We start from the raw sequence: 71,942 nt of genomic DNA, 5'->3' as shown, positions 1-71,942 counted from the left end.
AGAGGCTTGTCTGCTCACCCGCCGGGGCGGGCGGGGCTGGGAGCTGAGGCTCAGCTTCGGTCTGATCCCGGGGAGAGGACTGGGGTTGGCGGCATGAACACAGCCTGAAGGGGTTAGCGTACCACAGCTGGCTAGGAGGGAGACCGGGAAAAAGTCTGCAGCTGCCGAAGAGGCGAGAGACTTTTTCTTGCCTCTTTGTTTCACGGCGCACAAGGAGAGGGGATTCAGAGTGCCGCCTAAACGAGCTCCAGGGACGGGCGTGAGCCGCGGCCATCAGCGCGGACCCCAGAGACGGGCAGGAGACTCTAAGGCTGCTGCAGCCACCACCAAAAAGCCTGTGTGCGAGCACAGGTCACTCTCCACACCTCCCCTCCCGGGAGCCGGTGCAGCCCGCCACGGCCAGGCTCCCGTGATCCGGGGACAACTTCCCCGGGAGAACGCACGGCGCACTTCAGGCTGCCGCAACGTCACGACGCCTCTGACGCCGCAGGCTCGCCCCGCCTCCTCCGTACCGCTCCCTCCCCCCCGGCCTGAGTGAGCCACAGCCCCCGAAGCAGCTGCTCCTTTAACCCCATTCTGTCTGGGCGGGGAACAGACGCCCTCAGGCGACCTACACACAGAGGCGGGTGCAAATCCAAAGCTGAACCCCAGGAGCTGTGCCAACAAAGAAGAGAAAGGGAAATCTCCCCCAGCAGCCTCAGAAGCAGCGGATTAAAACTGCACAAACAACTTGATGTGCCTGCATCTGTTGAATACCTGAATAGACAACGAATCATCCCAAATTCAAGAGGTAGACTTTGGGAGCAGGATATATTAATTTTTCCCCTGTTCCTTTTTTTGTGAGTGTATATGTATATGCTTCTGGGTGAGATTTTGTCTGTATAGCTTTGCTTTATAATAGCTTTATTTTACTTCACTATATTATACCCTCTTTCTTTCTTTCTATTTCTTCTCCCTTTTACTCTGAGCCGTGTGGATGAAAGGCTCTTCGTGCTCCAGCCAGGCATCAGGGCTGTGCCTCTGAGGTGGGAGAGCCAACTTCAGGACACTGGTCCAGAAGAGACCTCCCAGCTCCACGTAATACCAAATGGCAAAAATCTCTCAGAGATCTCCATCTCAACATCAAGACCCAGCTTCACTCAACGACCAGCAAGCTACAGTGCTGAACACCCTATGCCAAACAACTAGCAAGACAGGAACACAGCCCCATCCATTAGCAGGGAGGCTGCCTAAAATCATAAGGCCACAGACACCCCAAAACACACCACCAGACGTGGACGTGCCCACCAGAAAGACAAGATTCAACCTCATCAACCAGAACACAGGCAACAGTCCCCTCCACCAGGAAGCCTACACAACCCACTGAACCAACCTTACCCACTGGTGACAGATACCAAAAACAACGGGAACTACGAACTGCAGCCTGTGAAAAGGAGACCCCAAACACAGTAAGATAAGCAAAATGAGACGACAGAAAAACACACAGCAGATGAAGGAGCAGGGTCAAAACACACCAGACCTAACAAATGAAGAGGAAATAGGTAGTCTACCTGAAAAAGAATTCAGAATAATGATAGTAAGGATGATCCAAAATCTTGGAAATAGAATAGACAAAATGCAAGAAACATTTAACAAGGATGTAGAAGAACTAAAGAGGAACCAAGCAACGATGAAAAACACAATTAATGAAATTACAAATACTCTAGATGGGATCAATAGCAGAATAACTGAGGCAGAAGAAAGGATAAGTGACCTGGAAGATAAAATGGTGGAAATAACTACTGCAAAGCAGGATAAAGAAAAAAGAATGAAAAGAACTGAGGACAGTCGCAGAGACCTCTGGGACAACATTAAACGCACCAACATTCGAATTATAGGGGTCCCAGAAGAAGAAGAGAAAAAGAAAGGAACTGAGAAAATATTTGAAGAGATTATAGTTGAAAACTTCCCTAATATGGGAAAGGAAATTGTTAATCAAGTCCTGGAAGCACAGAGAGTCCCATACAGGATAAATTCAAGGAGAAACACGCCAAGACACATATTAATCAAACTGTCAAAAATTAAATACAAAGAAAACATATTAAAGGCAGCAAGGGAAAAACAACAAATAAAACATAAGGGAATCCCCATAAGGTTAACATCTTATTTTTCAGCAGAAACTCTACAAGCCAGAAGGGAGTGGCAGGATATACTTAAAGTGATGAAGGAGAAAAACCTACAACCAAGATTACTCTACCCAGCAAGGATCTCATTCAGATTTGATGGAGAAATTAAAACCTTTACAGACAAGCAAAAGCTGAGAGAGTTCAGCACCACCAAACCAGCTTTACAACAAATGCTAAAGGAACTTCTATAGGCAAGAAGCACAAGAGAAGGAAAACACCTACAATAACAAACCCAAAATATTTAAGAAAATGGGAATAGGAACATACATTTCGATAATTACCTTAAATGTAAATGGATTAAATGCTCCCACCAAAAGACACAGACTGGCTGAATGGATACAAAAACAAGACCCATATACATGCTGTCTACAAGACACCCACTTCAGACCTAGAGACACATACAGACTGAAAGTGAGGGGATGGAAAAAGATATTCCATGCAAATGGAAATCAAAAGAAAGCTGGAGTAGCAATTCTCATATCAGACAAAATAGACTTTAAAATAAAGACTATTACAAGAGACAAAGAAGGACACTATATAATGATCAAGGGATCGATCCAAGAGGAAGGTATAACAATTGTAAATATTTATGCACCCAACATAAGATCACCTCAATACATAAGGCAAATACTAACAGGCATAAAAGGGGAAATCGACAGCCACACAATCATAGTAGGGGACTTTAACACCCCACTTTCACCAATGGACAGATCATCCAAAATGAAAATAAATAAGGAAACACAAGCTTTAAATGATACATTAAACAAGATGGACTTAATTGATATTTATAGGACATTCCACCCAAAAACAACAGAATACACATTTTTCTCAAGTGCTCATGGAACATTCTCCAGGATAGATCATATCTTGGGTCACAAATCAAGCCTTGGTAAATTTAAGAAAATTGAAATCGTATCAAGTATCTTTTCCGACCACAACGCTATGAGACTAGATATCAATTATAGGAAAAGATCTGTAAAAAATACAAACACATGGAGGCTAAACGATACACTATTTAATAACGAAGTGATCACTGAAGAAATCAAAGGGGAAATCAAAAAATGCCTAGAAACAAATGACAATGGAGACACGACGACCCAAAACCTATGGGATGCAGCTAAAGCAGTGCTAAGAGGGAAGTTTATAGCAATACAAGCCTACCTCAAGAAACAGGAAACATCTCGAATAAACAACCTAACCTTGCACCTAAAGCAATTAGAGAAAGAAGAACGAAAAAACCCCAAAGCCAGCAGAAGGAAAGAAATTATAAAGATCAGGTCAGAAATAAATGAAAAAGAAATGAAGGAAACAATAGCAAAAATCAATGAAACTAAAAGCTGGTTCTTTGAGAAGATAAACAAAATTGATAAACCATTAGACAGACTCATCAAGAGAAAAAGGGAGAAGACTCAAATCAATAGAATTAGAAATGAAAAAGGAGAAGTAACCACTGACACTGCAGAAATACAAAAGATCCTGAGAGATTACTACAAGCAACTCTATGCCAATAAAATGGACAACCTGGAAGAAATGGACAGATTCTTAGAAATGCACAAACTGCCGAGACTGAACCAGGAAGAAATAGAAAATATGAACAGACCAATCACAAGCACTGAAATTGAAACTGTGATTAAAAACCTTCCAACAAACAAAAGCCCAGGACCAGATGGCTTCACAGGTGAATTCTATCAAACATTTAGAGAAGAGCTAACACCTATCCTTCTCAAACTCTTCCAAAATATTGCAGAGGGAGGAACACTCCCAAGCTCATTCTACGAGGCCACCATCACCCTGATACCAAAACCAGACAAAGATGTCACAAAGAAAGAAAACTACAGGCCAATATCACTGATGAACATAGATGCAAAAATCCTCAACAAAATACTAGCAAACAGAATCCAACAGCGCATTAAAAGGATCATACACCATGATCAAGTGGGGTTTATCCCAGGAATGCAAGGATTCTTCAATATATGCAAATCAATCAATGTGATACACCATATTAACAAATTGAAAGAGAAAAACCATATGATCATCTCAATAGATGCAGAGAAAGCTTTCGACAAAATTCAACACCCATTTATGATAAAAGCCCTGCAGAAAGTAGGCATAGAGGGAACTTTCCTCAACATAATAAAGGCCATATATGACAAACCCACAGCCAACATTGTCCTCAATGGTGAAAAACTGAAACCATTTCCAGTAAGATCAGGAACAAGACAAGGTTGCCCACTCTCACCACTATTATTCAACATAGTTTTGGAAGTGTTAGCCACAGCAATCAGAGAAGAAAAAGAAATAAAAGGAATCTAAATCGGAAAAGAAGAAGTAAAGGTCTCACTGTTTGCAGATGACATGATACTATACACAGAGAATCCTAAAGATGCTACCAGAAAACTCCTAGAGCTAATCAATGAATTTGGTAAGGTAGCAGGATACAAAATTAATACACAGAAATCTCTTGCATTTCTATACACTAATGATGCAAAATCTGAAAATGAAATTAAGAAAACACTCCTGTTTACCATTGTAACAAAAAGAATAAAATATCTAGGAATAAATCTACCTAAGGAGACAAAAGACCTGTATGCAGAAAATTATAAGACACTGATGAAAGAAATTAAAGATGATACAAATAGATGGAGAGATATACCATGTTCTTGGATTGGAAGAATCAACATTGTGAAAATGACTCTACTACCCAAAGCAATCTACAGATTCAATGCAATCCCTATCAAGCTACCACTGGCATTTTTCACAGAACTAGAACAAAAAATTTCACAATTTGTATGGAAACACAAAAGACCCCGAATAGCCAAAGCAATCTTGAGAACGAAAAATGGAGCTGGAGGAATCAGGCTCCCTGACTTCAGACTATATTACAAAGCTACAGTAATTAAGACAGTTTGGTACTGGCACAAAAACAGAAATATAGATCAATGGAACAGGATAGAAAGCCCAGAGATAAACCCACGCACATATGATCACCTTATCTTTGATAAAGGAGGCAAGCATATACAGTGGAGAAAAGACAGCCTCTTCAATAAGTGGTACTGGGAAAATTGGACAGATACATGTAAAAGTATGAAATTAGAACACTCCCTGACACCATGCACAAAAATAAACTCAAAATGGATTAAAGACCTAAGTGTAAGGCCAGACACTATCAAACTCTTAGAGGAAAACATAGGCAGAACACTCTATGACATACATCACAGCAAGATTCTTTTTGACCCAGCTCCCAGAGAAATGGAAATAAGAACACAAATAAACAAATGGGACCTAATGAAACTTAAAAGCTTTTGCACAGCAAAGGAAACCATAAACAAGGCCAAAAGACAACCATCAGAATGGGAGAAAATATTTGCAAATGAAGCAACTGACAAAGGATTAATCTCCAAGATTTACAAGCAGCTCATGCAGCTCAATAACAAAAAAACGAACAACCCAATCCAAAAATGGGCAGAAGACCTAAACAGACATTTCTCCAAAGAAGATATACAGATTGCCAACAGACACATGAAAGAATGCTCAACATTACTAATCATTAGAGAAATGCAAATCAAAACTACAATGAGATATCATCTCACACCAGTCTGAATGGCCATCATCAAAAAATCTAGAAACAATAAATGCTGGAGAGGGTGTGGAGGAAAAGGAACACTCTTGCACTGTTGGTGGGAATGTAAATTGATACAGCCACTATGGAGAACAGTATGGAGGTTCCTGAAAAAACTACAAATAGAACTGCCATACGACCCAGCAATCCCACTACTGGGCATATACCCTGAGAAAACCATAGTTCAAAAAGAGTCATGTACCAAAATGTTCATTGCAGCTCTATTTACAATAGCCAGGACATGGAAGCCACCTAAATGTCCATCGACAGATGAATGGATAAAGAAGATGTGGCACATATATACAATGGAATATTTCTCAGCCATAAAAAGAAATGAAATGGAGGTATTTGTAATGAGGTGGATGGAGTTAGAGTCTGTCATACAGAGTGAAGTAAGTAAGAAAGAGAAAAACAAATACAGTATGCTAACACACATATATGGAATCTAAGGAAAAAAAAAAAAAAGGCCATGAAGAACCTAGTGGCAAGACAGGAATAAAGACACAGACCTACTAGAGAATGGACTTGAGGATATGGGGAGGGGGTGGGGTGAGATGTGACAGGGTGAGAGAGTGTCATGGACATATATACACTACCAAACGTAAAATAGATAGCTAGTGGGAAGCAGCCGCATAGCACAGGGAGATCAGCTCGGTGCTTTGTGACCACCTAGAGGGGTGGGATGGGGAGGGTGGGAGGGAGGGAGATGCAAGAGGGAAGAGATATGGGAACATATGTATATGTATAACTGATTCACTTTGTTATAAAGCAGAAACTGGCACACCATTGTAAGGCAATTATACTTCAATAAAGATGTTTAATGATCAAAAAAAAAAACAAAAAACAAAAAAAACAACAGTGGAATATTACTACACACCTTTCAAGATTACTAAAATTAAAAAAAAATTGACAAGCACCAAATGCTGTTAAAAAAGTGGAGCAAAGGCATTCTCATCCACTGTTTCTGGAGGTGCAAAATCATACAGGCAGTATGGAAGACAGTTTAGCAGTTTCTTACAGAACTAAATACAGTCTAACCATATCATCTAGCTCTGCTAGGTGTTTGCCATTTGAGCTGAACACTCATAACCACACAAACTCTGCACACAAACGTTTATAGCAATTTTATTCTTAATTTCTGAAAATTGGAAGTAACTAAGATATTCTTCAATAGGTGAATGGATATTCTGGCACATCCACACAATAAAATATTATTCAACAACAAGAAGATATGATCTCTCAAGCCATGAAAAGACATGATGGAAGCTTAAATGTATATTGCTAAGAGAAATAAGCCAATCTGGAAAGGCTACCTGCTGTGTGATTCCAAACACATGACATTCTGTAAAAGGCAAAACTACTGAGACAAAAAAGATGAGTATCTGTCAGGGGTTCATGGATGATGAATGGGTCGACAACAGGGGATTTTTAGAGCAGTGAAACTTTTCTGTATGATAATGTAATGATTGATAAGTAACATTACTCATTTGTCAAAACCCATAGAACTGTACAACACAAAGAGTGAACCCTTACTTAAACTATGGACTTTAGTTAATAAAAATGTATCAATATTCGTTTGATTGTAATAAATGTACCACACTAATGCAAGAGGTGAATAATAGGGGAAACTGTGTGTAGGGGGAAGTGTTTATAGAACTCTCTGTACTATCAGCTTAATTTTTCTGTAAATGTATAACTGCACTAAAAAACAAAGTCTATTAGTTTTTTAAAATATGTTATCTCACGTTATAACATATATGTCCAAATAAGTTATTTTTTCCTTCAAAATAGTTACCTTTGAAGCTCAGCACTTATTCCCTTGAGCTGCTGTGTTCGCTTGAGCTGCTGTCAGACTTACAGGTGTCTTTCACTCTTCCTGGAAGAGGATCAGCCACCAGTTCTTCTGAATCAAAACTGGCATGGCTGATTAGATATATTTGCTTTTTAAAACAAAAAGGAGGCCTGATTTTCTTTTTTTTAATATTTTTTTTGAAGTTTTGAATGTCCCTATTCAATTTAATGTCTTGGAGGCCATTTGGAACTTATTTTTAAATTAATTTTATTATTGAAGTATAGTTGATTTATAATGTTGTGTTAATTTCTGCTGTACAGCAAAGTGATTCAGTTATACATATATATAAATATTCTTTTTCATTTTCTTTTCCATTCTACTTTAATCCCAGGAGATTAAATATAGCTCCCTGTGCTACACAGTAAGACCTTGTTGTTTATCCATTATATATAAAGTAGTTTGCATCTGCTAACCCCAAACTCCCAATTCAACCCTCCACCACCACCCTCCTTCCTTGGCAACCATAAGTCTGCTCTCTATGTGAGTCTGTTTCTATTTCATAGATATGTTCATTTGTGTCATATTTTTATTTTAACATCTTTATTGGAGTATAATTGCTTTACAGTGTTGTATTAGTTTCTGCTGTATAACAAAGTAAATCAGCTTTATGTATATATCTATATCTCCGTATCCTCTCCCTCTTGCGTCTCCCTCCCACCCTCCCTATCCTACCCCTCTAGGTGGTCACAAAGCACCAAGCAGATCTCCCTGTGCTATGCAGCTTCTTCCTACTAGCTATCTATTTTACATTTGGTAGTGTATATGTGTCCATGCCACTCTCTCACTTCGTCCCAGTTTACCCTTCCCCCTCCCTGTGTCCTCAAGTCCATTCTCTACTTCTGCATCTTTATTACTGTCTGGCCCCTGTCCTGCTCCAAGGTTCATCAGAACCTTTTTTTTTTTTTCAGATTCCATATATATCTGTTACCGTACGATATTTGTTTTTCTCTTTCTGACTTACTTCACTCTGCATGACAGACTGTAGGTCCATACACCTCACTACCAATAGTTCAATTTCATGTCTTTTTTATGGCTGACTAATATTCCATTGTATATATGTGCCACATCTTCTTTATCCATTCATCTGCTGATGGACCCTTAGGTTGCTTCCATGTCCTGGCTATTGTAAATAGTGTTGCAATGAACATGGGGTGCATATATCATTTTGAATTATGGTTTTCTGAGGGTATATGCCCAGCAGTGAGATTGCTGGGTCATAAGGTAGGTCTATTGTTAGTTTTCTAAGGAACCTTCATACTGTTCTCCATAGTGGGTGTATCAATTTACATTTCTACCAATAGTGCAAGAGGGTTCCCTTTTCTCCACACCCTCTCCAGCATTTATTGTTTGTAGATTTTTTTTTTAAACTTTTTTTTTTTAATTTTTATTTATTTATTTATTTTTAATTTATGGCTATGTTGGGTCTTCGTTTCTGTGTGAGGGCTTTCACTAGTTGTGGCAAGGGGGGGCCACTCTTCATCGCTGTGCACGGGCCTCTCACTATCGCGGCCTCTCTTGTTGCGGAGCACAAGCTCCAGACGCGCAGGCTCAGTAATTGTGGCTCACGGGCCCAGCCGCTCCGTGGCATGTGGGATCCTCCCAGACCAGGGCTCGAACCCGTGTTCCCTGCATTAGCAGGCAGATTCTCAACCACTGCGCCACCAGGGAAGCCCTGTTTGTAGATTTTTTGATGATGACCATTCTGACCGGTGTGAGGTGATACCTCATTGCAGTTTTGATTTGCATTTCTCTAATGATTAGTGATGTTGAGCATCCTTTCATGTGTTTGCTGGCAATCTGTATATCTTCTTTGGAGAAATGTCTACTTAGGTCTTCTGCCCGTTTTTGGATTGGGTTGTTTGTTTTTTAGATATTGAGCTGCATGAGCTGGTTATATATTTTGGAGATTAATCCTTTGTCAGTTGCTTCATTTGCAAATATTTTCTCCCATTCTGAGGGTTGTATTTTCATCTTGTTTATGGTTTCCTGTGCTGTGCAAAAGCTTTTAAGTTTCATTAGGTCCCATTTGTTTATTTTTGTTTTTATTTCCATTTCTCTAGGAGGTGGGTCAAACAGGATCTTGCTGTGATTTATGTCATAGTGTGTTCTGCCTATGTTTTCCTCTAAGAGTTTTATAGTGTCTGGACTTACATTTTGGTCTTTAATCCAATTTTAGTTTAATTTGTGTATGGTGTTAGGGAGTGTTCTAATTTCATTCTTTTACATGTAGCTGTCCAGTTTTCCCAGCACCTCTTATTGAAGAGGCTGTCTTTTCTCCATTGTATATTCTTGCCTCCTTTATCAAAGATAAGGTGACCATAAGTGTGTGGCTTTATCTCTGGGCTTTCTTTCCTGTTCCATCAATCTATATTTCTGTTTTTGTGCCAGTACCAAACTGTCTTAATTACTGTAGCTTTGTAGTATAGTCTGAAGTCAGGGAGCCTGATTCCTCCAGCTCCATTTTTCTTTCTCAAGATTGCTTTGTCTATTTGGGGTCTTTTATGATTCCATACAAATTGTGAAATTTTTTGTTCTAGCTCTGTGAAAAATGCCCTTGGTAGTTTGATAGGGATTGCATTGAATCTGTAGATTGCTTTGGGTAGTATAGTCATTTTCCCAGTGTTGATTTTTCCAATCCAAGAACATGGTATATCTCTCCATCTATTTGTATCATCTTTAATTTCTTTCATCAGTGTCTTATAATTTTCTGCATACAGGTCTTTTGTCTCCTTAGGTAGATTTATTCCTAGATATTTTATTCTTTTTGTTGCAATGGTAAACGGGAGTGTTTTCTTAATTTCATTTTCAGATTTTTCATCATTAGTGTATAGGAATGCAAGAGATTTCTGTGCATTAATTTTGTATCCTGCTACTTTACCAAATTCATTGATTAGCTCTAGTAGTTTTCTGGTAGCATCTTTAGGATTCTCTATGTATAGTATCATGTCATCTGCAAACAGTGACAGTTTTACTTCTTCTTTTCCAATTTGGATTCCTTTTATTTCTTTTTCTTCTCAATTACTATAGCTAAAACTTCCAAAATTATGTTGAATAATACTATTGAGAGTGGGCAGCCTTGTCTTGTTCCTGTTCTTAGAGGAAATGGTTTCAGTTTTTCACCATTCAGAACGATGTTGGCTTTGGGTTTGTCATATATGGCCTTTATCATGTTGAAGTAAGTTCCCTCTATGCCTACTTTCTGGAGGGTTTTCATCATAAATCGGTGATGAATTTTGCCGAAAGCTTTTTCTGCATCTATTGAGATGATCATATGGCTTTTCTCCTTCAATTTGTTAATATGGTGTATCACATTGATTGATTTGTGTTTATTGAAGAATCCTTGCATTTCTGGGATAAGTCCCACTTGATCATGGTGCATGATCCTTTTAATGTGTTGTTGGATTCTGTTTGCTAGTATTTTGTTGAGGATTTTTGCATCTATGTTCATCAGTGATATTGGCCTGTAGTTTTCTTTTTTGTGGCGTCTTTGTCAGGTTTTGGTATAAGAGTGATTGTGGTCTCATAGAATAAGTTGGAAGTGTTCTTCCCTCTGCTATGTTTTGGAAGAGTTTGAGAAGAATAGGTGTTACCTCTTCTCTAAATGTTTGATACAATTCACCTGTGAAGCCATCTGGTCCTGGGCTTTTGTTTGTTGGAAGATTTTTTAATCACAGTCTCAATTTCAGTGCCTGTTTATATTTTCTGTTTCTTCCTGGTTCAGTCTTGAAAGGTGGTGCTTTTCTAAGAATTTGTCCATTTCTTCCAGGTTGTCCATTTTATTGGCATATAGTTGCTTGTAGTACTCTCTCATGATCCTTTGTATCTCTGCAGTGTCAGTTGTTATTTCTCCTTTTTCATTTCTAATTCTATTGATTTGAGTCTTCTCCCTTTTTTTCTTCATGAGTCTGGCTAATGGTTCATCAATTTTGTTTATCATCTCAAAGAGACAGCTTTTAGTTTTATTCATCTTTGCTATTGCTTCCTTCATTTCTTTTTCATTTACTTCTGATCTGATCTTTATGATTTCTTTCCTTCTGCTAACTTTGGGTTTTTTTTTTTCCTTCTTCTTTCTCTAATTGCTTCAGGTGTAAGGTTACATTGTTTATTTGAGATGTTTCTTGTTTCTCGAGGTAGAACTGTATTGCTATAAACTTCCCTCTTAGAACTGCTTTTGCTGCATCCCATAGGTTTTGGGTCATCGTGTTTTCATCGTCATTTGTTTCTAGGTATTTTTTTGATTTCCTTTTTGATTTCTTCAGTGATCTCTTTGTTATTAAGTAGTGCATTGTTTAGCCTCCATGTGTTTGTATTTTTTACAAGTTTTTTTTCTGTCATTGATACCTAGTCTCATAGCATTGTGGTCAGAAAACATACTTGATACAATACCAATTTTCTTAAATTTACCAAGGCTTGATTTGTGATCCAAGATATGATCTATCCGTGAGAAGGTTCCATGAGCACTTGAGAAGAAAGTATAATCTGCTGCTTTTGTATGGAATGTCCTATAAATACCAGTTAAATCCATCTTTTTTAATGTATCATTTAAAGCTTGTGTTTCCTTATTTACTTTCATTTTGGATGATCTGTCAATTGGTGAAAGTGGGGTGTTAAAATCCCCTACAATGATTGTGTTACTGTTGATTTCCCCTTTTATGACTGTTAACATTTGCCTTATGTATTGAGGTGCTCCTATGTTGGGTGCATAAATATTTACAGTTGTTACATCTTCTTCTTGAATTGATCACTTGACCATTATGCAGTGTCCTTCTTTGTCTCTTGTAATAGTCTTTATTTTAAAGTCTATTTTGTCTGATATGAGAATTGCTACTCCAGCTTTCTTTTGATTTCCATTTTCATGGAATATCTTTATCCATCCCCTCACTTTCAGTCTGTATGTGGCCCTAGGTATGAAGTGGGTCTCTTGTAGATAGCATATGTATGGGTCTTGTTTTTGTACCCATTCAGCCAGCCTATGTCTTTTGGCTGGAGCATTTAATCCATTTACATTTAAGGTAGTTAACGATATGTATGCTCCTATTACCATTTTCTTAATTGTTTTGGGTTTGTTATTGTAAGCCTTTTCCTTCTCTTGTGTCTCCTGCCTAGAGAAGTTCCTTTAGCATTTGTTGTAGAGCTGGTTTGGTGGTGCTGCATTCTCATAGCTTTTGCTTATCTGTAAAAGTTTTAATTTCTCAGTCGAATCTGAATGAGATCCTCCTGGGTAGAGTAAACTTGATTGTAGGTTTTTCCCTTTTATCACTGTAAATATGTCCTGCCACTCCCTTCTGGCTTGCAGAGTTTCTGCTGAAAGATCAGCGGTTAACCTTATGGGGATTCCTTTGTATGTTATTTGTTGCTTTTCCCTTGCTGCTTTTAATATCTTTTCTTTATATTTAATTTTTGATAGTTTGATTAATATGTGTCTTGGTGTATTTCTCCTGGATTTAACCTATATGGGACTCTCTGTGTTTCCTGGAATTGATTGACTATTTCCTTTCCATTGTTAGGGAAATTTTCACCTATCATCTCTTCAAATATTTTCTCAGACCCTTTCTTTTTCTCTTCTTCTTCTGGGACCCCTATAACTCGAGTGTTGGTGCATTTAATGTTGTCCCACACGTCTCTGAGACTGTCCTCAATTATTTTGATTCTTTTTTCTTTATTCTGCTCTGTGGTACTTATTTCCACTATGTTATTTTCCAGGTCACTTATGCGTTCTTCTGCCTTAGTTATTCTGCTATTGATTCCTTCTAGAGAATTTTTAATTTCATTTATTGTGTCATTCATCTTTGTTTGTTTGCTCTTTAGTTTTTCTAGGTCCTTGCTAAACGTTTCTTGTGTTTTCTCCCTTCTATTTCCAAGATTTTGGATCATCTTTACTATCATTACTCTGAATTCTTTTTCAGGTAGACTGCCTATTTCCTCTTCATTTGTTTGGTCTGGTTGGTTTTTACTTTGCTCCTTCATCTGCTGCATATTTCTCTGTCTTCTTATTTTGTTTAACTGACTGTGTTTCGAGTCTCCTTTTCACAGGCTGCAGGTTCATAGTTCCCGTTGTTTTTGGTGTCTGCCCCCAGTGGGTGAGGTTGGTTCAGTGGCTTGTGTAGGTTTCCTGGTGGAGGGGACTGGTGTCTGTGTTCTGGTGGGTGGGGCTGGATATTGCCTTTCTGGTGGGCAGGGCCGCATCTGGTGGTGTGTTTTGGGGTGTCTGTGAACTTAGTATGATTTTAGGTAGCCTCTTTGCTAATGGGTGGTGTTGTGTTCCTGTCTTGCTAGTTGGTTGGCATGGGGTGTCCAGCACTGAAACTTGCTGGCTGTTGGGTGGAGCTGGGTCTTAGCATTGAGATGGAGATCTCTGGGAGAGCTCTCAGCAATTGATATTACGTGGGGCCGGGAGGTCTCTGGCGGTCCAGTGTCCTTAACTCGGCTCTCACACCTCAGAGACTCAGGCCTGACACCAGGCCTCTCCAACCTGTCAGCCACATGGCTCAGAAGAAGAGGGAGAAAAACAGAAAGAAAAAAAAGAACAATAATACATTTTAAAAGTTATTGAAATAAAACATAGAAAATAATAATAATAATTTTAAAAGAAGAGAGCAACCAAACCAGTAAACAAACCAACAAATGATAACAAGCGCTAAAAACTATACTAAGACAAACATAAAAATCAGAAACAAATCAGTTGCAGACAGCAAACCCCATGTCTACAGTTGCTCCTAAAGTCCACCACATCAATTTTGGGATGATTCATTGTCTATCCAGGTATTCCACAGATGCAGGGTACATCAAGTTGATCGTGGGGATTTAATCTGCTGCTCCTGAGGCTGCACAGAGAAATTTCCCTTTCTCTTCTTTGTTCCCATAGCTCCTGGGGTTTGGCTTTGGTTTTGGCCCCATCTCTGCTTGTAGGTTGCCCTCAAGCATCTGTTCCTACCCAGACAGTACAGGGTTAAATCATTAGCTTATTAGCGGGCTCTGGCTCATTCATTGCAGGGTCGGGGGGGTACAGTAGTTATAATTGGAATGCGGGGCAAGCATGCAGTGGCAGAGGCCAGCGTGACATTGCAAAAGCCTGAGGCACTCCGTGTGTTCTCCCAGGGAACTTGTCGCTGGATCACGGGACCCTGGCAGTGGAGGGCTGCACAGGCTCCCGCAGGGTGTGGATAGTGACCTGGGCTTGCACACAGGATTCTTGGTGGCTGCAGCAGCAGCATTAGCATTTCATGCCCGTCTCTGTGATCTGAGCTGATAGCTGCAGCTCACGCCCATCTCTGGAGCTCATTTAGGTGGTGCTCTGAATCCCCTCTCCTCACACACCCCAAAACAATGGTCTCTTGCCTCTTAGGCAGGTCAAGACTTTTTCCCAGACTCCGTCCCAGCTAGCTGTGGTGCACTGGCCCCCTTCAGGCTGTGTTCATGCAGCCAACCCCAGTCCTCTCCCTGAGATCTGACGACCAAAGTCCAAGCCTCAGCTCCCAGCCCCACCTGCCCCGGCAGGTGAGCAGACAAGCCTCTCAGGCTGGTGAGTGCCTGTCAGCTCCGATCCTCTGTGCAGGAATCTCTCCACTTTGCCCTCTGCACCCCTGTTGCTGTGCTCTCCTCTGTGGCTCTGAAGCTTCCCCCCAACCCATCCCCCGTCTCTGCTAGTGAAAGGGCTCCCTAGTATGTGGAAACTTTTCCTCCTTCACAGCTCCCTCCCAGAGGTGCAGGTCCCGTCCCTATTCTTTTGTCTCTGTTTTTTCTTTTTTCTTTTGCCCTACCCAGGTATGTGGGGATTTTCTTGTCTTTTGGGAAGTCTGAGGTCTTCTGCCAGCGTTCAGTAGGTGTTCTGTAGAAGTTGTTCCACATGTAGATGTATTTTTGATGTATTTTTGTGGAGGAAAGTGATTTCCACATCTTACTTCTCTACCATCTTGAAGGTCCTCCCGTGTCATATTTTAGATTCCACGTATAAGTGATATCATAGGGTATTTGTCTTTCTCTTTCTGCCTTACTTCACTTAGTATGGTAACTTCTAAATCCATCCATGTTACTGCAAATGGCATTATTTCATTCTTTTTATGGCAGAGCAATATTCCATTATATATAGGTACCACATCTTCTTTATCCATTCATCTGTTGATGGACATTTAGATTGATTCCATGTCTTGGTGATTGTGAATAATGCTGCTATGAACACAGGGGTACATGAATCTTTTCAATGTGTGGTTTCCTTTGGATATTGCCCAGGAGTGGGATTGCTAAGTCATGTGGTAGTTCTATTTTTAGTTTTTTAAGGAACCTCCATACTGTTTCCATAGTGGCTGCACCAACTTACATCCCCACCAAAAGTATAGGAGGGTTCCCTTTTCTCCACACCCTCTCCAGCATTTGCTATTTGTAGACTTTTTAATGGTTTTTCTTATGTGGCATATAAATTAATCTACAGACAATTTGCAAAGTTGAGATGATGTGGAAAATCATTTCCATGAAGAGCCATATCACTGAAATAGAGCTCTAGCCTCTATACCTGGATTTTCCCCTAAATAGTAGCTTTATATTATTTTCTGCTGATATTTAAAATGTACACAGACAAAAAGAAAATCCAGTTTAATCCTACTGCCAAAAGAAAAAAAAATGTCAGTTTTCAGTCTAATTGTTGCTCCTTTGAAGGTAACATGTCTTTTTCCTCTAGCTGCCTTTAGGATTCTCTGTCTTTTGTTCTTACCAGTCTTTCTGTGATAGATTTAGACATAGGTTTATTTCTAGCACTTATTTTGCTTAAGGTTTATAGCACTTTTTGAAATTGTGACTTGATGTCTTTTGTCATTTGGGGAAAATTATCAACCATGACTTTTCAAGCATATCTTCTTTACCATTTAATTCTCTTCTCCCTCTGGGACTCCAATTATAATTCTGTGCTCCATATTTTCACCATGCTCTACATGGCTCATATTCTTTTTCTGTATTTTGCATCTTTTTTTCTCTCCATGCTTCAGTCTCTTCATTTTCTACTGACCTGATTGCCAGCTTACTAATTCTGTTGTTTTTCCAGTTTGCTGTGAAACTCATCTGTTGAGTTCTTTAATATAGGTTGTTGTATTTTTATTTCTGTAATGTTCATATAATCTTCTTTATAGTTTCCAGATAAAAATCTCCACTTTAGCTGATTCCTTGAACATATAATTATAGAGTTCATGTCTAATAAGCCCAATACTTGAATTTTCTGTGTGTCTGTTTCTATTGTCTGATTTCCTATCTTTAAAGTTTTAACTGGATTATAGCTAACATACAGTAAAGTGCACAAATCTTAAGAGTACATCCCTATGGGTGTTTACATGTGTATACCCTCATGTAATCCCCATCATATCAAGATATAATCATTATTAACAATATATAAAGAGTTCTAACAAATCAATAAGAATAGAGAGAATCACCACCAAGGAAAAATGGACAAAGGACCTAAAAGACAATTCACAAAGAGAACACAAATACGAGAATATATCTGGAGATGTGCAGGTTTGTTTTTAGTCAAGAAAAGGCAAAATTAAAATAGCAATAAAATGCTATTTTTTATACATTGCATTAAGTTACAAATTAATACATCATTGATCTATGATGGCAAAAATGGGACTTTCATATCCTAAGGACTTGGGAATGAAAATTGTTAATTGGCAGGTCTCTCTCTGTGTTTCAGATTTATTTATTCTTTGATTCAGCAATTCCATGGTTAAGACTCTGTCATTCAGAAATTTTCATAAAAGCACACAAAGATATATTAGCTAAGTTTCTGTTCTTAGTGTTATATGTGTATTAACTCATATAATTCTCCAAATGACATAGAAGCAATAGATATATCATATATCCCAGTCTGAATGATAGTTGAAGTAGGAAATTAAAGCTTAAAAAAAAAAAGGAATAGAGTGCTTGTTTTGCCTCACATGCTACATAGAAGAGGCAAAATTTTTTTAAAAAAAGAATGACTGAATGAAGGAGACGAGGTATAAATCAGAATGTGTTGCCCAGGTGGTTCAAGGGTCATAACATGGAACCAGGTGGCTAAAGCAACAGGGCTGTGCTAGTCACCTAAAATTTGATACCTATGGGAGAAGATTCCACTACATTCACACTAAGTATCTTCAATCACCTTCCATCTCTGTGGGCTCCACAGTGCCAACTGCTGTGGGGCTTGGGGAAGAACTACAAGACTTAGCCTCAAAGAGTCTGGACATCGTGTAGAAATATTGTCCACTCTGCTCCAGCCTCCCAAAGAAAGAGCCCTGCCCAGATATCTAGGCAGAATCTAGAACACCACGTGGTAATTTCCGGTCAAGTGTTTCTCTCCACTGTTTGTCTCTGTTTTTCTTCGAGGCCCCTCTTTATCTGATTCATCTCTGTATCCTCCACACCTATCAGTGTCTGGCACACAATGGATAGTCAGTGAATGGCTGTTGAATACATGAATTGTTGGACCCATGGATGGACAGATGAATAGGCGAGTAGATGGGTGGATGGCAGGGTCTAGTATTAACCCTTTCCTTATTATATGTATATGAGAAGGTGGCACTAGATGATGTCTAAAGTTTACTGTTCTACAAATACTTCTATATTCTCATCTTGCTTATTTCCACCCTTTAAGATTCCAGTTTTGTGGAATTTATTTCTACTCTTTAAGCTTCACCAGTACAGAGAAAACTACAACTAAAACGGTGCCATTTACTTTAGCTGCTTTTTCTCTTCTCAAAACAGACAGATCTTTTTTACCTATTATTTTGTGTTTCTGAGAAAACAAGCACTAACAGCTTCGAGGATAAATATACTTATCAAGGAACATTATTTGTCCACTGTCATATTAATTTCTATCTGTAAAGAAAATCTATTCTGTTTATTATTTTTTATTATCGCCATAGACAATGAAATCCTGATACATTTGAGACTGCCATCACTGCCAGCAAGTCTCAACAATCATACACAGCTGAATCAAGGTATCAAAACTGCATAGGAAGAGCCAGTGAGACTTCCAGAAGCATGACTCAGACTGAAGAAGCAGCAGCTGCCTGGGGCATGCTCATCCATGGTGGAGGGCTGGAGGACCAGAGGCCAAGTCAAACTATGTAGACACATTCCAAGCCTCTGCTGGGATTTGGCTGAGGTCATGTCCACTTACATTCCATTGGCCAAAACAAACCTCACAGCCAGCCCAATACCCATAGGGCAGGGCAGTACACTGGGTTCATGCTGGGGAAGGGAAAAGTAAATATTTGTTGGATAATAGTACAAGCTATCACAGGGGGTCATTCAAAACTTAACTCTCAAGGCCCCTGCTGCCTCCTCACAGTCCCCTGAGGCTCTGCCTGCTTTTTTATGTTTTGGTGGCTTTTACCACCCAATGAGTAAAGATAATAAGAAAAAGCATCCTTATTTATTGAGTACTTAGTATGTCCCTGCCACTTTATATATATGTATTGTTTTTAATTCTCACTACAGATATGTCAGGTAGGAGTTGTTATGCCCACATTACGTATGAGAAAGCTACAGATCAAAGAGAGGAAGTATCTAATCCAATGTCATTAAGTCTATGCCAGAGACAGATGGCAAGCCCAGTTCCAGCAGCCCATCTAATTGCCCACAAGCCCTTTCCAGCTTCTTAGGACGCTCAGTTTTATTGATCATCTTATCTGATTGATTGATTGATTGATTGATTGATTGACTGATGCCAATGAAGACCACAATGAAACAGTCCTATATATCAAACTGGAAAACTAAATTTAAAAGATTCAAAATACTGAGTGTTAAAGATGTAGAGTGTCAAGAACTCCATACACTGCTAGTGACAATGGAAATGGGCACTTTGGAAAGCAATCTTCCCAAGTATAGATGCGATCTATAGAGATATAGATGTAGATGACATAGATACAGATATAGGCATAGACATACACGTAGATATATAAGCAAACAATATTAAAAAAAAAAATCTTGACTTGAGAGGACTAAAGAGGGAGAAATGTCCTTAAAGAAAGGCTGGATCCTAAAGGAGCAAGAACATAAAGATAACATTTAACAAAAATTTACAGAATACAGGGAAATTGGCTGGTAGGACTGTGACTTTTGGAGCACTGGTGGAAGGTTTTGGAGAATCAGGAGGAATGGGCAACAGAGTCACATTAAGCATTAAGAGCTGGATGGGATGAAGACACTGGGAAGCTTGAACTTTGGGTGATGACTCAAGTAAAGCAGGAAGGCACAATGGTATTCATCTGGATGGTCCATTGGGAGAAGGTGGGTTACCATTTCTACTTAGAGTCTCACCTGGAATTGCCTGGGGGGTGGGGAGGCTCAGGACCAGTCCTTCAAGGAGATCACAGAGATTGAGACCCACCCCCATGGCACTCCCCCCTCCCCCAGTGACCCCCCAGTGACCCCTCCCCTTAAATCATGCAGAGGAGAAGCTGGGAGACTGAGCTAAGTTATGCTTCCCTGTGCATTTTATTGAAACAAGTTCAGAGACTCAGATTAATTGCTGCTAAATTTCATCTTGCTAAGTCAAGCCCATTTTCTCAGCCAGCTGAAGTTTTTTTGATATTTTAGGTTTTCCCAAGTGTTCTTCAAAAATTAAAAAAAAATAAAATAATAATTCAAATACTACTACAGAGGGCTTTTGTTTGAAAAGCAGCCCTCTCCCACCACATACTCCCCCGCCCACAGGCCTGCTCTCAAAAGGCTCTTTCACCATCACTAATAGGAGGTCTCCAGTGGGTTAGTTCATTTTCCTAGATAAAATACTAATTATCTCAGTTTTTAACTTGCCAACTTCAGACAACGCATATTGACTTTTCATGCCAGTTACTCTTCATTTACGCCCACCCCAGATCCATCCTCCCCTTACTCATGCCCAGAGGAAGGGCACTGCTTGTAAGGGCTTATCAGCAGAGTGTACATTTAGGTTCGGCCAAAGAAGACACCCACATGAGGCAGGTGGAGTGAGTCCCTTAACCCAGTCCACGCTCAAAATTCTCTGTGAGCCCATGCCTTTCATCATTGTCACTCCAGGGTCCTGAGAACAATGGTAGGTTAGCACTGTGGCACAACCCCCATTTCCTTTCCCTTCTTTCTCCAAAAATCGAGTAGTTGTATCATTATGTTTGGTTTTCTCTTGGTTGATTGTCTTTGCAACTTTTAAGGAAATGTGTAGGGTGCACTCCTGTGTCATCAAATGCCATCCACACCCCCATGCCCTCTGTGTCAATCAAAAATACCAGCATCATTCCCCTCTACCTCCATCACCGATTGACATGCACTTGCAAAATGTTATCAAAGATTGCAGTCTGTGCTCTGACCCCAATTGTTTTCTATGTTTTTTTTTTTTTTCCAATAGCCTTATTCTGAACCTGAATACCAATTAACAGTGCCTTCGTGTGGTAGCCACAGAATCATTTCCACTGCAGAGCCCTGTGGTGTGGATGGTTTATGCCTCCTGTTCTTGGGGTCCAACATCTTGGTCCCAGCATTTTTCAAAAGAGAATGTCCCCAGACTTGTGGCAAAATGAATGATCTTTTCTCATCTTCCACAAATGGCCCCAAATGATGACATATTTTAGTTGGCTTCATAGTTGGACCATGACTTATTTGTACAGATTTTTGTTTGTTTCCCTGGGGTTTCAGCCAACATTTTTTTTTTCCTTGTGGAGAAGCTATGTATGCATTTTCATGACATTTTCAGGTGTACCTAGCTATTCAGGCGTCTTTCCTCCTACTGCGTTACCTCTCCTGAAGTTCATGAACCCCCAGAAGGAAAGGAAAGCCTGGAACCTCCCTGCCCTCCAGCCACACCCACCGTCGCCTGGATCCTAGGGCTCCTCTGTCGTGGCGTTCTCCTTTTTCTGGCAAATTTTATCTTCCAAGAGCTCTCTTCTGTGTTTAAGAACTAAATGTTTTGAGTCTGTACGTATCCAGAGATGCCTTTATTCTTCTCTCATAGTCAATTGCTCTTTCAGCCAGGAGTAAGATTAAAGGTTCAAGGGCATCTCCACCCCCTGAACTTTGAAAGCACTGCTTTGTTGTCTTTTAGCATCCTGTACTATTGATGTGAGTTCTGATGCCAGTATGATTTTACTCTTCTGTAGAAGGTGTCCCTGTTGCTAACCCCACACCCACTGGTCTCCGAAAGCTTTTAAAAATGTTCTCTTCATAATTGTTGCTCTTAAATTATATAAAATAGAGATAGATGCATTTTTTAAATTCAGCCCTTCCAGTCTGAAGGCCTATATTCCTTTTTTAGCTCTGGACTATTTCCTCCTTCTTTGTCTCCTTCATGTAATTTACATGTAATTTTCTCCCTTCCATCTTCCCTGTTCTCTCTCTGAGAAATTCACACTAGTTGGACCTCCTAAGTCATGGCTCATCTCTTCTCTCTTGTTTTGCCCTGAGTCTAGGAGAATTTCGTTAGCTTTAACTTTCAATTCTTTAACTGAATTTTCACTTCGGCCATTATACTGTTAATTTTTGAGAATTCTTGCTTATTATTCGTTTTTCCTTTTCATAGCACACTACTCTTATTTTATGGTTTTAATATTTTCCTAAATCTCTGAACATATTAAGATTCTGCCTTGTTCCTTTGTTTCAAATTATTTTCTTATTTATTTCTGTTTCTTTAGCTGAGCTTAGTTTTTTCTTTTTTTCAACTTGGCCTTTTTCTTCCACGTTCTGGTTCTTGTATGTGACTTGGTTGTCATATACAGTTGTCTATCAACATTTAAAAATGAAAGACCAGGCTGATTATTCCAAAAGGTCGGGAGGGGGGAGGAGCTTCCTCTACCCCAAATAGAGGTGGAACTTCCACAAATCTCCTTGTCTCCACCCCCACTTCTAACTCCCACCCTCCAGCCTGCTGACTCTGAGCCTAAACCTCTGTGTCTCTGGAAGACTTAGACACACCCTCTCCATCCCACCCACCCCACCATGGCCAAGCCCCCAGCCTCCCCCTTAGCTTCTCTGGGCTGGAGCTTCCGTCTCCCTATTTTCTCCCCTCTACATGCTTCACACCCCATCCAACTTCCCGGGATTCTTGAAATCTCATACATGCTGAAGGACCCCCTTAAAGCCTCTTCACTTTGGAAGCTAATTTCTTTTTTTTTTTTGGAGTATAGTTGGCTTACAATGTCATGTTAGTTTCTGCTGTGCAGTAAAGTGATTCAGTTATACATATATATATTCTTTTTCATATTCTTTTTACATTATAGTTTATTACAGAATAACGCATATAGTTCCCTGTGCTATACAGTAGGGCCTTGTTGTTTATCCATTCTATATAGAATAGTTTGCAAGGAAGCTAACTTCTTTTATTATTCCTTTCACATAATTGTAATGGGCTATTAAAAGTGAGAGAGTATAAAATATGCTAAATTTGTTGTCTTGAGCCATCCACCTGAAGAAACTTATAAAGGGGAGAAATAGATAAATAGTCACCCATGTTTGCAGGGCCTTGCCATGACCATTCCCATCTGGAGGTGGACCAATTATATCTAGCGGTGATCATGGCACATTTATGTCTATGTGTGTGTTTACTTCACATGATATTTAAAATGTTTTTCTACAGTCCTTTGTGTTTATTATCTTAACGAATGTGTGAGCTTCCAAAGGGGACCTGCACCAACTCCCTAGAAGCACACCAGATGTAAGCATCACTAGCCCCATTTTGCACATGAGGAAATTTGGAGGCACAGACCCTTAGCAAAGTGGCAAGTGGTGAGCCACTAATGAGATGTCATGTCGCCACATTCCCAGTCCTGGTCCTTCCTTGCTGGTGAGATTGCTCTGGGGATTAAATGAGGTAAACTACACAGAGTTCACAGCAAACGTTTGCCAAATAGCGTCACCACTCCAGTTCCCTCTTCCCGGTCACAGAGCTCCATGCCCAGAATTCCTCCCTCCTCTTGGCCCAAGACAAGAAAAGCCACAACAGAAAGTCAAAGGAGGAAGCTGTCTCTTCCCTTATTGGGTCCAAGAGCTCAACTGGGAGCAACTGGAGAAGTCATTTTTTAGTTCAGTTTCATACCAATAACTTATATCCAGAGGGAAAGGGCTGTGACCCAAACAGGGCTCCCTGGAAGTTTGTAATTCACTAAGTGCTGGAAGATTCTGTTTCCCTATGTTCTGATGGGACCCACTGGAAACTTGTCCAGCAACTCTCTTCCTCTTTACTTGTGTCTTGGGGTCTCTGATATGAAGAGCCCCATCAAGCTGAGCAGGAAACCAGGGAGTCACCAGGACACAGGGTTGAGCAGGAGGGGTGCTGAGGAGGGTGACCTGGCAGCCCTTCCACCACAGCAGAGCCGTCCCTGAGTAGCTGTGTGAGCACGAGCAGTTTCTTCACCTCTCTGGTCTCCAGTTTCCTCTCCTGTAAAATGAAGAAGATGGAAAAGGAAAAAAAAACAAAAACAAAGCACCACCTGCCCTGTAAGGACACTGTGACATTAGCGATAATCACATGTGAGAGGTCCTCACATAGCATCAGGACTGGCACTTTCTAGGTGCTCAGGAAATTGTCCCTATCTACCCCTATGCCCGCTGGGATATGTTTCCCTGGAAATTCACACATTCCTTACAGTGTGGGAATCACCCAGGCTGACCTCCAGGCTGTTCCATTTTCACAGACTCTTCTAAGATTCAAGCCAGCCCCTCACTCCCACATTTCTCTGTGCTCTTTCTTTCTGTCGGTTTTGTTTGTTTGTTTGTTTGCTTTGGTTCCCAGCCTGAAGCTTCCTAGCATCTCAATCCTAGCCCATAACAGGTTGCCTTTAGATACATCCCTGATGGATGAGATTTTGCCTAGGGTCACTTCAAACTATCCCAGACCACCTGGTATTCCTGCTGGGTTTCTGTGCTGCCCCTCTTCTCTAGGTATGGTTTGGAAACTTCCAGAGACAGGCCATTATGGATGCGCAAAGATCTGCCCTTGTATGAGGCACCCTGTAAGGTAGGGGCATGGGCTATAGCTCGGGGTCTTGCAGCCTCACCGACTTTGAACATGGGGCTCTGCCTGGCAAACTGAGAGCCAGCCTTTAGCAAGGTCTAGACCAAAGGGGGCTAGCAGCTTAGTGTTAGTGACCGTCATTAGGTCTCCTCCCTCTCAGCCTTCACACTGTCTCACTGAAGGATTCTCCTCAGGAAGACCTGTGTGCTACTGGGAGAGGGGAAAGTTTCCTGGGGGGCTGCGGATCCTGCCACCCTAGGTCTCTCTGTGCTTCTCTGCACCCCACCTTCTCCACTCCGCTCTCCACACTCATTACTCACAGTTTGTGAACGCATTACTGAACCAAATCCCTGTTTCTTCTCTCCACTCCTCTTAAAATATACAGAGCCGCAGTCTAGTTTTCTTAAAAGCTGCCAACTTGCCAATCAGATAAGTCAAACTATTTCTGTGCCAGTGAGAAAGAACCAGAAAAAGACCCAAAGGGAAAAAATACTTACTGTATTTGCAATACAGTAAGTCCCCTACATAGGAACCTTCAAGTCGCGAACTTTCAAAGATGCAAACGTGCCCAGAGAAAGGATGAAGAGAGACAAGAGGAAGAAGTAACTGAAGAATCAAAGAGATTCACGACACAGGAAATGGCAAGGGGATTTTCTTTACTTGAGGAGGCACTGTTAGTTTTTCAGGCACAGCACCCGAACCTAGAATGGTACACGAAGGTTGCAGCAGCTGTTCAAAAGGCAATCCATTGCTACCATGTCATCTATGATGAGAAGAAAAGAGCTACTACCCAGACATCACTGGATCATTTTTTCAAGAGGGTAGATAGAATTGAATCCAGCAAGGAACCAGAACCTGTGCCATCAACGTCAGGCGTGAGTGAAATTGCAGCTTGCCCTCCGTCTCCTTTGCTGACAATCCTTCAGCTCTACCATCTCCCACCTCCTCTCCCTCCTCCAGTCAGTAACTCTTCTTGCCTGTTCACTCGATGCCAGCCCCTGTATGCCAGCTGTTGTGCTGTACTGCTGTACTTTTCAAGGTACTGTACTGTCTCAATCCTGGCTCCACTGCCTTGGACAAGTTCTTGTCACTGCTCCCAACCTCAGTTTTCTCACCTTAAAAGTGGGCTCTTGGCAATATCCTCTTTGAAGGTATTTATGGGAATTAAGTGAGATAAGAACTGTCTTATTTTTATAAGATATAGCTGAGTTCTTTACTCCATTAATAAACATCCTACACATGAAGACACACTAGTAATGTGTTTCTGCGATGTAATGTCAGACTCTTGCCACATAATCTAATGTTTCATATAATTATTTTACCTTTTTAAAATAGCCCTCATTTCTTTAAAATTAGACACTTCCATGGTTAAATCTTCTAAAATATACCAAGCGTGTCCCTGTTAGCTGAACTACTCACTATTAAATACTACTTACCTTCTTTTCAGAATGGCCTGGGGTCCTTAACATAAACCAAGTGTTCCTGTGAAGGGGATGGGGACCGATATCTTTAACTTCTATGTGCTGAGTAAGACATCGTACTATCCCATTAATGGTTAATTGTCTAATGTATCACTCACAACAACTTTGCAGATTGCTTCAGTTTCATAGACGAGAAAAGTGAGACTCAGAGAAGTTAAGTAAAATGCTGAGGGCTACTCAGTTGGAAGGCAGTAAAGACTCAAACCCAGATGGAGTCCCAAAGCCTTAGCTCCTTGGTACCCCACGGTGAAGTCACATCCTCCACTTAAGGATGGAGCAAAGATGTTTTAGTTGTATAACAAATGCTACTTTGTTCTTGTATCTGAACTCTTTAGTTTGCCTGGATTTCTACCTTTGCTGTTCAGTCGTTTAGTTAGTTACTTCGTTTTTGGCTTCCTGTCTATAAGGAATTCTTGTTACTTTTTGGTGCTTTTAACCTGTCCTACGCCAATAAATTAATTAAACAAACCTCTTATGCTTATGTCTAAAGGCCAGTTAACTGTAAGTGAGCCTCTGAGAAGTTCTCCCATAAGTGAGGTGGGATGACCTAGGGACTCATTCTTCAGTTACCTGGCGGGTCTTTGGCTTCCTTTCAGCTCCCCAGCTGCATTTCAGATAATTGAAGTTGTTTTATTTGTGAACTCTGAACACAGTGGATACTATTATCCAACATGGACCTATATCTATTACAAAACAAAATGTTACATGGTTACAGTAATCACTGCCAGCTTCTACTAAATGCCTCTTCTGCCCCACTGTTATTTTATAGACATTGTCTCTCTAAAACTCTGGAATGTAGGTGTTCTTGTCTCCATTTTACAGATGAGGAAACTGAGACTCAAAATTTCCACACCTGGCCAAAGACATTCTGTGAATAGTTCACTTCACGTCAACATGGACATGTTGAGCATGGAAGTCTGATTAAAGATCTATAAGCAATATCTAACTTAAGAGAATTAGGAACAGTTTCCCACTGTGTCAAACAGGCAGCTCTAATAAAGATGCCTGGAGTGGTCCAGCCTGGGAGGAACTGGGCAGAGCACCTGCATCGCACACCTCCAGGGGGCAGCCTTGAGTTGTGTTCAATCGGGAGGGTACTCCCAACAGCATACACATTGTACAGACAGCTGGAATGGTGCCCTGGGATTGCAGCAGAGGTGAGGACTGTCAGGTAAACAGCAATGAAAAGCACCGCGGGAAAGATCAGACATGAGACAGAAGGACAGGGTGTTTCCTGGGACTGGGATTTAAAACAAGGGTGACACGTTCTCAAGCTCCCTGCCTTTCTCTCTGCGGGGTGAGGAGAACTTAATGCTGCATATCACACACCATTCTTTTTGGTTGAGATGGGTAGACTGCATTTGACTAACCGGAGTGTCAAAATCCATGTCGAGTTTTTAATTGCCTAATAAAGTGAATTCTCCACAAACTCCACTCTGTCTGGAAGCCTCAAACAAAGGTGATCCAAATAAGTCACAGGCCTTTGTCCAGCAATCCTTTTTCCCTAAGACTCTTTCTCAGACATTAGCCCATGGATTGGGACGGTGGGCCGGGAAGGGCCAGCCAGCCAGGAACTCTTCCCAGGCCACAAAAGCCCCGCGGATCTGAGAGGCCTCATAAGGACCAGCCAAGACTGAAACGCAGGTCTGGCCGTATTTGGTCACCGTCCCGGATGGTGGCGGGGCAGGCCATCATGTCACATCTGGGAGTTTTTCAGCCCACACGTGGGGGGTAATTCTCAACCACAACCTCTGTATGTGGTAGCTGCAGATGGAAACAGAAACTAGTTAGAAAAATGTGATTCTTGCGCAGGGAAGTCGGAGCACAGAAGAGTTCAGAAGTGGGCGGGTGTCTGTGTTAAAAAAAAAAAAAAAAGGGTGGAAACCCCACCAGCCAAGTCCGCAGAAAAAACTAAATGAAGTCTGCCTATCTCGGGGCCGGAGCCCCTCCCCTCGGGCCGCGCCGAGGAGTGTGACACAGGTGCCGCTTCCTCCCGGCTGCTGAGGGCCAACCACCGTCCCCCGGGCCGCGCCCCGCACCGGTCGGCGATGAGCAGCCCCCAGGTCACACCGCCGCCCCCGTCGCCGCCCCGCCAAGGTGAGTACTCGCCAGGGGACGGGTCCGCGGAGGCCGAGCCGGGTTGGGGGTGGTGGGCAAGGAGCCCCGGGGTTCCGGCCGCGCCCGGCCTCCTGGGGGACTAGGGGCCCGCCCGGCCGCGTCCCCGGGCATCGCGGGGTCCCGGGCATCACAGCGCCCCGGGCATCGCGGGGTCCCGGTCCGGAGCCCCGAGCCTGGTAAGCGGGCTCCGCGCGCCCTGGGCCTGGAGAGGCCACCACCGCCCCCACGGCCATCCGCTGGCTTTCTGTTTCTTTGTGTGCTGTTGGGGACGCGCCTGTGGCCAGAACTTTTCCCCTAAGAGAATAAAGGGGGAGAGGCAGATCGGTAAGCAGCGCAGAGAGAAAGCAAAAGTTGTTTGCCGGAGCTGCCCGGGCAGGACGGTGGAGGCGCGTCCGCAGAAACTCTGAGTTAACTCCGCCAACTTCCCGACTCTCTCCCGGGGCGGGAACCAGCCGCACGCCCACGCCCATGTTGCAGGGATCCGCTCGCCTTGACCGTTCGGGCGGTTGCAGTTCTTCAGAGGCTGTTTTCTTTCTTTCTAAAACCATCACGTGCTTTCTTGCGGAAAGGAAATCGCCGTGAGATTCTCTGTGAATCTCAAAAGCAATGTTCCGAAACACTGCTGGGCCTCCCCCGCCACTGGGCTTTTGCAATAAAGAAGTAAAATTTTATTTAAAAAAAAAGAATGTTGATCCCTCCCTGGTTAGGTCTGATCGTATGAAACTGTCAGAGAGGAGACATTCTGAGTCTAGAATGTAATCACGTTACGTAATTAACACGATCATGATATGGGTTTATACGTCTTTAAAAAAAGAACAAGGTTGTGTGGCCTTAGGCGGCAAACTTGAGCCTGGCTGAGCGCGGCTGGGCCTGTATCTGCATGCTCTGCGCCTCTGTGTGTACGTGGCCACGTGTGTACGGGTGGGTGAGGGCCCTCGGCGCCATCTGGGTGTGCACAGAGCACCTTGTGGAGTCAGGGCCTTGCTGCCTGCATTGGGACCTCTTGCTACAAGGACCTGAGGCGAGCCCACCTCTCTTAGCTACAGTTTCATCATCCGCAAAGTGGGAATAACAGGATACTGTGCCTCTTTGGGTTGTGAGAATTAAGTGTATGTCAGCGGCTCAGCGCAGAGATGAACACGTGTTAAGTGCTTGATAAGTGTCGGGCATCCTTATTTTCATCTTACATCATACTGTGGATCCATGAGCTTGTGTGAGTTAGTGTTTACGTGTGTGTGTCTGTGAAGGTGAGTCAGACACTAGTGAGCGAGTGTGTGTGTGTGTCGGGACCAGGGTTAAGGGGACAAGGCACTGTAATTATTCCAGTTCAGGCACCGAGGAAGTGCAGGCCTACAGCCATTCCTGTCTGGAGAGGACAGGCTTGCTCGGGGAGCCTTGTCCTGCCCCCACCGCACGCCCCCGCCCCCTCCTCCCCCTGCGGCAATTCTCCAGGATTCAAGTTTCAGACCTTGACCAATGACTGCAGACACTTCCCTTCCGGAACTGGTGGGGATGCAGCCCTTACTTGCATACCATTCCAGATTACCCTTAGGATTGACTTTCTGGCAGGATCTCTGCCGTGGGAGAACCACGGGGCCCTATTTCGTGCTGCTGACTCAGGCAGGATGTGTCTATATCCTGTCTCAGTTTACATCACTGCCCCTCAGAACCAGACGTTAGAACAGAGAGGACCCTCTGCTCCCTCCCGGCCAGGCCTCCCCTAGCCTAGCCTTTGGGCTCATGGGTTCAGCCAACTCCCATAAGCCCAAAGGCCACATTATTGCGGAGGAGTCCTGTGCAGAAATCCATTGCCTTGCCCTTGGAGGGAAGGGGTCAGGCTCAGCAAGGAGATGGCCAGGTCTGGCAGCTTTATATAGAATGTGCCACCTCTGGGAAAAGCAGGGAGGGTTTTGTTCAGTGCCAGATGACATTCCATCACAGCCATTGCGCAACCCCTCCAGATATCCATGGCTTTGGGAGTCACATGGCCTCGGCACAGCCAGCAGCTGGACCTTACAAGGGTGCCCAGAGTTGCGCAGTTATTTCTGGGGACTTGCAGTGCCCTCTGGGAAACAGGAGTGAGGGGTAAGAGGTGTTCTGTGTTTGCAGTGGGAGCGCATCCGCCCATCCACTATGGGGAGAGAGAGAGAGGCCCTTCACTAGCACAGAGAGGCCCTTCACTAGCACAGAGAGGCTGGCAAATAAAATCGGTTTGCGTCTTTGGGTGGCAGATATATAGTCCATCAAATGCCCTTCGGAGACCCCAACCAAAACACCTTTCAAAGAGTGAGCAAACACAACAGGCCCAGTAAGCACAGCTACAAACCAAACAAAGTTAAACAATGCGTGAAGAGTTCATAATAGAAAAGAATAACTTTCTTCCCACCTCCAGGGCAGTAACTTTATTCATTTATGAGACTGCTTCTAGAAGTATTATATGTATATACAATTAATTTTTCATTGGCAAAATGAAACACATATTCGACTTCATCTTTTTTGTTCATAAGACTATATCCTACAGATTATACCTTATCACCATATATAGACTCATCCTTCTGGGGCTGCACAGCATGAATATTATAAATGAATTGGTTATTTTATTTAGCCAATTCCTCCACAAATGGACATTTGGGTTGTGTACAGTCTTTGATTTCTTTTTTTAGCCACAGTGCTGCCATGACAACCCTTGTAAGTAGGGTTTTGCATGCATGTGTTTGTATACCTTGAGGATAAATTCCCCCAGAATTTTAATTTCTGAGACCAAGAGTATGTACATTTACAATGTTAGTAGATACTGAAAAATTACCCTCCAAAAGGTCACATGAATTTCTAACACTTACCAGTAGCCAATGAAAATCGTTATTTCCCCACATCCTCATTCACACTGTGTGGTTTTTATCTTGGCCAATCTGATGAGAAAACCATGTTGTCACCTTTGAGTGCGCCTCTGTAATTACACATGTTTTTGTACCTCTGTAACATATTGTATTTGTTTTGCTGGGTAATACCTTGTGTGGCCTTTGCCCACTTCCTACCAGGTCCCTCACCAGTGAGGAAACACGCCCCAGAAGTTAAATGATGTGTCCCTTCTCTTATGGTGAGTAAGAGGGTGGACCAGAGCCCACACTGGGCTGTGCTGTAGAGTCAGACCAGATGTGATCTCATCCCCGACACTTACTGGCTTTGGGGAGGTGCACAATACCTCGGAGCCTCGGTTTTCTCATCTGTAAGTGGGAAGGATAACAGCGGCTTGGCAGGAGTCACGTGATGAACCAGAGACTAAGGACCTGGCACCGCGCCCAGTGTTAGCGTTATTTGCGGCTCTTGTTAACAGAACTAATCAAAGCAATCCTGGCCTGCAGGTGCTAGTCATCTCCAGAGTCTCCCTAGCAGACGGCAGCTGGGTTTGCTTTTGATAATGTAAGAACAACGTCAGTACCTCTATGCCAAGGCCTGTGGTCCAGCCTTGCATGGGTCACTCCTCTACAGCCTGGTCTCACAGGCATATTCTCCCCTGTTTTGCAGATGAAGCCCTGGAGGCTGGAGGGTGATGACCTTCCCCAGGGCTCCCAGGTCCCGAGGGCACAGCCAGCCTGTGGACACAGGCTGTGAGACCCCAGAGCCAACAGAGGCCAACCTAAGGGGGGCGTTAGGGTGCATGAGGGCCTGCTGGCCCTGTGTGCCAGGCGGGGCCTTCTGCTGCCCACACACCGTGAGAACTGTGCCAAGGAAATCATGGCTATGGCTTTGCACAGACACTCAGAACCCGCTAACGACTCCACAGATTTTCAGCCAGGCCTGTGGTCTAACCTCGGCCCATGGCTGCCCACCATCACTCCCATCTCTGTGGTCGGGCCTGACCCACACTGGGCCAGCTGCTGCCCTCCACCCTGCCTTCCACAGCCCGCTCAGGTTGGCATCCCTAGGGCCCGTCTCTGTGCCTGGATGGTCCTGTCCCTCCAGCTTCACCCTCACGCCTGCCTGCTTCAGGCCCCTGGGCGCTCTGGGTACCGCGCCCTGCACACATACACCTACTGGTCAGTTAAGGCCTCCCTGGGCCCTCCTGACACTAGAAAGCCACCCACCCTGGCCCTGGGGACACTTTGCAGCCCCGACAGATTTCTGAGTCTGTCACCTTCCAGGAATTCTGACTTCCAAGAAGCTCTGTGACCCCACCTGTCCCCCCGGCACCGGGGCCTAGCTCAGAGAGGAGCTCAGCCAGCCACTTGGACACGAACAGGTGGCCGCACAGACAACCCAAAGGCCAACACTTCCAGGCCCGCGTCCGCTCCAGAGGCCAAAGGCCCCTTTTAAAAATCATCTGCTCAATAGCTCCTAATCCACAACTTGGAGGGCAGCATAAAATAAATTGAAATGGACCAAAGAGTCAAACCAAAACAGATTCTCAGAACATGCTGATGGGCCCCAGCCATCACCGCCTAGCTCCCCTTCCCGCTCAGCACTGATAGGGTATTTCATCTTCTCCCTCCTTACTCCTCATCCTCTCCCCCTCCCTCCCTCCCCCATCTTTGCTTAGGGCTTCCTTCAGATCATTATGTAATCTGAACCTCTGCAGGAACACCACTTCCTGCCCTTAGTCATTATCAATTTTAATTTGGGTATCTCCTTTCAGAACGAACGTTAGCGTGCAGCATCTTAGCCAACGGCAGATACTGTCAGGGGGCCAGTTCTCTCTCACCCCAGCGAGAGCCTGAGCCCAAGATGCTAGGTCCCTTCACAGACCCAGCCTCACACAGCTTCCCCCGACCCTCCCTCCAGCCACCAGAGAGCCTGTGTTCTGGTTCCCTGCGCTCACAGACAGGCACCCACCTGCCTGGCCCGGTGATGGGTGTCAGCATCATTGGCTGCCCACCTGCCTGACTCTGCAACCCTACCCTTCCTCCTGGCCCGAAATCTTCTGCAGCTCTCATTCATGACTCTTTAGGACTGACGAATTGCTGGAGACTCAGTGTGGACTCCTCTGAGAGTTAAAAACTCCAGGGGGACCTAGTCATTAGGGGCCCCCCGCAATACTGTGAGATCCACCTCCTGGAGTTTGAGCAGGTGCCCACGGTAAATAGCGGAGTAAAGTCTTCTTGAGTTTCCGGCAGGAAGGAGGGGACCAGCGCACCTGTTCTTAACAAAGCCTGGCCTCAGGGAAGCTAGTTAACCAGAGCCGAACCCGATGGGATACTATCAGAGCATAACTGACCTGGGGGAAGGAAAATACCCAACTCCAGCTCACTGTAGCCATCTGGGCCCACCTGCAAGGAGAGGAAAACACGGAGGAACACTTGTGAAGTTCACGGTCCGGAGGGATGGGCTACAGATCTCATCCTAGGACCATAGGGTGCTTCCCCTCCCCCACACCTCGCCACCCCATTACAATAGGTCCTTTTACCCAGTACATGACATCTGGCTGCCAAGAAAAATTACAAGACATCCTAGAAGGCAAAACACACAGTTTGAAGAGACAGAGTCAGAACCAGAACCAGACATGGCAGAGATGTGGGAATTATCAGACTGGGAGTTTAAAACAACTGGAATGAATAACTGTTTATGATGCTTTTATTATAGCCCCTGTCTTGTATCTGCCACATATCCCTTCTCTTATTGCCAAAACATTGCGGTCGGCATATTGTCTGGGGCTCAGCGGACACACCTGTGACCCCTGCCAGGTCTCTGAGGGAAGGAGGCTCGCATTTGGGGGCCCTTGGGAGGGACACGCTCTCGGCAAGGTTGCCCCATCATCTCACTGCACCCACCACACCTGATGGAAGCATTTTATCTCCACTGTGATGGACGGACTGGCATGCCACTTGCAGGGAGCACAGCTGGGACCTCCTACCCTCCTTCTCCTTCATACAACGCCCACTTTTATGAGGGTTCAAGTGTGCGACTGCCAGCTGACCCTGGGCCCCAGCACTCCCCCCATGGACGCTGGAATGGAGAGTTGTCCTATTTTACCCATAGCTATGGGCACATGTGTTCTCAGCAGTGTCTTAAAGTGAAGGGAATTGTGGTTCGCCAGATCAAACCCAGGTAAACAATCCTGCCTGCCTGCCTTCTGTGTTGGATTCCGGTCTGTGACCTCTGTGTTCACCAGGCAGCAAAGTCCACTGGCTATGAAAGGCCCTTTCGCTGGAGATGCTCACCAAGCACTCTCACTGGAACCGTACACAACACGCACAGCCTTTAGCAAGCGGGGGCTTTGAGCTCAGTTCCCCCTGATGTACTTTTTGAAGACATTTAGTACAGCTACACTTGGCCTCAATTGGCTAGTGATGAGGAGGTTAGAATACCAGCTTTAGAGCTCAGGATTTGGGTTTGAATGTGGACCAGCTCTGACCTGACCGTGGCCTTGAACATGGCGCCCGCCCCGTGGCATCTCAGCTCACAGATAAAACTCCTAGTGTAGTGCCTGGTCCGAGTTCACCACTGCCCCTGCCTGAGTGGTTGAGGGTGTCCTCAGTGAGTTCTGGCTCACTCCCCACTGCCCAGCTCCCTCCGCATGCCCTGCTCCTGTCCCTGTTTGCTCATTTGCCATGGAAAATAATACCAAGGAGAGGAGGCACAGTCTGCCCTGATCCTTGGGTTCCAGGTGGGCAAGGCCCTCAGACCCAGCAGGGGAGCTGTCCTTGCAATAGCCCTGGGATGCTGTTCCCTTCTGAGCTAGGACAGCTGCCTCCAAGGCATCTGCTCCTTCCTGCATTTATCAGAGTGGGCAAGGTGGTCGGAGAGCAGCGGAGAGCATGTGTCCTCTCCCACCAGCTATGTGACTTTGAGCAAACCTTTTACCCTCTGCAGTTCAGTCTCCTTACCTAGTACCCGAGGAGGACCACACTTGCTCCCCCAGCCTCACCTGAACGCCAGCCCCTTAACAATAGGGGTCTCAGCTGCCTTGGGGAAGAGTAGCCTCCTTAAAAACTCTCATGAATCAGCTCGGTGCTTTGTGACCACCTAGAGTGGTGGGATAGGGAGGGTGGGAGGGAGATGCAAGAGGGAGGGGATATGGAGATATATGTGTATGTATAGCTGATTCACTTTGTTATAAAGCAGAAACTAACACACCATTGTAAAGCAATTATACGCCAATAAAGATGTTAAAAAAAAAACACTCATGAATGAATGGATGGATAGATGGAGGGATGGATGGAGGGACAGAGGGAGGGAGGGAGGGAGGGATGGATGGATGGAAGGATGGATGGATGGATGGATGGATGGAGGGATGTGAAGTTCCAACCAGTGTAGACAAGCCTGGTCTACACAGAGAGTGCTGTCGGTCCCATATTCACCTGCGTCCTCTCCCAATCCTGTGTAAGCCCTGCCCCCTCAGGGACCCACAGTGGCCTCTGGCTCAGCCCACTGACCTTTCCCCACCTGGCATGCCTTGTGCACCCCAACCTGTGTGCACATGGGGCCCCTTCCCTCCCATCTGGCCCGCAGCCGCTCCATCTTTCAGTGTCTTCTCTCACCAGCGTTTTTCTCTTTCCCTTGATGCTGCCATTGGATGGGTGCAGAGCTGGGCCTCCCCTCTCTCCTGGGAGGGGCCCCTTCTCTCCCTTTCCAGCCTCTTCCCCGTGCTTGAACTCCTGCGAGGAAGCTGGGCCTTCTCTCCTTTGATCGTGCCGTGGGACTGACTTGTCATTTGAATGGCCCTCCTTCAGCTTCTGCCAAAGTTCTCATTTTAATGAATTCATTTCAGCTTTGGCTGAAAATCCCAAGCTGTCATTTTTTTTTTTAATTTTACAGTCTCTTTTTTTTTTCTTTTCTACAAATTCTGTAAAGTATCCTGACCGACTGTCTCCCTGACTCAAAGCGTAGAAAGTCGGCTGCGCTCTGCTTAAGTTATCTCATTTCACCCTCTAGCAGCCCTACGGCAAGTATTTTTATCTCCATTTTGCATGTGATGATACAGAAACTCAAGAGGCAACGTGCGTTGCCGACAGCCGAGACCCCTCACTCGTGCACAGCAGGTGTTTCTAGGAGGGGCTTAGCCAGGGCCACCTCACACATCAGGCACAACACTTAGAGCTTTTAGAGAACCACAAAAAAGCTTTGGTTCTTTTAAAATCAAACGGGAAAAATGAACTTTTAAGACTAAACCTTGCATTTGTCTTTATATCAATGCCCCTCTAAAATACAATTGTTAATATCTGGGGGGAGAAGGGACCAGGGAGGCAGAGCACCTAGGCCCACGAAGGCCATCCTGTGGCCCTGGCTCAGCCCATCCAGGCCCCGGGGCTGGGTGCCCACTGGTCCCTGCACGGCCCGGCCACCCTTCCTGCCCAGCGCCCAGAGCCCTGACCCACCTCTGCGTGGCTTCCATCTCGAGTCCTCACACCCCCCCACCCCCAGCAGTGCTGCCCTGCCCGACCACGGCAGGGGCCCTGGGCTGGGCAGCTGCAGTGTCTGCCCCGTGCCTGTTCTTTGCCTTTACCCGCAGGAGATTGCGAGAATCCAAAGGAAATGCTTGAGGATACCCAGGACTCTCTCTCTCTCTCTCTCTCTCTTTTTTTTCTTGGCCACGCAGCATGCAGGATCTTAGTTCCCCAACCAAGGATCGAACCCGTGCCCCCTGCAGTGGAAGCACAGAGTCTTAACCACTGGACGGCCAGGGAATTCCTATCTCTATCTCTATCTCTATCTCTATCTCTATCTATCTCTGTCTCTATCTCTATGTCTATCTCTGTATTTCTCTTATCCTCTTGCTTTTTTAAGCAAGGAAGTTAGGCTATTCTTCACTTCAAAGTTTAAAAGTAAGTTTCCTTTGCCCTGTTTCATTATGAAAGAAACAATTCCTGTTCACTGTATAATTATATATACAAGACCAAGAAGAGGGATATAGGAAGATTCTCTCTAGAGCAGAGGTGACTTTCAGGTACCCGTGGGATAGCCAGGTGACAGCTGGAAGGCAGTTCAGAAAGAGACCCAGGTAGAGATAAAGACGGAGGACCTCAGTGTACAGAGACCACACAGCGAGGGGCCCGGGGGGAGCCACGAAGCGCCTGCCGAGGCCGCACGGATCTCTCTGGATGGTGGGTCTCAGCACAGGTGCAGAGGCGGTGTGGGGAGTGCTCTTGGCCACGCCCGGGGACGATACACATGGTACCTTGTTCAACCGGAAGATGTTACCTGGATGTAGCTATTATTAACTCCAGAAATAGATATTATTAGCTCCATGGAAATACGAAAACTGGGGTTCAAAGAGGTTATTCCCCCAGGGCCTCACTGGGCATTACTGGCACTGTCCAGCCTCGAGCCAGGTGTGTCCTTCTGCCTCTGGGATGTGGCAGCCCACCGGGCTGGGAGGGGTTTGCCCACGACCCCCTGCCCCTCTGCTCAGCTCCACGCGGCCCTCAGGTCACTCTCCTGCCTCAGAAGAAAAGGCATTCTTTATCCACCCCACCCCGGGCCACTTGTGCCGGCTCCCCTCTCCTCTGCTGGCCCCCACCTGGCGGCCCAGCAGCTGCTGATGAGATGCTCCTCGTGGCCCACAGGGGCTGGGCTGTGACCAGGCAAGTGCAGCTAGCTGAGGCCAACCCACACGCAGTCCCCACCCTTCCCCGGGGAGGCAGTGGGCAGCTACCTCTCAGGGTCACTGCCAGGGCACCAGGAGAGAATAACGCCTCCACCAATTCCTGGCCAGTTTCTGGGCTGCCTCCACCACAGACCCACCCCTGGGCCGGCAGCACTGTCTTTTGTTGAAGTATCACCAGTCACGGGACCGTTCCTGCACTGTGTGTTCTCCTCTGCTAGGCACTTTCAAATCTAGTTCCTTTCTTCATTCAAGAGTCACTACTGGCTCTTTATCCATTCTGTATATGCAAGCTTTCATCGGCTCACCCCAACCCCCAGTCCGTCCCTCCCCCAACCCCCTCCCCCTTGGCAACCCCCAGTCTGTTCTCCTACTGTATACCACAGAGAACTATTTTCAATATCCTATGGTAAACCATAATGGAAAAGAATATTAGAAAAGGAATATATATATATGTGTATAACGAATTCACTTTGCTCTACAGCAGTAATTAACACAACATTGTAAATCAACTATACTTCAATAAAAAATAAAATGAAAAAAAAGAGGCACTACTCGCCTTCTCTGATAGGTGAATAAAGCGAAGCTCAGAGAAGTTAGGAGAGTTTACACAGCCAGCTGTAGTACATGGAGTGCGGGTCTCTGCTTCCCTTGGGGGTGCACTGTTTCTGCCATGGAAACTCACTCACCAGGTTCTTAAGTGGGGACAGGATGGGGTGATGTGGAGGAGCTAGTGCTGGGACTTCAGAGTCACCAAAAGGAATGAAAGCCACCCATCCCTGAATCTCCAAAATCAGTGGCTTCCCTCCTGGGGTCCCCACCCCGAAAAACACACACATTAAGAAACGATGTCACAGCTACAAATCTCCACTGCAATTCTTTTCAGGAGAAATGACATTTCTACAACATGAATTCTTAGATGAAGTCTGGAAATATGAAAGCAATAAAAACCCATCTGTTACAGTGGAGTGGGGGAGAAGAGGCCTGGTGACCTCACTCCAGGGCCCCCTTGTGACGGTCACTCTCAAGTCATCGCTGGACACTGAGGGTTTCACATAACCCAGTCTGCAGCCTCCTAGCCAGTGCCTCCCAGAATGGTCACCTGATGTCCAGTCACTATTCGTCATCAGTGATGACGCTTTGGGGCTTGCATCTCAGAGGATCCTTCCGTATTAGACATTTCCATCACATGAAGCCGTAAAATGCCTTCACTGGTTCAATTATTTGCCTACAGCCAGACTGCAGTGTACACCTAGCTGTCAATCACTTTACCAATTAATTCCCTGAGAAAGGTTCTTATCAAACTTCAAGAGTCCATGAAGAAAATCTGAAAAGTTAGAAACTAGATGGATAATTCCATTAGGGAAACAATTTATCCACAGATGTTTACTAACCACCGTGTACATCCGTGATTCATCAACAGAAACTCATAGGCTTATGATGTGTCTGTCCTGTCATCTGTCCTAGGGATGCAGGAGGAGACAAAGAAAGTCTAAAAGACAAGATCCCTGCCCTCAAAGCATCGTTGGGCTTCTTGGGGCAGCAAGACACACATCATGACAGGAATAAAAAGCATCCCATCCTCCTAGTGAGAAATTTCTTATCACAGGAATTCAGGTTTCAGATCGAATTGCCTGTGTCTTCTTGATATTTAAAGAAGATATCTAGATATTTAAAGAATAACTTAAAGTAAGATAACTTCTCAAATATAAACTGCTATCTAAAATTAGCTAATATTGACAGCTGGTATTAAATTATGGTGAATTTCTCCTTAACCAGATATAGGTTTATCTTGTTGAATTAAGACTTTGTGCTTGAAGAAGTTGTAAGTGACCTGTCAACTGAAAAAAATGCACAACCGGGACTTCCCTGGCGGCACAGTGGTTAAGAATCCGCCTGCTAATGCAGGGGATACGGGTTCGAGCCCTTGTCCGGGAAGATCCCACATGCCGTGGAGCAACTAAGCCCGTGCACCACAACTACTGAGCCTGTGCTCTAGAGCCTGCGAGCCACAACTACTGAGCCCGCATGCCACAGCTACTGAAGCCCACACGCCTAGAGCCTGTGCTCTGCAACAAGAGAGGCCACCACTATGAGAAGCCCACGCACCACAACAGAGAGTAACCCCTGCTCGCCATAACTAGAGAAAGCCCATGCATAGCAATGAAGACCCAATGCAGCCAAAAAAATAAATAAAATAAAATAAATAAATTTATTAAAAAAATAAAATTTAAAAAAATGCACAACCTAAAAGTTGAGAGTTATGTTTTATTCAGTGGACAAATCTGAGGACTTAAGCCCAGGACACAGCATTCCAGATAATTGTGAGAAACTTTTCCAAAGAGGCAAGGTGGGGAGCCAAGATATATAGGAGTTTTCGCAACAAAAGACCAGGTAGTCAGAACATCGAAAGATTACTGTTAATCAAAGAAAACCAGACATCTCATGTTAATGAATTTAGTGCTTTTCTATGTATGGGAAGATGCAAGAGTCTGGGCTCATTGAAATCATTCCTTTGATATGCACCTCAGCTATCTGGGGCCAGTACCCTGTGCTTTCGAACCCAGATGCTCCATCCCTGAGGCTGTCTTTTAAGCCCTGCTCACCGCCACCATTTGTATGTGTTGGAAATGGGGAGTTTCAAAGGGGAACAAAATTCTCTTTCACAGGAGTGAAAGAAAGTTGGTTCCAATGCAATTTTAAACTACACTTATTCATATCAGGCTTTGGTCACCACCCCTGGGTCATTTCCTATTTAAGAATCTTGGAGCTTCTGAAAAGATCTTCTGGAACATGCTATTTTTAAAGAACTCAATTGAGTGAAATGATGTTTGTTCACTCACTGAAAAAGCAAACAATGCTAGAGAAATTCAGAATGCATCTTTGAGGACAAGGCAGTCAAAGGCAGATGAAATCCATGGTTTTCCGTCCAAGTTCAGACACTCTGGAAGGCTGTGTTTCCCACACAGGGGCACTTCTGGGCTGTTTATTTCCTGAGGCTCTGGCCTGTGCCCAAATCTTCACCATCCTCTGTGCTTTTGGTAAAAGCCACGGGGTCACACTGCCCTGAAGGCACAGTTATCTGAGTTCCTACCCTCCTTGCCCTGGGGCTCTGGGAACAGAGGCCTGACTGTCTACACAGATAAAAGGCTGACCTCTCACTGCCCTGCCTCCTGCCCAGGGGCCCCATGGTTCTCCTTTGAGGTCCCTTGAGTGGGGCCCTCCCTGAGGAGAAAGGAGAAGAGGGTGGGAGTTCTCCTCTGACTCGGTTTCTGACGTCTCCTGAGCCAACTAGCTCCACTCAGGGACCCTTGTACCGCAGCAGGACACTGCCCAGACCTCCTCTGGCCTCCCTGGAGCAAGCCCTTGATGTAGCCAGGATGTGACCACTTGGATAGGCCATTTGTCTTGTTCTGGGACCTGACATCTCAGGGCTCAGGATTCCCTGGAGAGACTCTCTATGACGGGGCCTTGCCAGTCAGTGCAGCCAGCCAGGGGAGGTACCCGGGCCCAGTCGGAGAGGCCCGGGCCACAGCCCTCACCAGCAGAGATGGCCTCAACCCCGTGCAAGGTTTAAAGGCCATGCCACCTCGCCAACCACTGTCTTAACCCCACCACTAACCAGTGCAGGTGAACTTGGGATGGTGACTTCACCCTCTTTGGCTTCCACTGCCCTGGTGCCTGCATCCTCTCAAACGCATGGGGTGTTCAAAATGCAGTGAGCCCTGGGTGTGGCCTGACTCTGGAATCTATATAAAGTGGCCACAGTAGTGGACAGTGGCCTGTGCTCTAACAGCTAATGATCACACAGGTTGAAAGTATAGGCTGCGAGTGTGACAGACCTGGGTTCAAGGTGCAGGTCGGCCACTCAACGGCTCCATCCCTGTGGGCACCTTAAATGAGAAGATGTAGGTAAAGGCCCAGGCCTAGCAGGGGGCAAGCACAATGCAAACGTTAGCCTGAGAGGGAAGAGAGAGACTCAGTGACACAGAGACGTAAGCCCAGGGTCTGCAAACAAAGGCCCACAGGCCAAATCCACTTGCCACCTGTTTTTATAAGTAAAGTTGTGTTGCAACACAGCTGCGCCCATTTGTTTGCACGTGTCCATGACTGCTTTCATGGGACAATGGCAGAGTTGTAGCAGAGACCACATGGCCCACAAAGCCTAAACTATTTACTATGTGGCCCTTTATTTAAAAAGTTTTCTGACCTCTGTCTTGAACCAATAGGAGCATCTCCAATGGCTCGACTTCTAGGCCTAGAGCCTACCTGGCCCCACTGCACCTCTCTCTGGGGAAACCATAGCCTCATGGGTGGATGAGAAACCGTGGAAGAAAGACCTGCAGCCGAGGCCAGGGACCAAGCAGCAGCCAGGGAGGCCCATCAGGCCAGGCCCAGCTCTCACCTGGGTGCAGACAGAGTGTCTCATTCCCCTGACGTGATCCACCCAGGCTGCCAAAGGGAAGATCCCTCTCCTGGCCTTCACCTTCTCTTGCCCTCTTGTCACCCCCTCTGTAGACACAGGCAGCCGGGGCTCTCCTGCTGCCCTGCAGAAAATCCTCACCCCAACTAGGTAGGTGTAGGAAAAAGGGCCACACACCAGACAGGCTCTCCCGGGACCAGCCAGCTCTCCCCCCTCATTCAGAAAACAGGGCTTCTCACTAGGACCCAGACTGGTGTTGGGCCAGGAGCATTGTCCTGAACTTTTTTTTTTTTTTTAACTTTTTATTTTTTATTGGAGTATAGTTGATTAACAAGGTTGTGTTAGTTTTAGGTGTACAGCAGAGTGCTTCAGTTATACATGTATCTCTTCTTTTTCAAATTCTTTTCCCATTTAGGTTGTTACATAATATTGAGCAAGGTTCCCTGTACTATACAGTAGGCCCCTGTTGGTTATCCATTTTAAATATAGCAGTGTGTACATGTCAATCCCAAACTCCCTGTCTATCCCTCCCGCCCACCCTTCCCTCCTGGTAACCGTAAGTTCATTCTCTAAGTCTGTGAGTCTGTTTCTGCTTTGTAAATAAGTTCATTTGTATCATTTTTTTTTTAGTTTCCTCATATAAGCGATATCATATGATATTTGTCTTTCCCTGACTTACTTCGCTCAGTACAATAATCTCCATGTCCATCCACGTTGCTGCAAATGGCATTATTTCATTCTTTTTATGGCTGAGTAGTGTTCAATTGTGTGTGTGTGTGTGTATCACATCTTCTTTATCCATTCATCTGTCGATGGACATTTAGGTTGCTTCCATGTCTTGGCTATTGTGCAAAGTGCTGCTATGAACATTGGGGTGCATGTATCTTTTCAAATTAGAGATTTTGTCTTTTCTGGGTATATGCCCTGGAGTGGGATTGCTGCAAATGGCATTATTTCATTTTTTTTTTTATGGCTAATATTCCATTGTATATATGTACCACATCTTCTTTATCAAACTTATTGACATCTCTCCACATCTCAGGAGGTTATTATCCCTCTTTTCAGATTGTATATGGAGTCTCAGGGGGGAAAAGTGTGTCCACACCTCACCAGTTATAAAGCAGTGGCTCCTGAGTTCAACCACAGTCTCCCTGAGTCTACACCCACGCTCTTTGCCTCTGCCACCGGCACCAGCAAGCTCTTAGCCCAGAACTCACAGTGTGTGAGCCTGTTTTGAGCACCAACTGTGTGTCAGGCCCTGGGGATGTGACAGAGGACAAACGAACAGTCATCCCAAAAGGGAGCTTATGTTCTAATGTGGATGGACAGACGGACGCAAGACACGTGGGTAGAATGCTCAGTAGGTCAGATGGTGCTGAGTGCAGGGAGGATGGTCAAGCCAGGAAAGGAGAGAGGGCGGAGGGACGAGAGGGGGTGCCATTTTAAAGGGAATCTTCATTGGGGAAGGTGATGTTTAGGAAAGACCTAAAGGAAGCCAGGGAGCCAAACACAGGAATATCTGAGAGGAGGCACGAGAGGCAGAGAGCACAACACATGCAAAGGCCCTGCGGTAGGAGCAGGCTTGGCCTGATCAAGGAACTGATGGAGGCCAGTGCCCTGAGGAGAGGAGAGTGGAAAGTGGTAACTAGGAGATGAAGTCAGACAGGTAAGGCATCAGAGGGACGATGGGACTGTGTCCCAGTACCCGCTGGAGCACCTTTCTGAGTCTCCCCTGCCAGAAGTCTTCTAACCCCGAGAGAGGAGCCCCTCAGCATCTCCGCTAACACTCTAGCAAGTCCCTGAGTGAGCCGTGACACGGGGTAGGAGCTGAGAGGGAGGGAAGAGGATGGCAGAGAACTCCCAAGCGGTGCCTGAGATGCAGGGGGAGACGGGGGGGACTTCATCAAGTGCCCCGTTTGCTCTCAGCTGCCCTGAAAGATGCCTCAGATGCAGGCACTCGTGTGCACACACGCACATACACACACACAGAGGCCGGCTTTCAGAGCCTCTCTGAAACTGCTAGTTGCATCTTTCATGTAGAGCTTTTCCGCAGGACCGTGCCGGGCTCTACAGAGAATGAGTGTGAATGTGGGGTCCCCAGTACCTGCCGTCACAGGCACTCCGGACCCTCGGGGACCAGCTGGGAGCGTGAAGAGATGGGACAGAGCCCCACCCAGGGCCAGAGGTGGGGTGCGTTGGTCCCTCCCCTGCAGCTCTGAGTCCATGCAAGCCCCGGGGACGCAGCCCAGCAGAGGGCACGGAGCAGCCCCCAGGGGTGGAGGGTCTGGCCCAGCAGGGGTGGAGAAGAGAGCCAGGAAAGGGTGTGAACAAGGGTGGTCTAGAGTCCGAGGCTCCTGGGGCCCATGCTGCCACCTGCCTGGGGAAGGAGGTCCCCACAGACCCCTCAGCCTCACCCAGAAGACACAACCGGCAATCCCAGAGAGGCTTCTGAAAGCCGGCCTCTGTCCGTGTGTGCACGCGTGTGCCTGCATCCCCAGCGGGATGAAAGAACAGCCTAGAAACACAGGCTCCTTCTCCCTGAGATCGGAGAGGTGGCCAGCACAGACTCCTACAGCTCAGGTTGGAAGCCGGGACTCTACCACCTCAGTCTCTCTGCAACCCGTATGTCAGAGGCGCAAATTAATACAACTCTCTGCAGAGGCAGGTCCCTCCAGCAGCCAGGTTCATAAGGCGGGAACGGAGGTTGAGAGGTTAGTCTCATCTGCTTTATATTTACACACTGCTGTGTTTAGTCTGCTGAGCAGCCCGGGAGCCGTCCAGATAAGTGACCAGGGCCGCGTAAACACGACCCAGGAGCTCATCCTGGGCGCTTCCTGTCCTCGGATAACGTGATCCCAGCACGAGACTCCAGGTGCTACTCAAGCGACTGGCTTCTCACCTCCACGAACAGCCCTGCTGGAAGCCGGGCCACCGGGCACCCGTCTGTACTCGGACCTGCTCGCACATACCAAGGCACGAGCACATTTCTTATCTCGCCAGGTCCTCACCGCAGCCTGACACAGGCCGGAGGGCGTGGAGAGGGCGTCAGCATCTCCTGAGTCTCTCTAAGCCAGGGTGCCAGGGCGGGCTGTCCATGTGCCCGCTGGGGAGGGGAGTGCTCCTATACACCGCTTAAAAGAGGGGTCGGGGTATCACACAACTCGGTGTCCTGAGTGGTCCTGGAAAGGGGATAAAGTGACTGTCCCGAGGCCACACCGACAGCAAATGGCAGAGGCAGGCCCATGTCCCGGTGTCATTCGATTCCAAACTCTGCACCTGGCAGGCTCACCTACAGGCAGGCCGTAGCCTCCCCGCATGGTGCCGTGCGCTTTATGTGCTACAAGCCTAAGGGGCTTTTGTACCCAGCCCTAAAAAGGAATGAAATATGCCATTTGCAGCAACACGGACGGACCTAGAGATTATCACACTAAGTGAAGTCAGACAGAGAAAGACAAATATCATATGATATTGCTTATATGTGGAATCTAAAAAAAAAAAAAAAAAAAAAATGCAAGTGAACTTATTTACAAAACAGAAATAGACCCACAGACAGAAAACAAACTTATGGTTACCAAATGGGAAAGGGGGGAGGGATAAATTAGGAGTCTGGGATTAACATATATACACTCCTATATATAAAATAGATAATCAACAAGGACCTACTGTATAGCACAGGGAACTCTACTCAACATTTTGTAATAACCTATAAGGGAAAAGAATCTGGAAAAGAATTTATATATATACATACATATAATAACTGAATCGCTGTTCTATACACCTGAAACCAACCCAACATTGTAAATCAACTCTGCTTCAATAAAAAAATAAAATCTAAGAGGATAAATGCTTCACGCTTAAGCATGGCCTGCCCCCCTGAACACACACAGGTGGGGAGACCTGGCCGGCAGCACCCTCAGGGAGCCCACCTCTTTGCTTTCAGCTCAGGTCCCGCCTCGCTCCTGAGCGGGGTCGCCCGTGGCGCTGCCCTGTACCAGCAGCGCACATAGCTTGGCTGTGTCTGCGTGCAAAGGCGTTGTATATCTTCCGGCTTTTTTTTTTTCCTTCCCTTTCTTCACGCTGATGGAAATGGCTCCTTCACCCAAGGTCTGCCTCTGATAAGGCTCCAGGCAGTTTCAAGAAAGCAGAGCTGAGCTTCTTATCAGGCAGCAGCAGGGGATCTGGTGCCAGCACTGGGCGGGCCTGGTGCTGATAAAGTGGTCCTGGGCCCAGCGCTCACCAGATGTTTTCTCAACCTGCCCCCAGGGCCCAACCCATCAGAAGTGTGGGCAGTGAGACCCAGGAAGCTTCTTTGCTTTCTTAGACATGAGAGCTGACTTCCAGTGACCACAGGCCACAGGACCTGATGGGGAGCAAATAGGGACAAAGTTTTGGCGTGCAGGCTGATGGGGGGAAAGGGCCTTAGGAGGCCTTAGGGCTCCGGACAAGGCAGTGGGAGCCGGGTCCTCCCAGGGGCGTATCGGGATCAGGTGTGTGGTTTGAGCCCTTCCCTGTGAGGCACTACTGCTCCCAATTCCTGGATAAGGCACTGAGGCTAGGAAAGGGGGAGCGAGGGGTGTTAAGGCATTTGGTCTAATGTGGTGTGATCGGGTTTGAAGCAGGTTTGCAGCCCCCAAAGCTCAGGCTGCCCACCCTGCTCCTGGAAACTCTGATTTGAAGGAGATCAAGGAGCTCATCCCTCCCCCGACCCTCCACACACACCGCTGGAAGACAGAAATTCTACCTTCAAACGTTAACTTCTTTTCCTTTAAGCTTGGGTCCCTGTTAAGCTTCCTTGTCCTTAGAGTAGGACAGACTGGGCTAGCTGACTGTTTTGTGAAAAGTGACTTGGCCTTTCTGACATTAGTTGTCCCATCTATAAAATGGGCTGGTCATCCCCGTGTCCAGTGCCCTGCTGGGAGCACCCAGGATTTCACAGGTGGAGGGCATCTCGCCACGACTGGCCGCCAGGGTCCGCCCTACATTGGAAGGCAGGGCCAGGGCCTGGCAGCAGGGTCAGCAGTAGAGCCTTAGTCTGGGTTTGAGTCCTGGCTCTGTCCTTGGCTGCTGTCTCTGAGCTTCAGTCTTTTCCTATTTAAAGCAAGGATGGAAATGCCCAGCTAGCAAGTTTGTTCGGGGGAGTTCAGCTCATGAGAGGTACTTGTGATGTGTGGCTGTCCCACGAGAGCGGGTTTTGAGTGAGAAGCATCTTGAGTGTGAGATGACGTGAGTGAAGCCCCAGCACAGGGCAGACCCATAAAAACAGTGGCAGGAGCCCAGCCGATCTCCTGGCTGCCCTCTGCTCCAGGCCGTTATGCACATGGATGTATACAGGGCTAAAGGTCCCTCCAAGACCCCGTGGAGACAGTAGCCTTCCACGCAGGGTGGTCAGGCAGGGCCACCTGGCACCATGGGCCAGCGACCGGAGGTGCGGCTACCGAGGGGGCCCGCAGGATGGGTGCAGAGGGGCGTGGCTGCCTTCAGATGAATTGCAGGAGTGCTGTCAGAGCAAACGTCATGGAAAGGACTGGCGGCACTGCTGGGAGGAGCAGCTCCTGCCTTTTTAGTCCCTAAAGCAGGACCGTGCGGGTGGTCGGCCCTGAGATGCACACTGAGCTGGAGGCCTGAGAGCTTAGAGCTGAAGTATCGAAAAACCAGCCTTCCCAGACAGCAGGGCTGACAAACGCTGAAGGCCGGAGAAAGGGCAGGCTGAGGAGCCGGGCAGGAGGGCCAGCCAGGTTGGCTGCTCACGTGAGCTGGTGTCTGGGGAAGAAGCAGTGGGGCCCCTCAAATCTCTCTCCTGAAATCAGTCAAAGCATCAATGGGTAATCATGAGAACCAGAGGACCAGCATGTGTAAATGTTCTCTGCAGGGTGGGGAGATAAAAGCAAGAGATGGTCTTAGCACCTGACACCTAGTAGGTGCTCAGTTCAGTTTGGTTGGTTTAACAATCACTGCACACTCCTGCTTTTGTAACTACTCGTCTGGATGATTTTTACAGCTGCATTTCACTGGACTGCTGGGAGGAGCTTTTACTTAGTAAACTTTTGATGACCACCTTCTATGTGCCGGTCACCTTGCAAAATGCCAGACACCAACAGGAAGATGCCACAGCCCTCCCTGTACCCCAGAGTTATTTTGATGTGTCTGATGAGTTTGTCCATAGAAACAGGAGGTCATTTCCTCCTGGAAGGTCAGAACAGACACCCTCCGTGGGTGGAGTTGGACTGGAGTGGATTGACGTGTGGACATTCCCCAGATAAGCCAGGTGGAGTGGGCATTCCAGGCAGAAGGCACAGCATGAGCCAGTGCCCGGGGGTGTAAACTAGAATTGGAGTCCGTGTGACCTCCAGGGGGCTGACAAGGGACAGGCAGGTTGTGAACGTGTGAGATGGCAATGTGGGAATTCCAACTGCTTGAGGCTGTGGCTCTGGGCTCAGGCCCGGGAGCTCCCAGGGCTGTCCTCTGGGTGAATCCCTGTTAGGAAACTCACAGTACATCTGTTACGTTGACAAAAGAACTGAATAGTCTGTGGAGGTGGCATGCAATATTTGGGACATAATTACACTAAAAATTGTGTTGTTATTTATCCAAAACTCAAATTGAACTGGCATCCTGTGTTTTTTCTGGCAACCCTAGGAGGACAGGGCCTGGACATGGGTGTTTTGTAAAGAGTCCCATGAGATGCTAATGTCCAGCCAGAGCTGAGGACCATCAGTCAGAGGCTCCTACTGCCGTGAGCAAGCCCACCATCTTGAGCCCCTGGCCAGGTCCCTAACTACAAGGACTTGTAGTAGATGGAGCATTTCCAGTCTTAAAAACATCTTCGGGGAACCTTTTGAGATTTCCTCTTTATTTATCCTTTCCATCTATCTCATGGATGCCACCCACAATAGTGAAAAACTTATTTTTTGTGTAAATGTGAAAATCTGAAACCCATCTTAATTTTTTAATGCTTTAAATGATGTAATTGTGGAAAGGATTCAATAATTGGATATATTTATATACGAAACAATAAATCCTTATTCATAATGCTCCAACACACTGATGTCTCCTTCATTAACTGCTAACCACACTCCTTCCAGAACCTCAAACTCTCTAACCCTCAAGACTCCCAGCCTTGTCAGGTGTGCCTTCCTGGAGCCCCCACCTCATACCCATACCACCTTCTCCATGTCCACTACTGTCAGCCCTGTTGATCTCCCATCGTGTCATGCTGATCCTTTCTTGATAGCTCCCAATGACTCTTCTAAACTTAGAAGAGAGAAAGCTCTCCTCCTCTCCATCCCTGTGCTACAAAATTTCTAGAGATTCCCTTTTTCTATAATCTCTCACCTGCTCATTGCCTACAAGAGAAGACTCACCTTCTCTAACCTGACCTTTAAGACTGTTCATTGCTCATTACTCACCAAGCAGATGAATGATAAAGTTTATTAATGATATTGAATAGGATAGTGATGGTAGAAGAAGTAATAAGACAAGGAAAAGGAGGAGAGGAAAATAAACTCAAGACATGTACTGAATTTAGTCATTCATATTTTTCCTTCCTTCTTCTATTCCAAATAGTTACTTGAAAGGTGTAAAATTAAAAATCACATTTGTTTCAATGTAAAATCATCCATAGTAATAAGGATAAAGTTAGTTGAAATCTATATTGTCTTAGACCATCTGGCTTATCTTGGAGTCCCTCCCTAGTCCTGATCACTCAAATAGATCCAACCCTGTAACTGGCTAATGTCTTTTTTGGTAACTGTTTTTGCTCTCTTACTTAGCTTGTTTAAGAAATTAGTACACCAGTCCAATAGAATAGTAAATTGTGTTTGCACTTACCCTTCTCCCCATAATATGTATTAGATTTCTAACCCAATTTTGAGGTGCCAAGATCCCTGATGGGGCAAGATGGGCAATGCATCCTGTTTATATTGGCTGCATTAAAACAGCAGGAGGGTGCAACTCACCATTCCCATCAGTCATTAGACGTTAACCAGTTGTCGGACTTTAAACAAACCACCTACAAAATTCTGAAGTGAAACAAACTCTAAGTTTGTTGGCTTTCTTTGATTAGTCTCCAGGGCATTTATCACTTTCTATGAAAGAAACATTTAATTTAGATGACATTGCATTTGTGTCATGGGATTTCAACTGACAGGAGGAAGAGTTATGTGTGTGTTTATGGCTTCTTTGCTTTTAAAAGATTGATGTGGGCGAAACATAAATCACAAGACCTTTAGGGGAGAGAGATGCTGGGGAAATGGAGCAGGAGTGTTCCAGGGTGATGGATTGAGACACATTATAGAGTATCTTCATCAGCCAGGAAAACAGTGGGAGGATCGGACAGAGGGGTGGTGGGGCAGGAGCAGTGAAGAGAAATGGCTTTTCCTCCCCGAGCACCGAGACAGCAGAGGGGCTTGAGCCAGGGGTGAGCAACTTCCTAGCTCCATTGCCTGATGCAAAATGAGGAGGTGAACTGGTGACTTCCTGAAGCCCATTTCCTGCCCTGATAGCCAGAGGACAGAAGAGGGCTAACAGCACAGAGGAAGTACTCAGGAAACCCAACTCTTCCAGGAGATAAGCCAGCACTCCCTGACCCCCAACCCACAGGAACTGGTCCCCTGTGCTTCCCCCGTAGGGACCCTGCATCCAGAGGCCAAGTGTGTGTGTATGTGTATTTGTGTGGGTGTGTGTGAGAAGGAGCTATTCTCAAATAAATGTGGATAATAAAAACTGTCATGTGTTGGGTATCAACCCCCTGGGAGCCAGGCATGTGTGTCCTTCTCTACAGATCAGTGAGCTGAGGGTTGGAGAGGGTCACATGCAACAGGGTCACACATCATAGTGGAGGAGCCTGGACTCACAGCCATATCTCTCTGCCATTGCAACCCATGCTCCCTTCACCCACAACAAGATGCCCCCTTGAAGCACTTTCAGACGATTTTTATAAAGAGCAGTTTGCTGATGTACATTCGCCCTTCTTTTTACCACCACCCCAAGCAACACGCTCCCAGTATTTAGATCAGAATGCATCCTCTCTTTCCTAGCACCCTTTTCAAACACTATTTCAGCAGAAAAAACAAATCACAGTGGCATCACTCAGTATCAGCTAATGTGTATTGCTCACAGACTCATCCCACACCATCATACACATCATCTCACGTCATCCTCACAACCGCCCCAGAGGCAGGCTCACTCATGGCCCCACTGCACACGTAGGAATGGTGAGGCTCAGGACCCTTCCACCCAGAGTGGGGAGAAGGCAGCAACTCTTAGTGCAGCGCCTACCCTGGCTTGAGAGGAGGAGAAGCATTCCAGGGAGTGGAGGAGGAACACGCTTTCCTTCCGTTGAGGATCCTTTGCTCCATCTTCACCTTTTGGGCCCATGAACTGAAGATCCTGTGTCTCTAGGTCACTCTGGCCTCCCGTTAGCACATCCTGGAGGGGAGTGGTAGTGTCTGTCTGTAGACCGCGAGCACTGCATGCCCTCATCTGACAGGCTCTCCCGAGGCTTTAACCGAGATCCCAGGGCAGCACAAGTCCCCAGCCACCTCCCACCACCCTCACTGTCCCACTCGTTCTCCTGCTTGTCAAACCCCACGAAGGGAAGAGAAAAACATTTTCTGCCTCCTGTTCACTAACTGATGAGCCTCCTGGAAACCTAATAACAAAACGTGGCTAACTACGTCCTCATTCTTTACACATGCAGCCTGATTGAGGACATTTAGTCATGTAATTAGGTACCTAATTATGCTGAAAATGCAATTATATGATTTTTTAAGTGAATTAAGTGCTTGGAGAAGTGGTAAGGATTAGCGTACTTGATGCAGCTGGAGAGCTGGGACCGTGGAGGGCACGTCAGCGTGACCATGGGATGCACAGAGGCCGAGTGGTCTGTACTTGAATCACATGGGTGAGCACGTGTGCGTATGCACACATGCACAGGCACGCACGCTCGCACCCGTGCACACACACACACACAATGTTGGCTTCACCTCTGCAACAGTCTGCTGCCAACAAAGAACTTAATAAATGACAGCCATTAATATGACTGGGAGCTTTGTGTACATCTGTAGAGTGACTGTTTAATAGCTGACTTGGAGACTCTTAGGGAGGTTATTTATTTAACATGTGAGAGGCAGGTATGTAGAAAAAATAATGATAAAAGAGTCAGTTGGGAAATGTCAGAGGATATTTTATGCAACATCACTTATTCATTCACCTAGCATTGTGTCAGATGGTGAGGGGTCAAATACAATCCTCGCCCTCTAGTAGCTCAAAAATTAGTGCAGAGACAGACGACCACAAAGCACTTTAATGATGATTTGAACGAGTTGTTCAGCAAACTACAGCCTGGGGGCTAAACCCAGCCTGTGGCCTATTTCAGTACAGTCAACTAGCTAAGAAGGGTTTGTACAGTTTTAAAGGGTTGTGAAAAAAAACAGATAAACAAACGAACCGATAAAACAAAGAAGGACATGGAACAGAGACCATATGTGGGCTGCAAAGCCTAAAACATATACGAGAAAGATTGCTGCCCCTGCAGGAAGAGAGGAAGGAGCACACAAGCCCCATGCAGAAATCCGGGAAGGCTTCTCAGAGGAGGTGACGTGACCTGAACTCCATGACTGAGCAGGAACATCTATAGCACGGTGCAGCATCTCCACCTCTCAGGAGCTTCCTTCTGGCCAGCTGGCTCACCACACACAAGAAACAACAATAAAAGACAAATTTAGAGGATTTTTACCTGAAATGAGGGCTGGGAGAGTCCAGAGATTCTGAAATGTTGGGCAGTGGGACGTGGACTCGATATGGCTGGCTGGTCCCCAACACCGAGGCAATGGGAAGGGACAGACAACTCAGATTCTCAGGCCCCATGGACTTGACGCCAGTGATATTAGCCCTTGAATCCCCAGAGGGTCCGTCCTGGGGACTGAATGATGTGGAAGAGAAAAGCTACAGGGAAGGGAGAAGGGCACACAGATGCCAAGGACGCCTGGACCCCCCAGGCCTTTCGGTCACCCCCATCCCCAGACCTGCCATCTCCCTGACATCTCAGCCCACGGGGACCACAGGCTGCACCACCCGGCCTCCCACCCCAGCCCCACTGAGCACAGCTTCCCTCTCCTGCAGCAGACGCCTGGCTCCTCAGGACACTGCTGACCCCCTTAGGTGGTGACCATTTCCCTCCCGCTCTTTACCACCAGGCGCAGCGTGGAGATGGGCCACTTGGAGACAACTGTTATTCCTTTCTCCCTGATGCACATATCATGCTCTCCACCTCCAGGCAATCATCCGCCATCTCTCTCAGATACCACCTCCAGCATCCCAACCCCCCCAACACACACACTACTTACCTCAATTCCCCGCTTTTGGCATCAGTTTCTGCTCCTGCAGTCGTGACCAGAATGAGACATGCCCGGAGACTTCCAAAGTCTTCATTTCAACCATCCTGCTCCCCGACAGCTCCTGGCATTTCTAGCTCGGGCCCCTGCTGACTTCACATCTCCACTCTGGCAATTCCTCAGCAGCGTGGGCACCGCGAATCCAGTACCTGACCACTTCCTGCCGTCCACCACCCTCCATCGCCTCACTTCTTCCCCTGAGCATCTTAGACTCCACAGCCCATCATCAGAGTCCCTAGGAAAGACATTCCAAACCCACCACCTCTTGCCTCTCCCACGGAAGTCCGAGCCACCATCCTCTCTCCTCTGGATGGTACCATGGCCCCCAGCTGGTCCCCTTCCCCTGCACAGCGGCCAGAGCATCTGACAGCATGACGGTCACTTCATGTCACTCTTCTGCTCAAAATCCTTCCATGGCCCCCGTCTATTTTAGAATAAGGGCTGAAGCTCGTCCAGTGATCTCTAGGTCCATCATCCAGCCACTTTTAAGTCTCTGACTACATCTTCTACAGCTCACCCCGGGCTCACTTCACTCTGGCCACACTGGCCTGCTGGCTGGTCCTTAAATACACTGGGGCTGCTCCCACCCCAGGGCCTTTGCATCTGCTGTTCTCTCTGTGGGAGACACTCTTCTCCAGATATTCCCTCCCTCACCCCCGTCAGGGCTAAGTCAAATGCCACCTTCCCTGGCCACAGTATTTAAATTTGCGACTCCACTCACAGCCCCCTCCTCTCTTCTGCTTTGTTTTCTGTCTTTGCACTATCTAGTATACTCCATAGCTTGTTTATTTCTCCTTTTTCTTGTCTGTATCCTTTTCCCTGAATGTAAACTCCAGAGAGACAAGAACCTTCAGCTATTTTGTTTACTGCTGTATCCCCAGATGGTTTCTGTTGAATGCCCAATGAACTCTCTTAACCTTTTCTCCTACTGGCCCAGGCTTGGATCAATAAATACAGCTCTTCCCCCTCCTGTGTACCTGAATTCAAACAGCTGACCATGGCTGGGAGCACACCCCACTCTCTCTCTCTCACACACACACACACACACACACACATGCACACACACACACACGCATACTCACACATCCTCACACTGACTGGTCCCACCTGTTGGTGTGATCCCAAACCTGAATGAATTCTCTGTCCAATTGCTTCCCCCGCTCACCCCTCCAAGCACCAACATTATCAAGGCAGCTTATTTCACTGAAAAAATAAGTACCTGAAACATGGAAAGAAGGTGTAGAAATCCTTTTGAGCAGCTTTGCTGTACAGGAGGGCAGAGAAAGGGTCCAGGAATGGGAGAGAGACAGGGTGTGAAGAAGGGAGGTTTGTCTTTTCTTAAGTTTGGAGAACAGCGGGCTGTCAGGGGGGATCTGCTGGGGGGGGCCGATTTGATGGCGCAGGAGAGAGGGGGGAGATCTCAGCGGTGATGTTTATAGTGTGTGAGGAGGTGGAGTCTGGTACACACACAGGCCCCGGGGAGCACGGGGCAGCTGTAGACAGAGCAGGAGGAGAGCTGTGATGGGGGCCGCCCAGCCGCTGCAGGGGTGGGTGGCCCTGTTTCCCAGGTACCGCTCCCCCTGGGCTCCTCCTGGCTCACTGCCTGCTTCGTCCTGGGCTCCACGTGTCCAAGCGCCAGGGCTCAGCTCTGGGTCCTCTCCTTCATTCACACTCGCGGGGGTCTGTGAGTACCATCAAGATGCTGGAGACCGCCTCCCCCCAGCCCCTCCCTCAGCCCTCACCTCTCCCCGAGCTCTCCCCAAGCAAGGGAGGAAACGTCCCTTGATTTACAAAGCCTCAGTCATTCATACACATTAGGGGGATCCACAGTGTTCAAGGAACTTAACTATAATGTATCATACCAACCCAAGTAAACCAAGCACAAAAAATATTCATATATAAAGTTGTTCACACGTAGGTCCTAGATTACCAGCTTCTGTGCAAAAAAAAAAGAAAATAGTTTTATTAACTAGTCTTTGAAACTAACCTTTGTGCATTTCACATCTAACGGGCTCCCTGAGCATAACACATCCTCAGCCAGCACTGATGTCGCCCCCCCACAAGACCTTGCCCCCAGGTCCCCCTCCTAGTGAACCACAACTCCATCCTTCCTGCTCAGGCCCAAACTTTGACTCTTCTATTTTTTTTTTTTTTCTTTATTTGCACACTCCACATCTAATCCATCAGCAAGCCCAAGTTGCCCCACAGTCCCAATATATCCAAAATCTCCCTGTCCCTCATCACCTGTACCACCATGGTTCTGGTCCAAGCACTTGCCTGGACCATGGCTGTAGCCTCTCCCATCCTTACCCAGGGTCTGTCCTCAGCACAGCAGCCAGAGTGACGGGCCTCAAGCACACACAGTTCATACGGCTCCCGCCGGATCCCCCGCCCTGGCCTCCCATCCCTCGCAGAGGCCCGTAGGGTCCAGCCTGCCGTGCCATCGCTGCCCCTTCTACACTCTGCCCCTTCTCACTCACTCTGCAGCAGCCACACGGTCCCTGGGTCACCCAGGAACACATCGCCTGGCTGGTGTCTGCTTGGGACACTCATTCCGATGTCTGCAGGGCTCCCTTATTTCAGCCCGTATTAGTCCTTTCTGGCTGATGTAATGAATACCATAGACTGGGGGCTAAAACAACAGATGTGTATTTCTCAACGTTCTGGAGGCTGGGAAGTCCAAGATCAAAGCACCAGCAGATGTGGTGTCTGGTGGGGGGCCCACCTCCTGGTTCATAGCCGGCCGTCTTCTCTCTGGGTCCTCACGTGGCAGAAGGGCTGAGGGAGCTGTCTGGGGTCTCTTTTACAAGGACACTCACTAATCCCATTCATGAGGACTCCACCCTCATGACATAGTCACCCCCAGCGGCCTCCTAATTCCATCACATTGAGGGTTAGGTCTCAACATGTGAATCTGGGGGGGACACAAGCATTCAGTCTAGCACAACCCCAAAGCCGCCCCCTCTGGGTGGCCTCCCTGATCACACTTCTGTTCACACTCTCTCCCCTTCTCCCGTCTTTATTTCTTCAGGATTTATCGCCCCCTGGCCTTATAGCATGGATCCATATTTTTTTTTTAAAGAAATTCACGTTCTTTTATTTATTTGTTTATTTATTTATTTTTGTCTGTGTTGGGTCTTTGTTTCTGTGCGAGGGCTTTCTCTAGTTGTGGCAAGCGGGGGCCACTCTTCATCGCAGTGCGCGGGCCTCTCACCATCGCGGCCTCTCTTGTTGCGGAGCACAGGCTCCAGACGCGCAGGCTCAGTAGTTGTGGCTCACGGGCCCAATTGCTCCGTGGCATGTGGGATCTTCCCAGACCAGGGCTCGAACCCGTGTCCCCTGCATTGGCAGGCAGACTCTCAACCACTGCGCCACCAGGGAAGCCCCATGAATCCATATTTTTAACCCCCTATTGTCTGCTTCCGCCCCTAGAATGGAAGCCCCCTGAGGGTGGGTCTTTGCATTGTTCACTGTTAGACCCTCAGGATCTAAAACAGGGAACATTAATATAATAAAAAAATTATACTTTAAAAAAAATATAAGATAAAAATAAAACAAGGAACATGACGGACCCTCAGTGAACCTTCTCTGAAGGGATGATTCTAGAATGAGTTTTGGAATCAGACAGACCCCATCGCAGTCCCTCCTGTCACCACTGTGTGACCTCGGGCAAGTTCCAGTTTCCTCCACTGTAAAATGATAGGCATTATAGCATGCACCTCAGAGGCTCTTGTAAGAAATTGCACCAATACATGCACTTATAAAGCAAGCCCCCAAATGGTGGCAATTACATCATTATCCATATCCAGAAAGGAGGGTTTCCAGTGGGAAGAGAGCCCCAGGCAATATAGTCCCTGGAGAAGTGGAGGCCAGGGGAGCGGCGGAGCCTTGGGGTGTGAATGGGAGAACAAACAAAAGCACAAACACAGATCTAGCAGGGGTCTGGCCCTGCTATCACAGGGGTGTGGAGGAGGTGACATTCTCTTCAGACAAAGCGTCACAGCAGCCAGATGTCCAAGGTGCCCCCAGGGAGAGGCTTTATAACCCTGGCCTCTGCTCTTCCCTAAGCTGGAGAGGTCAAGTTCTTGGTCCCCACCCTGGTCCCCCAGCCTGAAATCAGGACTGGGAAGGGCATTGCTGGCCCATTTCCTGGGCTTCCGAATCTCACTGGGAGGCACAGCTTCTCCTTGCAGAACTGTCTTCTCCATCATACCTGGATCCTACCCACCAGCCACATCCTTGGCCCTGGCTGGGACATAACTGTCACCAACCTGAGATGCTCACGGTCCTGCCAGTGAAGGCTGGGGACCGTGCCTTAGAGGAGCCCCTGAGTCAGCCCAGGGGGGTCACTGGCAGGGCTGCAGGTCACGGGAAGCCATGTGTGTGCATGAATGTATATGTGGGTGTGGATGTGTGTGAAAACTATATATCAGAAGAAAACAATACCCCCGTAACCTAGCCCCCACCCATAACCACCCAAAAGCCACCATCCCAGGAAAGTATATTTCCTTTCATTCCTTTTACTAAGACTTTTTTTTTCATATTTAACATAGTTTATATTTAGAGTCCTGTTCCTTTCCATTAAATCATACTGTAAGCATTCCCTCCTGTCGCTCAGAATTCCCACCCATGCCTTCAGTAACTGCAGAACATTCTATCCTGTGGGTGTATCGTAATTTACAGAATGAATTTCTCGATGTGGAGCATTTAGATTGTCCTCTTTTATTTTCCAGTTTAAACCCAATGGCAATACACTTTGCCAAGCATGAATCTTTGTTCCTGTTTCGGATGATTTCTCTAGATCAATGACTAGAAATGGAGTGTTTGACGCTCAGGGTGATACACTGGCCATAGAGCATATGAGAGAATGAAAGTTGCTCATTTGTGAGAATCCCACTTTGACCGAAGCTGTGCCAACACTGCAGTCAAGGATAATAAGTGACAGTCAAATGGCCAGTCTACGCCAGGCGCTGTCCTAGGTGCTCACCACGTACTAGCTCACAAGGAGCCTACAGAGGAGTGCCATCACATCGGACACACGAGGAGACTGGGGTTGCCACTTCCCAAGGTGGTCTAGGTGTGGGGCGGGGGGTTCGGTCGCCCTGCAGGACCGCCCCCCGTGCTGCCCCCGTCCACTCTGTGCCTGGCCGCCACGCTCAGCTCACCAGTATGCAGGGGAGCTTTCTGGGTACTCTCTGTCTTCCCACACCTAGATGGAGCTGGGGCTGGAAAAAGCATGTCCAGAGCCTGCTGAGCTTCCGCCGGTTCTGGTGGAGCTGGGATCTGGGAAGCCAAGCAGTGCAGATTGAGATACACAGTGCCTTTTCTGGCGCCTCAAACTATTGGGTTGGCCAAAAAGTTCGTTCGGGTTTTTCCGTACCATCTTATGGGAAAACCCGAACAAACGTTTTGGCCAGCCCCATATCTCCAAGAATCCACTTCCTTCCTCTGCCATTTTGGTGCCCCAGACACCTTCCTTTGGAGAAGCGCTTTCCTGCCACATCATGGGAGCCCAGGTGTACTTCGCTGAGTCAGCAGTGGCTCTTTTTCCTTCCCTGGGTCTCAGCGCGGTCAGCGCACACATGGGCATCCAGGGCAGCTGAGGGCCTGTTCAGAATCTCCAGAGAACAAGACTGCAGTCTCCTGACGGGTCATTGATGAGAGGGCGCGGGCAGCTACCAGACCCTGCCACAGTGTCCCTGTTCCCTCGCCCAGCCGGGCAGGGGGGCCGGCAGAGGTGACAAATTCTCAGAGTGTGTTACTGTGCCAGGTCTCCAGCTGCATCACCTGGTCCTGAAAGAAAGGGTGCTGAGCTCAGGCCGTGGCCAGATCAGCTGTGACGGTGGCTGCTTGTCTGCGTTGCTGAGGGGGTACCAGGCCCCCCCAGTTCTAGTTGCTGAAGCCTCACATCACTCCCTTGCAAAGGGGGGTGTGTGACAGTGTTTGAATGGAGCCTCGTGCCCTGTAAGCAGCACTTACGGTCGTGAGCTCAGCGGTTCTCAGAGGGAGGCTCCTGGACCAGCAGCATTGCGTGGGAACATGTGAGAAATGCAGAATCTCGGGTGCAACCCAGACCTGCTGACTCGGAACCTGGGCGGCGGGGGCAGTGACCCAGGGAGCTGGGATGTAACAGATCCCGTCCCCCAGGCACTTCTGATGCACAATCAAGCTTGAGAACCAGGGCCTCAGCTGTCAGTCTTGTTAGGCTGGGGTTTTACTATCTCTGTGTAAAAGAGACAGGAAAGGAGGCTCCAAGACGTGGGGTAACTTGCCTGTGAAAGTCTGCGCTATGCCATAGGTGTCATCCTACCTCGACATGGGAAGGATGGGTAACGTGCCATTTGAGAAGACTAGTAAGACTCCTAAGGGTGTTTAATTCCTTCCCTCCTTAGGGCCTTGCGTCTTGTACTCAGTGGATGGTGAGTAATTTATCTGTTCCCTCTTTATCCATAATTCAGCAAATTCCTCCCAGATGCTGCCAGGCTCCCAGTGTCCCTTTAGCCCTGAAAGAGAAACAGAGGCGTGAAGGATGTTGTTTCCCTGGAGGACCCGCCATACCGAACCCTCATTCCCTGCCAGGCTTGCCACGTGTGTCCGCCCTGGGAATCAGGCATTCTTTTCCTCTAGGGATCAGAGGTCAGAGGTCAGAGAGTCACCCCTGTGTGAGCTGCTGAAGCACGTGTAACAGTCCAGAGGGGAGTCGAGGAGTGAGCTCTGAGTAGGCAGAGCCCCTCTCGGGAGGATGGAGAAAGATGGGGCCTTGGGAATGGACTGTGTCTGGGGACCTCTGAGCCCAGCCAAGCCTGGGGAGCCTGAGGCTGAGGAAATGGGCTGGATCTGGGCAGGGATCGGGAACAGAGCTGCAGAACTAGAACTACCCGTGAGGACAAATCCCACCTCCGAGGTGCCGCTCGACCTAGCCGGACAGAGTAAGACGAAGGAGGGGGCCGTCAGCTGGGAACGGCCACAGCATAAGAGGCCTTGACACCAGCTCCACACACCGACCCGGACACCGCACAAACCCCAGAGGCTGAGCGCGGTCCTGTGCACACACGGAGAGGAGGGATCCAGTGCGCCCCTGTCCCGGAGGGGTGTGAGCGCCTCCGGAGCCTGGACCCTGACCTTGGTCAGAGCAGGGACGCTATCTCACTCTCGGGTGACATCCGCCTCCTCTCCTCCTCAGCTTCCGTTTCCTCTTAAACTTGTGCTCCTTTCACCGTGAAGATCAGTGGGCTTGATAAAGAGACAGACAGGTGCAAATCAGAAGTTAAATAGTTGGGTCTCCTCTCCCAGTGAGCTAAAGCCACACCAGCTGTCTCCGGGGCAGGCTTTCTCCTCCTCCCAGGAAGAGAAAACCTGCTGAGCTCCTTTCGGTGGTCTCAAGTCTGAGCCCCTGTTGACGCCTGCTGAACCAGACCCCTCTCCAGCCCCCCCGACCCCAGCCTGAGCAGCGGACGGAGACCAAGCTCCAGCATCCTCCCCAGCACCAGGCACAGCAGCCGGACTGTGATCTTCTCCTCCCCTTCTTCCTGCCTCTTTTGAATTCCATTTTCTTAGAAACCCTCAGATCCTCAGGAGGCGGTGGGCGCAGGGTGTGGGGTGGGAACGGTGGTTCCCTTTCCTCACTCTGTGCCCGGGGGATATTTGCTGCCTCCTGAACAAACCCCAAACCCCACACAGCCCAAGCTGACAAGGTCCCCTCTCTCAGAGGAGCGTCCGCATGTGGACAGTGGCGAATTCATCTTGCTCAGCAGACCCTGGTCTCCCCAGATGCGCCCTCCCCCCCACTTTAGGGCTTCTTGCTGACTCCCACTGCTGTCACCATCCTGGGCTGGGGAGACAGAGGCTCCATTTTTTATACTCTGGCCCCAGGAACAGAGACAAAGCAGTAAAATTTCCTTTTACTTAGACCCTGTAGCTTAACTGAGGCAGACTGGTCATTGTATTGGAATAAGGCTCAATTTAAAAAAACCAAAAAGCTCAGGGATAATAGCAGGGAAATATGGGTGGAGGAAAGCCTGGACACTCTGGGCTGTGAGTTACAGCATCCTCACTTTCAGTTCCCCTCCCCTGAGCACATCCCCCAAACGACACTGCCTGAGTATGAAAACTCCCTGAGCAAGGATCCAGAGGCAGGAAGACCCCCTCTCCTGCCTCTGCCCCCAGGCTGCATCTTCCCCAGTTTACTGATGCCGGGAATGGCTCTGTTCTCCAGAGCAGGGAGTCTACCTCTCCTTGCCCCCTCGCAGGCCCCAGTGCTTCACCCACCAGTGTTTTGACGTGGCTGGCATGTTGCAGCCTGCAAGGCTTCGGTACCCGCCAGACATCTGTGCTTTCTTATATAGCAGCATCAGGCACCAGGGCAACAGGGAAGGCAGGATCACAGCCAGGAGGAGGAAAGCGTGGCTGGATCATTGGATGGGGTTTCAGAGCAGTGTAATAACATTGCACAGCACTCTGGCAGCCCTGGGGTTGGGGAGATTGTTTATAAGGTGACACACAGGGACCATGAGGGCAATAGTTTTGACCTTGAGAATGGCAGGCACATTCTGACAAAAGGCAGGTCAAATCCACATTGGCCTCGCCTGACCAGGTACTTTGTCCGGAGAATTTGGTCTGCAAGCCCGGGGAAGGGGACACAGGCTCTCTGCACAGGTAGGAAGGGTGACCTCAACCTGCAGCTGCCGGGACCCCAGACCCCGACACCCGATGACCAGGATCCCAGGAGGCAGGCCCACGTGGAGGTCCTCCTGCTTCACCTCCCCACCGTGAGCTTTCCCTCCACGTCCTTCTCTCACCACTGCTGCTGGCATCACCCACTCAGCACCTCAGCAGGCCAGCCTTGGGGACCACCTCCTCCAGGAAGCCTCCGTGAGAACCCAGAAACCTACCCTTTCCAAAGTTACCCACAGACGTCCTTGTCTCTGCTATATGGTCTGCTCCTTGAAGGCAGGGGCCTTGCCTTAACTATCCACCACGTTGCTGGGATGTAGTAGGTGCTAAAGAAAGTTTATTTTTAGTTAATTTTTATTGGAGTATAGTTGATTTACAGTGTTGTGTTAGTTTCATGTGTACGGCAAAGTGAATTTGTTATGCATATACATGTATCCACTCTTTTTTTAGATTCTTTTCCCATATACACCATTACAGAGTATTGAGTAGAGTTCCCTGTGCTACACAGTAGGTCCTTATTAGTTATCTATTTTACATATAGTGGTGTGTATATGTCAATCCCAATCTCCCATTTATCCCTCCCCCTGTACCCCTTGGTAACCATAAGTTTGGTTTCTCCATCTGTGACTCTATTTCCCAGGCACGTCTTTATTGCTCATTTTGACACTTAAACACACAGAGTCTAACTTTTCATGTAAATGTGTCGTGTCTCCTCAGTCAAGTCCTAAACCTTCTGGGGACAGACCTCATCCTCTTTGCATCCGGTTAAGCCTGTGGCTGGGCAAATGCTAACTGCTCAGCCAACCTTGGCTGGCTTGCAAGAGAGATGGACAGTGGATAGTGAGCTATCCGTTTCTTTCCTTGGGGCTCTTATATTCTGAGACCAATTCTCCCCCTGTTGTAGCTTGAATGCTACACCCTTTCAGTGCGAGATAACAACAGACCATCAAAGAAAAGTAAATGTCGTTGACCTTTTTCTTACCACAAAGGAAAGTCAGTTAGTAAACGTCAATGGTCAGCTGATTTCTACTTCACTTGCATCAGGCCTTTGAGGCCAGAATCTAGAAAAGGAAGGAGAAATTCCAGTGTGAGCCAAGGAGAACTATCTAGGGTCACAAACGTTCCTGTCCTTCCCCTGAACCCAAGCCAGCCTCACGCAAAGCCACCACCCCCCAAGCCCCCTGAAAAAGAAGGCTCTCAGTGTAAGTAGCACAGAGCAAACCATCAAGCAGCAGATGTGGTTGCCACGTCTGCCAATTGCTGGCATTGACACCGTTGTCATGGCATGAATTCTTCAAGGACTTGATGACAAACCTTTTGGTCAACAAGCGTTTCCCTTCGTGCTACTAAGGCTCAAATAATCTTACTCTTCCCAGAGTCTTCTGCCCCGTGCCTGAATTCTTCGTCTTGGCTGGACCAGGTGGGCGATGGGAAACAGGAATGGGGTGCTTCCTGCAGGACCCCTGAGGCAATAGGAAAAACCATTAGAGGTGGGTCAGGAGGTGCTGAAGACAAACCCTTGCAGGAAAAAGCACTTCCCAGCACAGCTTCATCGGAAAACACAAGAGAAGCAAGGCTCTTGGTGGCAACAGGAGGGTCGACTTGTGTCCCTGGAGCCAGTGCCTGAGCACTGCTCTCTGTTGACATCTGAAAAGCACCCCTGGAGCCCTGAGGATCCAGCTGCTGCTAAAGTGCTGCACCCTGTTAGCTGTGCCCAAGCTGCCAGCTGGAGCGGAGAATGTCGCCTGCATGAAGGGACAGCACCTCTGCACCCTGCTACCTCCCAGGGGTGCTGCCTTTGACCAGGAAACACGCAGCTGACCACCCTGCAGACCTAGAGAATCAGCAGGGCTCTGGCTGCAGCCACATTGCAGATGGCACAGGAGAGAAGCCATTCCCAACCATGGCAGCTTGCGCTCTGGAGAGAGCACACATTTTAGAGCCGGGGATCCCAGGTTACAACACAGACTCTGCCTCTTTTGGCTGTGAGATGTTGACCCCTTGCTCAAGCTCTCTGGGGACAAACACTTCCCTTTTGCTCGCTTGCTATGAGGAACATAAGTGGCAACTTCACCCAGAGCCTGCTGCCTAGTAAGTCCCCCTCCCCCTCCTTCTCCCCCTGAGGCTGAGCCCCCAGGACTTGTGTCAGAACTTCCCTAGTCCTGGAACATTCTTCCCACCCCTGAAATTTCCCAAGGCCTCTAGGAAAGCATCAGCCTCTCTCCCTGATCCCTGCCCTCGCTCCCCACCATGCCTCCATGGGAGGTGGTGACTTCCCTGCCTGTGAGCTGGGGGCAGGAACAACCCTTCCCTTCCTCTCCCTCTCTGGATCCACAGTTACGGGAAACATCTGTTGTCCCTGCCCTTGGCCCTGGCCTTGTGGCAAGGCCTGCAGCTGAGTGGCCACACCGGGGTGTTCAGAAGCCCAGAGGTGTCAGGCTGTTTGGCCATTCCGCCGCCATTACCCACATCAGCCTTCACTGGTATGAGGCTGTGCTTTGTTCTCCATCTGCCTGCTCCTTGCTTGATCTCTTAGACGGGCTACCCTTGAACCCGACACTGTAGAACACAAAGGGTTTCGTGTATTCCCTCTTGTCGTGCTGTTGTCTAAATCACGGTCTCCGAAAATCGTGGTAAATGCCGCCCTCAGTAAGAAACCCCCTTTACACTGTGACTCAGATGCATATGCTTGTGGTGTGTGTGCACAAAAGAAATCAGAGCTCCCCAAACAGTATCCCGACTGCCTATGATGGATCTGGTGGTTTCTAAGCTATTTTCTCTGTCTCTTCTCTCTTTTCCTGTTTTGGTTTCTTCATTTCTCCCTCCCTTTCTCTTTCTTTGCCTCTTTCTCTCTCTAGCTGGTTGTGACCCACCAGTGACTTGGGGCTTCCTGTGTGACAAACACTGCCCTAAATAATTCATCCATCACAAACACACCACCCAGGGAAACTGTAAGCCCCCTGAGGTCAGAGACTCACGTTTTGTTTCTTGGAAGCTCTCCTGGTCCCTGCAGTGATATGGGAAAGAGAGACACTGAGCATCCGGTGCTGTCTGACTGTCAGCCGGACGATGCTGGGAATTCACGACCAGCATCCAGCGTCTGCCTGGACCCACAGCTTCTGGGAACTGGTCCCTTAGGTGAATGGCATTGAATTCCATGCAGACCAGAGTAATAATAAGACTCACAATCAAAACAGTGGCTACAACTGAAAAACACCTATTCTGAGCTATGTACCACATAGTAACTGTCTATATAACATATATACAATATTTGTCACGTGTGTGTGTATCATTTCTAACACTTACCACATAGTAACTGTCTATATAACATATATACAATATTTGTCACGTGTGTGTGTATCATTTCTAACACTTACCACAAAGTGGGTTTGTTATCCCTGTTTACACACACAGAAACTAAAGCCAGTCGGTATTAAGCATTTCACTGAATACGCTGCCGTTGAGTCAGTCAAGCCAGGATTTGAACCCAAGGGCCATCAGAGTGATGGGGACAGTGCAGGGCGCAGTTTCATCCTCTGTTCCCCAGACAGGACTAGGTTTTCAAATAACTCTCAACAAAGGTTACTCTGTGCCAGGCACACAGGACTATGAGTAAGACAGATGTGGTTCTGGGACTCGAAGAGCTTTCTCTCTGGCGGGGACGTTGCAACCTTGAGGAGAGCTAGGAAGGAAACGCACAGGGCGCTTTGGGTCTCTACAGAAAGGGTGGAGGCCACTCATGCTTGTCCAGTCTCAGGAGTAGACCGTTGTCTGTTCTGATCTCAGATGCACACTTGGCCATAAATAACACCTTTCTTTGCCATAAAATCCACCCCTCTCAAGCTGCTCATCGGCCCCCACCCCAGTTCCTGAGCTCAGAGTGATTCTAATCCCAAGCTCCTACTTACCCTTGAAACTCAGCAAGGGCTGGACTCTCATTCCAGGCTCGTAATCCAGTTGCACAGCAACCCATCAACTTCCTGGGAGGGATCCAAGCTCACTCCAACTAGCCTTCTGCAAATATCCCATACCATTGCTGCTGGCTGAAACAGCATGAGGTGGTGTAGCCAGTGAGGACTCTCACTGCAGCATCTCCAGGAGCAGGAGATCAAAGCCCAGGTTTCAGGACCCTAGGTACCATGGATGGCAAGCAGTCATTTGGGGAGGAAACTGAGAACTAGAGAGAGGTGAGGGGCTGTTGTAGGGGCTAAGCTCTCTGCCTGAAATGCTTATACTCTTGTTTGTACCACAAACTCCTATTCATCCTGCAAGGGCCCATCCTGATAAACCCTCTCTGGGAAGCCTTCTCTTACACCAGCAGTTCTCAACCCTGAGCGTGCATCAGAATCACCTGCAGGCCTGTTACCACAGATTACTGGGCCCCGGCCCCAGCGTTTCTGGTACAGTAGGTCTGGGGTGGAGCCCAGGAATGTGCATTTCTAACAGGCTCCCAGGAAATGCCACTGTTCCAGAGACCACACTTTGACAACCACTGTCTTATACCATCCCCACCTTCCCAGACATGCCCAAGCTTCCTCCTCTGTGCCAGTTCTGACCTAGGTGGCCGGTCTGGCCAGGCTGAAGTGTCACTACCCTGGAGTCCAGTCACATGGTGCAACTTGAACAAATTCATCTCTGGTCCTTACGCCCAAGCCAAGAAATTCACTCCAAGTGATCCAAGCTGAATACCTCTGGTCCTCACCCAGCTTACCCAGGCTCGCCACTGAGCAGGGCCCTGCAGGGTTAGGCATGTCATCTTGAGGCTGCTCAGGCTCAAACAGGAGAGATTCTGACCCAGAGAAATCAATTACACTTTTCTGGAACTCAGCTTCCAAATCTGTAGAAAGGGGACAATAATAACTGCTACTGAATGGCATTGTCACAGGGACTATTTGAGTTAAAACACATTAAGTGCTAAGAACAGTACCTGGCACATGGTAAGCAATTGCTAATTGTTTTTAAAAGAAGAAATAGCAGTCCTTTCTAATCCTGGCTGCCTTGGACAAACTGACTTAAGAAAGGCTTGCTTTCACCTGGAAAATTCCTAACAGCAATCCTGGGTGTTTGAGCTTCTACAACCATCCATGCCAACTTAAGGAAGGGGCTATTCTTTCTTGCTGAAATGGGAGGTGCTCAGTGATGGAGTAAGTTCTAGAACTCTGGCCTCTGCATGCATTCATTTATTGTGTGCATTTATCTCCTCGATCATGCATTCAGTAAATGTTTAGAGTACCTACTATGTGCTAGATACTAAGTCCCAGGCTGCACTTGACCACCCTGGATTGCAAAGTCCAGCATCCATTTGACCTTCTCCTGTCTGTACTTCCCTCCCCCTGCCCTGCTCTGTCTCTTTGCTGACTTGAGGCCTTGTTTTCTCCTCTCCCCCACCTCTAGGCTCTGTGCTGGCCTCAGAGTTCCCAGCCTGGCTCTCCTCCTCCGGACCTCAAGCCTGGACCCCCCCCACTTCCCTCCACCACCAGCCAGCTTCTTATCAGAAAGAGGCATCTGGCAGCTGCGCTGGGGAGAATGACCTCATCACGCTATAATTAAAGTGATTATCTGAGCGGAAATGACTATTATGAAGCAGCCTTCTCTGCTTTAATACGTGGAGCCCTTGTAACGGGAACATGGGATTTCCATGTGAACACTGATATTTCCGTGCTCTAATAAATCCTTCCTCTCACACATATGCCAGAGGAGAGGTCCCTGCTCTCCTGGACATCGTAGCCTTCTGGCTAGGCCACTGAGCTTCTGAAAAACGCACTTAGTAACTTGGATAGCACCACCGAGTGGCCCTACCCTCAGAAGAAGGATGCAGAGGCCTGCGGAGGGTCTTAGGGAGGGATCTCTGGATAGGAGCCCTCCTGGGAGGGGCATCTTCAAGTGAGAAGAGAGAAAGTGCCCCCCAGAGAGCACAGCCTTACGTCTCGGCCTCAAGCTCGCCCACCAGACCAGCTGTGTGACGGTGGGCACATCACTCTCTGAGCCTCAGTGTCCCACCTGTGAAATGGGTTAATAATACCATGTACCTGGTATACTAGATGGATGGCAACTAAACCAACACCTGACATGTGTAGACACCCCACAGGTGGTCTGTTTTTACCATCATCATGAGAAAAGCTGAGGCCTGAAGAGGCAGGTGACACTGCACTAAACACAGTCGTGCCTGCCCTCACACCCCCGCAGGTGTCTGGTGAGCATCTGCAGGTGCAGGCAGGGCTCTGGGTCAGGGATGCTGCAGGGATGCAGCAGAGGTCCCTCACATATGGCTGGCGCAGTCCTGGAGATGTCATAACGGTGTCTGATAGCCCTGGGAGTGACACGATGCTCTCCAGCAACGGTCAGCGGACATGGAGAGCCTGGGCCCGGCTCTGTGCGCCCCCGGCCAGAGGCCTGTCTGCGTGCCACGCAGTTTCCCATGCACCCTGGGCCAGTGCACCTGCGAGCAGAGGGTACAAGCTCGGCGGAGACACTGCAGGGCATGGGCAGCTGTCCTCTCTCACCTCAGGCTCTTCTGTTCTGTCCACAGAGCCCGACCCCGGGATGGCCTCGAGTGAGATAGACATCGCCGTCATTGCAGGTACGCTGTCCGGGGGCCCCTCAAACAGCCAGGAGGGCCAGAGAAAACACTCAGAGGAGGACCTGCCATGGCCCTGCTTTCCTTCCCTCAAGGGTGGTTTGAAGGTGGACCAGGGGACTCTGGCTCTGTAAGAAAATGTCCAACCCAGCATCCTGGTGGGTGAGGTGCCAAGGCACCTGCATCAGGGCCTGTCAGGACCCTAGATCCACAGGGAAGGGGGGCTGGAGGGAGAGCCGCTCTGGTGAGGGAGGGGTGCAGTTGGAGGGCTGACCAGGGTTCCCTGACTTCTCTCCCGGCTCCCTCAAGCCACACTGCTCCTTGTCCTAGGTCTCACGCCCCTGTCTCTCCATCCTAACCCTGCCCTAGCCTTGCTCTGAACCCCACACTGGCCCCCACTGGTCACAGCTGTGACCCCAAACTGTGTTTCAGGACAGACTAAGTCCGTGAGCTATAGCTTGCGGTGTCCTTCTGAGCTTCACACTTCTCCTTAGCTCATTGCTAGCTCAGGGAACTTCACGTTTCAACATAAACAAATAAAAGCAGGCAATCACCCTGATGTTCTCCTACTCACTGAACGGCTGGACCTTCTTTTTCTTAGACAATACCATTAACATCATGCAGACAGAAGTGTCCCCTAAAGGCAGCGGGGAGTTGAGGAAATTGTCCCACAAAGCTGGGACTTGGGAACGGTTATAGCCTCCACATATTCTCCAAAGGCCCCTCCCCCAGTAAACCCACCTTCTAAGTCAAGGCAGAGGGTTTGTTCTGGGGTTTCAAAGCAAACACCTGAACTTGAACCTCCCCACGTGAGAGTGCCACCCGTTAGTCCTACCCAAACTCTTTTGTCCTGCCCTCTCACCCCATCACTGCAAAGCCCTGAGTGACCCGCTCCTTCTGACCGGCCCTCTAGCCACACCTCCCAACCCCTCCTGCAGACCCACCCCCCAGGAGCACAGGGGAGCCGTGGGCTGAGGAGCACACATCACACTTCACCAGGGGCAGCCCTCGCCCCCACCCGCTCCTGGTGCCCAGAGGGCAGCCGGCTCAGCTCAGTCTTCCCGGCACTTTCCCGGTTCTAGCACTTCAATCCCATGCCTAGGAAACCCCTCAGCTGGGATTGTCCTGCTTTTAAAACTCAGAGTTATCAGATTTACAAAGTATAGCAGAAACGCTAAGGGATGGAGTGATTTGCTCTGCAGGGCCAGGAGAGTAGGGCAAAGGAGTCTTCTTAGAGGAGAGGTAGAGGCTGGATTCTGAAGGCAGCATCCAAGTTTACCAGGAAGACAAGGGGAGGGGAAAATATTTTCAGCAGAGAGAACATGTGCAAAGACATGGAAAAATGGTCAAATAAAAAGTGTTTGGAGAATCGTAAATCGGCCAGAGGGACTCCAGTAAGAAGAGTTTGAAAATGATTGCAAGTCCTAAATACTGAAGTGTTACAAAGGTTTAGAGAGGGCCATTCATTTGAAGATTAAAGGAGAACTTCGATTAAACATGAATGCTTCTTGGGAGGGAAAGATATCAAATTGTTAACTGCAGTGATTTCTGAGCCGAAGGATTAAGGACATGTTAACGTCCATTTATGTTTCTCTGTATTTGCCAGGTTTTAAAACATGATTGTGTCTTTATAAAATAATTTTTCCACCCTTTTAATAGCTATATATAAAATACTTAATTCTTTGAATTAAACTTATCTCTAAAAAAAAAAAAATCCCTGAAAGTTCCAAGTCCCGTGAACCTATCAGTTTTAGGCACACCCACGAGTTGCGTTCTGTGGCTGGTGCACTTAGGTCTGCCTTCGTCAGTGGAATGGGAGCGCCTCGGAGCAGGGTCAGTTCTGGGATAAGATTCCAGCCTCAGTCTGAGGATGCTGAATGGAGGGAGAGGGGAGGTCAGGGGTAGCTTAGATGGGCACAGGTGAGGGGCAAGTGCCCTGGGCAGGGCAAGAGTGAGGCAGGAAGGAGCCAGCCTGTCTGGGCTTGGTGTCTGTCCAGCAGTGTGTCCGTCCCAGCACAACCTTGTGGGTCTTGCCTGCGTCCTCCCCCATCGCGGTCCGGCCTCTCCCCCCCGACACAGAGCCCTGTGCTTCCGCTCCCGCAGGCGTGATCGCGGCCGTGGCCTTCGTGCTGGTCTGCCTCCTCCTCCTCATGCTGCACTACATGTACCGGCACAAGGGCACGTACCACACCAACGAGGCCAAGGGCACGGAGTTTGCCGAGAGCGCCGACGCGGCCCTGCAGGACGACCCGTCCCTCCAGGACAACGGTGACAGCAGCAGAAAGGAGTACTTCATCTGAAGGACTTTACCAGGACTCACCTCCCCCCAGCGCCTCTCCATCCAGGAGAGAAAGCCCCACCCCCCCACCTGCAGCACCAGGAAGCCCGCGAGCGCCCCCCTCGCACCCCAAGACACGCACCTCGCCTGGGACACTGGGTGCTGCCCAGTGGGGGAGGGAGCGAAGGAGGAACCCAGCTGGAGAGGCCTCTCCCGGGGACCCAGGCAAGCTCCGCCAGAGAGAAGAGCGGGAGGAGGTCGGCTCCTCCTGGGCCCTGCACGTTGCCACCTGCGTGCGGGGCATGGAAGTCCGCGCTGGGTGTGAATGGGGCTGTGGGCCTAGGAGCTGGGGAGCAAGGGGTGAGTCATCGTCACGCCGACTGCGGATAAAGACATCAAATGTCAGCCCTTGACATTTGGGGGGAACAGCAGGTGCCGGAGCTCAAAGGCACCTTTGTCTCCCATGGATGCAGCTCTGAATGATTGGAAATAAATCTGAAACGTAATGGAGCATTCAGAGTCAAATGACATGACTGTGATTGTTTAGGGAAAGATAAAGGCTGCCCAGGGCTTACTTGTTATCCATGCAATTTTGTGTTCTCTGATCGACTCTGCCAGCTGATACTGGGACGGCCACCTCAGGTTCCACGGGGTGGTTGTCAGAGAGCACAGTGTGTACAGATGGCTCCTGGGCCCCACCAGGGAGGGAGAGAGGGAGGGCCCAGTGACCAGCATGCGTCTTCCCCACCTGGGCACAGCTTCAGGAAACAAATGCACGAGTGCAGTGTCCCTTTAGAAATAGGTTGCCCCAGCCCCCAGGGCACTAGCTGAAGCACTGGTTCCCAAATGCCTGGTATTAGAAAGAATGGACCTA

The 71,942-nt window shown here is 47.5% G+C and overlaps 1 protein-coding gene across 1 annotated transcript; it reads left to right on the top strand.

The window, feature by feature from the left end:
• Positions 1-27,732: 27,732 nt before the first annotated feature.
• GYPC (glycophorin C (Gerbich blood group)) lies at positions 27,733-71,649 on the top strand. The gene is made up of 3 exons (XM_036858596.1): positions 27,733-28,165; positions 68,743-68,793; positions 70,894-71,649. The coding sequence occupies exons 1-3, from the start codon at positions 28,117-28,119 to the stop codon at positions 71,088-71,090; spliced, it is 297 nt and encodes a 98-aa protein (XP_036714491.1). The 5' UTR covers positions 27,733-28,116; the 3' UTR covers positions 71,091-71,649.
• Positions 71,650-71,942: the final 293 nt, after the last annotated feature.

Source organism: Balaenoptera musculus, chromosome 7 (genome assembly GCF_009873245.2).
Source record: "Balaenoptera musculus isolate JJ_BM4_2016_0621 chromosome 7, mBalMus1.pri.v3, whole genome shotgun sequence".
Taxonomy (NCBI): domain Eukaryota; kingdom Metazoa; phylum Chordata; class Mammalia; order Artiodactyla; family Balaenopteridae; genus Balaenoptera; species Balaenoptera musculus.
Note: the sequence above shows the minus strand (reverse complement) of the source record. Positions and strands in the feature narration are given on the sequence as shown.

Excerpts from the sequence above, each read along its gene's own strand:
- GYPC (XM_036858596.1), top strand. The coding sequence starts at position 28,117 with ATGAGCAGCCCCCAGGTCACACCGCCGCCCCCGTCGCCGCCCCGCCAA. Across the intron at positions 28,166-68,742 it reads CCCGTCGCCGCCCCGCCAAG|AGCCCGACCCCGGGATGGCC; the intron begins GTGAGTACTCGC and ends TTCTGTCCACAG. Across the intron at positions 68,794-70,893 it reads AGACATCGCCGTCATTGCAG|GCGTGATCGCGGCCGTGGCC; the intron begins GTACGCTGTCCG and ends CCGCTCCCGCAG.